The sequence below is a fragment of the Rhipicephalus microplus genome, chromosome 5, assembly GCF_043290135.1.
Source record: "Rhipicephalus microplus isolate Deutch F79 chromosome 5, USDA_Rmic, whole genome shotgun sequence".
Classification (NCBI taxonomy): domain Eukaryota; kingdom Metazoa; phylum Arthropoda; class Arachnida; order Ixodida; family Ixodidae; genus Rhipicephalus; species Rhipicephalus microplus.
In genome coordinates, this window is record NC_134704.1 from 70,731,205 (window position 1) to 70,803,293 (window position 72,089).

Below are 72,089 nucleotides of genomic sequence, written 5' to 3' on the forward strand. Positions count from 1 at the left end.
CGCGCGGAGGAAGGCGAGTCGTTGCGGAAATTTCGGTGGAAATCGCGTCCCACATGTGTCTCACTGCGGATGGTTTGCTGGGAGCCGTCCTCAACGCATGCGTCCGGCATCGTGCGCGTACCACCGCGCCAGCTGTTTTGTCGAGAAGAAGCTGATGGTCCCTCGTAGTAGCGCTGCTGGGGGCGACGCCTCTGACTACATAATCGAGCCACATGTCCACGTAAACCGCAGTTATAGCACACAGGGGCCTCACGCACGTTGCCAAACCTTCCACGAGGCGCCTTGTACACATGATCGTGCCACGAAGGCACCATTGCAGGTGGTTGGCTGGAGGCGTTCTGGAAACCACGGCGAAGATGTAGGTTGTCGGCTGGAGGCTCCGGTGCTCTTGATTGGGGCACATCATATAGCGTGGCATCAGCAGCAGCACACATTACATGGTATGGCGGGAAGGCGCCACTAGCCTGTACCCTCGGCGGGGTGACCGCATCACGTCGTCCAAGTTCTTCGCGTACGCACTGTCTGATCATTGAGACAAGCCCCAGGATGATGTTGGAGCGACGTCGACACTTGCAACGGTCGTTGGCAAGTCTATCAAACTTGGGAGTGATGTGCCTAGCCTTCAGTGTCTCAAACATGCGGCAGTGTTAGATTACGTCCGCTACAGACGCCAATGCGTCCTTGCCTATGAGGATATTGTAGACATCCTCAGGAATCTTGTTCTTGTTGCCCTTCACTTGTGTCTCATACCCACTTTGGGGGATCGGCCAATAATTGAGTGGTCTTGTAAAGTATTGTTCGATTTTAGGGTAAGGGAACTTACAAACTGAATATGTTACAAATTTTAGAAGAAAATTTTGATGATCACTGATCTGTACTTACTACAAAGTTTTTGTATTAGTAATAGCTTAATAACCCAAATCAAAACCTAGCTTAAGAAGAATAAAAAGCGAGAACTTATGCGTATGTCGACACAAAATATTAATTTTAGCTTGTTAGTCTTTTCGTTTCCTTAAGATAATTCCACACTGCCTCGCAAACTTCCGCACTGGTGAACCCAGAAATAGAAGGTCCAAAGGACAGAATTACGGACATGGATAAATTCCTTCCAATAGCACGTAAAGGAATTTATAACTATGATCTACGAGCTCTAAGTAATTGCCTACATGTCAAAAAGTAATGATCCATTGTTTCTGGCTCGCCACAGAAAGCGCACATTGGAGAAAGAGCCTGACCAGACCTGTGTTGGTAGAAATTTAGTTTGGGCACCCTATAGCGCAGCCTCGTAATTGCGACTTCTAGGTTACGTGTGTCACAAGAGGATCGGCGCCAGGGATATAATAAGTGTCGATATTCAAACCAATTCGCGAGTGATGTACCTGTGGAGCTTTCCATAATAGAACACCTGTGAAATCGCGCAGCCGTTACATAAGCGAATGGTGAAAAACATGGTAAAATTGGCCCACTCATTGCTGACTTCGCTAAAGAATCGGCCATTTCGTTTAAGAGCAACTCTTTATGGCCCGGCACCCTAACTAATATACCTTTTCTCAAATAGGGGGGGGGGGGGGTATACTGCACGAAAAGTCTTTACTATGTGCAATTCAGCACCAACAGAAAGTGCAGTGCAAAGAGACAGAAAATCTGTAATTATAACAGCCGATGAAATTTCCGCCTTTAGCTTTTGTAAGTTGAGTTCCACTGCTAGAAACTCAGCCACAAAAACGGGTATGAAATCAGGTAGTCGGAGCGAATAGGACCAATCTAAGTTCGTGTTGAATATACCAACCGCTGACTTTTCGTCACTCTGTGATGCATCTGTAGCAATAATTACACTTGCTTTGATGCTCTAGTGTTCGTGCAATAAACTATCTAGAGTGTGATGGGGGAGCAACTTTGCATTTTTTAGAAAAAAAATGTCGTCAAATTGAATATCCACATGGGGTGAATTATCGCTAGTCAGCCTTACCTCGCCGATACGTACATTCAGCGGGTCCAGTAAACGTAGTACAAATATAATTTGTGGGGTGTGAAACCATGCCCATCTAACTCCAAATATAATTCCGGAGAGGATATGAATACTGTCTGCGACGGCTGGAGTGGTCACTCATAAATTCTTAAAAACGTCGGAACGGTCAAGATACAAAACCTGCACGAAACAGAAGAAACTCTTGATTCTAGGTATAAAACGCAGTTGGAAACTGTTTTAGGGTTACGATTCTTTTTCTGAAAGAATGAGAGGCCGGGTTTTGTAGACTGGAGCACCAGAGAAAAGCACAAAGTCAAATTCCAGAATAGAATGAACATACATTCGATATATCATTACTAGTGTATCTCTTCTCATGCCTCTTTGGTAGTTGCTTATCCTACGTAATATGCCGGCGGCTTGTGTAACCTTTCCACCTATGTATTCAATGTTTTTGCACCAGTTTAGAGATGCATTATAAATTACCACAAGATATTTAATAGGTTCCACCTGTGGTATGTCCTCAGAATGGTAACATAATGCCATGTGTACGGGATATTTCAAGGGGAAGACAAGAATAGCACATTTACTCGGATTTAGTAAAAGGTGATTGTCATCAAGCCAGTTCTCCCGTGTGTTAAGATAAGACTACAGGCCGTCGTATAACATCTGATTGGTGTCTGCCGTGCAAAGAAGGCGATATCGTCTGCGTAAACAAATATAGTTGTTATGTCCTGGTTACGTGAAATTGTGCTCATTAGCACATTAATTAACACCGGGGACAGCACTGAGCCTTGCGTTACTTCTCTCGTTTGAATGCATAGCCGATGAAAAGCCGCCTTTAAATCAATAGTACTCCCTGTCCAAGAGGAATTTGTGAATTCATGTTACTATATATGCCATAAAATTGAGGGATTGCAGTCGATCTACCATAACACCATGCTCTACAGTATCGTATGCTTTAGCGATATCCAAAGTAACTAAAGCTGCATATTTGTTGTCCCATCGGGTTAACTGTATACGACTTTTTAAATCAACATGAGCATTCCATATGGAACACCCATCCCTGAACCCGATTTGACAGGTGCTTATAATTGAACTTTTGTCAATAAATCTATTGATTCGAGTATAGATAATTCTTTCAAACAATTTACCAGATTTTACCTCAAGGCAATGGGCCTTATGTTGTCCAATATGTACCTGCCATCTTGTTTCTTCAGCAACAGTATAATTTTAGCTAGCTTCCGTTCTTGCGGTATCCATGAGTTCTTCAACAAATAGTTCACAATATCTAAATGAAGATGAGGCGATTCTTGATGTAGAACTCTTAACATCGAATTTGTAATTCCATCTGGTCCAGGGGCAGTAATTGGTAAACAAAGTACAGTTTCAGTCAATTCTGATATGGAAATTTTTGTGAATTCATGCATAGATACCTGCCTGTTGCGAATGGTCGAGAGATCTGCTCTAAAGCGACGTTCTAAACCTTGTGCTATCTCTTCCAGAGAGGCGGTCATCACTTGCGGCGTCAAAATACATAATTCTAAAGTTAAAGGTGTTGGCAGTACCTTCCTTCACCGCAGATACGCAAACAGAGCACGCTTATTGTTTGATTTGGAAAGATAATCGAAATGTCGACTGTCATTCTTCTTTCGCACGTTTAACAGCTCGCTTAAATACGCCGGCAAAAAAAAAAAACTGATAGCTTTTCCAATTTGTTGGGAATTGATTATGCAGAAGCTTCTTCCAAGCGGCTTTCCCTCTTCTGTGATCGCGCGTACATTCATCAGTCCACCAGCGAGAGGATGGCAGTTTACACAACGGAATAACGAACTCTGAATTTTTTCCGACATCCCTCTAGGACGGAGCCGATCTTTGGTGTAATTTTCTTACCATTGTCATTCTGAAGTTTTGCGATGGCCGAACGCAGACAGGTTTGAAATTCATTATGGTTGACATATACTCGATGTTGTTGCTCTAAAGTTGTCATCGGATATACAATGTCAAAAACTACCGGAAGATTGTCGCGGTTAGTTGCTTATCAACCACGGACTATAACAAAACATTAATCTCACTGGTACAAAAAGTCAAATCTAACACTTATTGAGTCTGACCTCGAACAAATGTTTCGTGTCCTTTATTTATACACGAAAAAATTTGGTCAATGGTCCACTCCCACAGCCGTCTACCACAGAGGTCTTTCTTCCCCTAAACAAATGATGAGAATTAAAGTCAGCTGTGAGCGCCATTTCCTTTTAAGAGGCTGTCAAAGCGCCGCTAAGGTAACTTGTACTTTGTACACCAGAGGGGAAATGACAATTTATAATTGAAAAAGGGTGATATCCTGAAAGGCACAAATCTAATCTTATTATTTCACAATCAAAGTCCGACATCCTAAAGCAATTTTTGCTTTATGACATAATCTACTTGATACTAGTATCTATAAACCACCACTACGTGTTTGGCGATCTCATCGAAAAGAACGAAATCCTGTAAAATAATAATTTTTAGTAGCTGTAAGCCAAGTTTCTTGTAGAATTATAATATCGAGGTCATGTCGGTTAGAGAGGTAATGCAAGTCGGTTGAGGCTGAGAATATAGAACGGCAGTTCCACTGAAGTACCTTTACTTGACCCATGGTGCTGAGCGCACCGCAGAAGCCTATGTCTTGTCCTTCTTGGTATCTTTTCTCGCAATCAACAACTCATTCTTTTTAGTTTTTGACTTTAAGTCCGCAGAGATAGGCGATCGTATACGTTTGTTAGCTCGGATCTCAATTCCCATACCTGTTCCATTACTTGTGCTTGGCTGTGGCGTACAATGGTCTGGCTGCACCTGTGGAACAGGTTGCTGAGCATTATGAACACATTCAGACAATTTATCCAGCACAATGCTGTGTAGTTGAGTGACATCAATGGTGTCTGATTGTTGAGGAACTGTTGTAGCCCGAGCTTGCACTCCTTCCATCATCTGAGGTGAAAGGATTTGCGTTGAACAGTCACTGAGGTTAGATATTAACTTATCCATTGCCTTAGCCATTGCCTTTTCGACGGCAGATGCAATGGCTTGTGAAAGGTTGGAGTCTAGACTAGACATGTGTCGTACTGCTGCACCAGAATAGCCGAAGGCCCTGTCTTTAACTATATCAATAGCTTCCCTGCGCGAACAGCGGCGGCGGTCTATAATCTCTAGGATTTGTATTTCCTGAGGGCGAGCAGAGCATTTGGAACGACCTGCGGGGTGACTCCATTCACAAAGGCAGCACTTTTCTGATGTTGCTGAGCATTCGCTTATGAGGTGGCTTTCGCCGCAGACGTGGCAACTAAGATTTGACTTTCATCCCCTCGCACTATGGCCGAATTTCCAGCAGTTTTTCCATTGTATACTGGATGGGAAGCGAGGGGCTCCACGCGAAAGATAAGAGGCCATAGCTTTATTTCTGACGGGCAAGTTGTGCCCACAAATGTAGCAATGACGGATTCGGTTGGTGTCCTCTCTTTATTCATCAGGTGACTGCAACGGTAAACGGAACTTACGCCTGCTCCTGAAAGCCTGTCTAGGGGTCTCTTCTGGACTCGGAAATCCTTATCACCTTTCATGCGTGGGTCTACAGACTTGTACAATGTCAGAATCTCTTCGATATAAGTTGTGAATGTTTCACCGGGGACTTGAGCACGCTGCGTCATTTTGCTTGCTGATATGCTTACTGCAGTTAACAATAGATGGAGGGCGCGTCGGTTTCACTAGTAAATTTCTGTTTCCAGTCTACCTGAAAGGTGGGTCGGATGCATTCACTACACATCCCGTTTTCGCCACGTTTCGCTCGTGGCTACGTTATCGCGCTCACCCATAGTGTTCGTTGTCGTATGCTTATCTCGACAATCAACCATTGCGTGTGAAAGCTTGCGCACCTTTCGAGTTTCAATTCGCGGCTGCTCCTGAAAAGAAAACACGCGTATGAAAAGCAGAGCAAACGTACGCTCTAGGGGTTTGTAAATGTTGCACAATAAATAAATATGAAATGTGGTGGCATTTGATTGATTGATATGTGGGGTTTAACGTCCCAAAACCACTATATGACTATGAGAGACGCTGTAGTGGAGGGCTCCGGAAATTCCGACCACCTGGGGTTCTTTAACGTGCACCCGAATCTGAGAACACGGGCCTACAACATTTCCGCCTCCATCGGAAATGGAGCCGCCGCAGCCGGTATTCGAACCAGCGCCCTGCGGGTCAGCAGCCGAGTACCTTAGCCACTAAACCACCGCGGCGGGGCAATGTGGCGGCATTTTCAAACAGCGTGAATTTGTTCTCGCAATTAAGACGGTGCCTTTAAAGCGTGCGTGATGAACTACACGATTATATTTCACACGTCTAATTTTGTGACATGTACAAATGTTCATAACAGATGCCGGGTTGGTGTGACGGCTCCAACACACGCAATGTGCAACTATAGCAATCTCCGTGCCTCTCGCAAGCCGTTGTTCAAAAGCTAGCATGGAGATTATATTCAGTAAGTGTTGCAGCGTACTTAACTGTAGTGGGTGAGACCGGGTACGGCTACCACGTCAGCCCTCGTTTCGCTGTTCACTCAAACATTGAGCGTATGCAAACATAGGGTTTTTTTTTACCCCCATTTGTGGCATTTAACTACAATATATATACCTGAAAGCAAGAAAAATGGCGCAATGTGCCAAAAACTAGTGCCCTATCATCAAAAACATGAGACGAGATATGCCGTAGATGTTGTTGCCTTCTTCGCTGTTGCCTACGCCGTTTTTAGTGGACCCGTGGCGAGTAGTGGTATTTACGCAATTTCTGTGGCACGTACCCGTTTATGATGATGATTGTTTGCTGTTCGATGCAGAAACTATAGCGCCCGCCCCGTTTACGCGTGTCTTTCTTTTGCGTTTGCTCCGCTGCACTTGCTGATTCCCAAGTTATAGTTTTCGGGATCAACTCGGAAGGAAAAAAAAACATTGCCGGAGAGCTTCGCTGTTAAAAATAGGCGTAACTCAGCAAGCATATTGCCGCTTTCAGGTTAAATCGAACCGATCTCGAACGACGAGTCCATAAATTATCGTCGCTTTTTAGCGCAAAACTCACGCTCGAGGCCATAGAGTTTCCTTAATTTAACTAAAGGGGACTCTGGCGCTACGATTGTTCGGCCACCACGGGAAGGATGTAGTACGCAAATTTGCTAAGTCTTCGTGCTTGCGGGCTTCGAGCGCACTTATTATGGCTTTCTTTACCGCTGTGTTTTGGTTTTGTCTCAAATAAAACAGCGGACCATTGCGAAGTTCGTTGTGAAGTTCGACCCAATTTTTATTGGCGAACTGAGAAGTTTAAGGCATGGAGGTGCAACTGCTGAACATTTGCTGATTTTCGTCTCGTGACAAGGCAGCTCTAAGCTACGCGAAGCAAAACGAAGCCGGAAGTACGAAGATTAGACAAATTCGTGTACTACGCATCATTCCCATGCTGGCTGAAGCACCGTGCGTTGCAGCTCCCATAGACACTAGCACCAGAGTTCACTCTAGCTTATTTATAGAAAACTATACGCTCAAGGCAAACTTCAAGCCCCTGTTGTATCAGTATCATTTCCCACTGTCGTTTTTTTTGTTGCTGATATAAGCTCTATTAGAGACCGAACATGCTGCTGCGCAATCCGTATTTCATCAGTTCGGTAGTCACTCATTTAGTCGTGTCTCGAAGTAGGTTAGCCCCGCCGCGGTGGTCTAATGGCTAAGGTACTGTTGACCCGCAAGTCGCGGGATCGAATCCCGGCTGCGGAGGCTGCATTTACGATGGAGGCGAAAATGCTGTGTGCCCGTGTGCTCAGATTCGGGTGCACGTTAAAGAACCCCAGGTGGTCGAAATTTCCGGAGCACTCCACTACGGCGTGCCCCATAATCATGTGGTGGTTTTGAGACGTCGAACCCCACATATCAATCAATCAATCAATCAATCAATCAATCAATCAATCAATCAATCGAGTAGGTTATTCGGAGAGAGTGTCACTTACGAGAGCCCGTGCTTGAAGAGCAAGCTGTCGCGGTGAATTCGATAAGTAGTTCGATAAGTTCGGCGAGCGCGGGGGTGTGTTCGTATGTTTCTGCGCGTGCGTGGGGGCCTTCCAGTTACAGATAGGGACGATCAATTCAATAAGTGAACTCGGATGCCCGTCCTCGACCTCAATAGCACGTTCTCCGAGGGCATTGTAATCGGACACTCGCGACTTTCAGCTTTTCTTTATGGGGGATAATGGGCACTGTCTTTTTTTAGTATTAGTGAGTGGGGTGGTGCCCCGGCATTCCTTGTGATATCTTGCAAGTGTGCGCGTATATTTATCTTTTTTTTTACTTACGGTTCGTGAACCGAGTCAAAGTGAACAACGTGAAAGCACATTGGGCGACCCTATCATTCTCGCAACCAAACACATTTCCGCAGCACTGTACCGATTTGGGTACTGTTGTAACTCGGGGTGGAAGGTGTATCCCACCGCTGATCACCAGTTGTCGGGAATCCAGGGGTTCTGTGGTAGCGTGGTGTAGCTTCGGGTTGAGGAAACGACCGCTTACGAGATGGGGATACGAAAAACAAACAAGGTTTATGGCACTATTTACAAATATTTACAGCATGAGGTTAAGAGTTCACAAACCACGAGCGTGGTGGTTAAACCTTTTCTTGGTTCAGAGCCATCACAAACTCGTACGTGGTGGTTGAACCTTTACTGGGTCCAGAGCCTTCACAAACTACGAACGTGGTGGTTGAACCTTTAGTTGGTTCAGAGCGACGTCCTGCACTCTGCGGCGCCGTTATAAGCCCTGTCGGGCTCCTCCTTCTTCAGGGAAACACCAATCACACACACACAACAGGTGAGGGGTACGAGCAGGCACGGCGCACGTGAACAGCCAATTTCGAGTCAAGATCACTGCACTTAAAGGTGGCGCCAGAGGGGCTCTTGCTCGTCGTGTGTGTCACTGGTCGAGGGGTCCCAAGCTTCGGACAGCAGACATCAAACGGTCCGCCAAACGGTCCGCTCAATTAGCCGGGCACTTTGTGGCGGCGGTCACCGTTTCTTCAAAGGAATACGCTCTTTGTTGTCCCCTCCGGAACGGCTTACAGCTTCGTGGCGACAGGACGTCTCATCCGCCGGCTAGCAGGGACAATAGCTGGCGAGCATAGACATTCGGCGAGTCGGCTACTTGTTTGGGGATTAAAAGAGTGCCGCTCCCCCGTCATCTCTGGACGCTGGTTCCGAGAATACTGGAGTTCCAGGCGTGGGAACGCGGCCCGGCTACGCTTCTCAGCGACAGCATGGCGCCTGCTGACGCCGGTCATAACAGCTTCCCCCTCGCCAGATGAGTCACGGAGGGCAGCGGTCAACACTGCTGCTCGCAGGGACGACGAAAGGGTCTGTAGTCGAATCCCAAGAACTCGCCTTCGCTTGTGGCATGGTCTGAGTAAATGCCGAATCTTCGACACCGTTTCTGCAACTCGACCACATGCACAAGCAAGCACTCGGCCCCCCCTCGAACAAACCAAGCCAAAAGAGGGATAGCAAACCAATTTTAATTACTAGCTTTAACAAAAGCTCACACTCAGAACTCTCAGGATTCACTTGTGCTGAGAAATCAAACGTGCTACCTTAAAAATTTGCACACGATGCACGAAAAAACTAAAATATCAATTTTGTTACATAAAGAGCACCCCAGAATGGCTTAGAAAGAGCGGCTGAGCGGGTCAGCGTTTCCATTCAATTTGCCCTTTTTTTTACCTAATGTCAAAATGATATTCCTTTTTTTCTTTAAGAATCAAGCTCCGCCTCACAAGGCGACTGTTCTTTGATGTCACGGTTTGCAGCCAAGTAAGGGGAAAAATGGTCTGTTCCTACTTTAAATTTAGCCCCTTTGAAATAACACTGCCCTTGATCATGCAATGCCCTACACAAGGCAAGCGCACTCCTTTCCTGAAGCGCAGTACGTTATCTCCTGTAGCCCAATTTCTGGCTCAAGTAAAGTGCAGCTTTGCTTGTTACCACTGTCGTCCTGACATAAAACGGCACCTAGGCCTCGATCTCTCACATAACACCGAACCATTAATTCTCGGTAGTCAACAGAAGCTTTCCAAAACCGGATGACGATCAGTATTGCCTCTTCACTTAAGGCTGCCTCCTTCTTTTAATCACTGACTACTTTCATCGGTTCTGTCCCGCTGAGAGCATCAGTCAGGAACTCGGATTCAGTGAGCGCTAATTTTGTCCGAACGTCCGTCTTTGTTTACGGCCGCCCATAATTGTCTACCACTGAGACATAAAGCTCTCTAGCTTTTCTGAATCTTTGGCCTACACTGTGGCCAAAATACTCTTAGTTTGCTCAGAATTAGAAAAAGCTTACCGTTTCGCTCATATGATCCTTGATCAATTGTCTTCAAAGAAAACCAACAAAACAGAGACAAACACTTCTTTCTAGTATGTTCGTTTGGTTGAAGCAAATTGCCTTTGCTAATGCCTCTGAGTAAATCTCACTGGGCTCTCCTGAGCGTTCAATTACTCTCATTTCTAAGCATTGCAAAATGCACGGCACCACTAACCAAACGCTTTAGCCGTCAAAGTTGATCTAATTACTTATCCTTACGTTACCTTGTAACTCTGTGTACAACTCAAAAATAATCCTAGGTGCGATACTCATTAAAATCACCTCACAATAATGCACAGGTTTTATGCTGAAATTGTGCCCAAATGACTTTCAATTCTTAATGCGCGCAACGACAACTCCACTGTGTCGCGCCAAACTTCATCAATTTATGAAATCATTCGGTTTATGCAAACATTTTCCTCAAATGCTCATTCACGCCACATCCCCATGGCAGTGAAGGCATACGATGTCGCACTAAACCTTTGAAAAAAACTAGAAAAATGACAATTTTCTGTTTTTACCTTCCGCAAATTTTCGCACTAGTGATTAAAGCACTTCTAGTTCGGCGGTTTTCTTTCTGCAAACTTTACACCGCATCACGTAACTTACCAAATTTAAACTAGTTGAAATCTGCATCTCCAATGCAATACTGAGTAGTCATAATTAATCCGCCTGTGCCAAAGTTACTCATATTGAACGTGAACCCTCTTCTCATGGTGCTTTTAATCGCACACGATAGGGTCGCGGTCCCGGCTGTTTTCCAGCACGCCAGAGGCTACAAAACACACGAACGTTAGGCTGTGTCCTGCCGTCACGCCTCATTCTGCACTTCGGCTGGCTTTCTTCGGTAATGTGAAAGGGTTGCCAGAAGCAGGGGGGAAGCCTGTGCCATTTTTCTTTTGTGTTCTCCCCTACGCGGTATTTAGCCACTCTGCCCTTTGGACTCTGACCCTTCGGCAAAGGCCGTTTTCCCGAAGTTGTCGAACTGAACCGCACGCTGCGTTGGGGTGGCGTACCTCGTTTCCTCCCTCTACACCTGGCTCGCCGCTTGTGCTTCTCTGAACGCCACCATTGACGTTCCTTGAGACGGAATAATGGCCTACCCTCTCGTCTTTCTTGCGACTGAGTGGGGCCCGACCTAGGCCTGCGCAGTGACGAACGCCTCCGCTTCTTCCTTTTTCTGCGATGTTTGCAAACCAGCTCGGTATTATCGCTGCACTGCTGAAGCGTGGCGCTCTTGCTCTCATCAGCCACTGCACTAACCATGCCTAATTTTGACAATGTCGAAAGGTCCCCCTGAGGCACGAAGAAGGTTTCCAGCCTCTTACTGGGCCCATTAGGGCTGCTGGCACCCTCTTCATCCGCGCAAGGAGCGTCTTTCGACATCGTCCCCACCTCGAGACCGGCCAAGGCCTTGTTCTCTGCATGCTCTACATCGATGCATTCGAGAATACGCGGGCCTTTCTCTGGCGCGATATCTGTTTCAAGCGCTTTACCAGGCGCCTCAACTTCCAGCGCTTTGCGACGCGCCTCGCTTTCAGACTCCGGTGCGAGTCTTTCTTTCTTTTTGCTAATAGAAGTTCCAAATCTTCTGATTAGCTCTGCTTTCACAACTTCGTAGTTGTTCGCGTGCTGCTCACTGAGTCGCGCAACAACATCCGCTGCCTCGCAGGGCAGAACCGTGCGTAGCCTCTGAGACCAGGTGTCTCGCTCACACTTAAGTTGACTACACTTTCGTTCAAAGAGTCTAAGATACAGGCCCATATCCCATGATACCTCATATGGCTGCATGTACCTAGACATCTCGAACTCTGCCTCATTTTCGAGTACTCCTTGCTGGCGTCCCAACCTCATACTCAACTCATAGTCTTGTTTGAAAAACTTTAGCTTGAGGCTTTCTCTTTCGTCTTCACTCTTTCCTTCCATCTGAGCCGCTCTTAGTTTTCTTTCGATGATGAGGTCCCATTCTTCACTTAGTTCCTCATCATCAGCCCCCAAATCATTAATCGCTTGAATGATTATGGGTTTTCGTGCCAAACCCTTTGTATCGATCCCCAATTCCTCACACAACAGCAACAAGTCTGACATCTGCAGCTCCCGTAAGTCCATGATCGTACTGAGTGCTCGCTACTTCCAAAACAACTTTCCGAAACGGCGAAACTGAGTCTTTCGGCAAAGTTAACTACCAGTTCTAAAATTTACCCTCTTTTAGAACCTGGTTCACTCAAAGGAAAAGCCAAGCACTCACCCATACGTGATCCATGTCTCGAGCCAACTGCTTCTCTTGGGCCGACTGTTGTTGTCACTTGTAGCTTCGAATCCCACCGCTGCCAACCAGTTGTCGTGGCCCCGGGGTGCTGAGTCGTATCCCACCGCTGACGACCAGTTGTTGTGAATCCCGGGGTGCTGTGGTAGCGTGGTGTAGCTTCGGGTTGAGGAAACGACCGCTTACAAGATGGGGATACGAAAAACAAACAAGGTTTATGGCACTATTTACAAATATTTACAGCATGAGGTTAAGAGTTCACAAACCACGAGCGTGGTGGTTAAACCTTTTCTTGGTTCAGAGCCATCACAAACTCGTACGTGGTGGTTGAACCTTTACTGGGTCCAGAGCCTTCACAAACTACGAACGTGGTGGTTGAACCTTTAGTTGGTTCAGAGCGACGTCCTGCACTCTGCGGCGCCGTTATAAGCCCTGTCGGGCTCCTCCTTCTTCAGGGAAACACCAATCACACACACACAACAGGTGAGGGGTACGAGCAGGCACGGCGCACGTGAACAGCCAATTTCGAGTCAAGATCACTGCACTTAAAGGTGGCGCCAGAGGGGCTCTTGCTCGTCGTGTGTGTCACTGGTCGAGGGGTCCCAAGCTTCGGACAGCAGACATCAAACGGTCCGCCAAACGGTCCGCTCAATTAGCCGGGCACTTTGTGGCGGCGGTCGCCGTTTCTTCAAAGGAATACGCTCTTTGTTGTCCCCTCCGGAACGGCTTACAGCTTCGTGGCGACAGGACGTCTCATCCGCCGGCTAGCAGGGACAATAGCTGGCGAGCATAGACATTCGGCGAGTCGGCTACTTGTTTGGGGATTAAAAGAGTGCCGCTCCCCCGTCATCTCTGGACGCTGGTTCCGAGAATACTGGAGTTCCAGGCGTGGGAACGCGGCCCGGCTACGCTTCTCAGCGACAGCATGGCGCCTGCTGACGCCGGTCATAACAGTACGTACTCTTACCGATTGTCAGTTCGCATATCGAGTCTGCCAGCTTTTACTTTATTTATTATTTATGGTTGTAGACACGCACTATTATATAGCGATGGTTACCTTCTCCTTAAGTGGCTATTAGGTATTCATTACGAATTAAATACACAGCGTAGCTAGTTGGAAAGAAGGTCCTGCTGTTATTACTTTATTCACTAACCTTGCAGCCGGTATGTAATACCGAAAAAGGAGTGCATTGATGCTGAGAGAAAGCATTTGTACTTAGTGTTGACATCAGAAATACAAGTTAGTTTGATGTTTCAGCCACAAGTGTTATCAAATTATCTTTAACTTACTGTTCTTTTTCTTTTCCTGAAATCTGGAGAAATATGTATCATTCGAAGAATTAATGCCGAGCCATGCCTTTTATGCACAGTTTTTTAACCTGTTTATGCATTGTGCGTTTGGTTCAGCCCAACTGCTATTTCCTACAAAAAAAAAAGAGAGAGGGGAGGGGGCAACAACCTCATCAAGCCGTTATGTAGATTTTGTTTGTGTTCCTACTATCTGTACTATGTAAATGCGAAAAAAAATCAAGTTCAGATAAAGTTCATGTTCAAAAGAGGTCATCACTGAACTTCTTCGGGGTTTGGAATCGGGCAGCCTGCTCACAGTGGCGATATATGCCAAAGTGACCACAATGATTGCGGTTGTTTCCTCCGAATAACATAATTAAAACGCGTAAATCGAAAAAATAAAAGCTTGCGGGAACATTGATTAGAAAGGCTACACAAGGACCACGCTAGTGGCGGCTTTGCAATGAAATGCCTGAGCACAAGACAAAAGCCGAAGGCAGATAGGTGTCTGCGTAAGACGCACAAAACGTATGCATCATGGAGGCTGAAGTAACAACTACTGTTAATCCATACGTCGTTCTCTTTGCTTCCTGTTTCTTGCTTACTTACATTTTTTGTCGAGTACTCAGCCTTCTGGAAATCGAAGGGGAGTTAACGTATCAATACCAGATGGTACCTTTTCTTCAAAAAATCAGTTTATATTGCTTAAATGGGTGGTGCAACAAAATTTGTGTCTTGTGCGTTTTTTTTTTTGTTTTGCTGCAAGCGTTTCTTATAAATAGCTCCAGGACGCACGATAAACGCACCAACAATCACGTATCTTCACTAAATATATTTTAATGTCGCCCTATTTACGCGGAAAACTTTCGGTTTTGTTTTCCGGGCGCCCAAATGGGCGATGACGTAATATCGTAGGTGACTTGTTCATGTGACCACACTAGGCTGCGACGCACGTCATGCAGACGCACGCCTTACCATCTTCTCTGGCACGCACGTGCCATGCAAACACCGCGAAAACAAATGCGCTGGCAGTTGTGATGGCTAGCTGCAACAGCCGTGAGCCATCTAGCAACTGACACTTTGCCGGTACGTACGTAACGGAGGTGCGGAGCACGTTCACGTCACTACTGATTTGCCGTGACGTCATTACAGCTCTCGTTGCCCTTCCTGTAGAGTACGCCAGTGTTGAACGCGCTAGCGATGGGTCTTGATCTGGAGAATGAGCATTCAGGTATAAACTTTGCAAGTCAATTAAATATGTATCTTAAACGCTTGCTGTGTGCGACACTTCGTCTGGACTCTAGAGTGTCCTTGGATACGGAGGAAACCCATAACAGGCTTGCTATGGCGTCTAAATTTGATGGCACCCCCCAAGATTCACATTTTTATTGTTTCGGTGCAGGCCAATACATCTGACAGTGTTTACAGAATGTGGCTCTATGCAGAACGCAACACTAGAGCCTTGATTCTTATTGTTAGAATAATGCGATGTGTGACCTTCTATGTCAACCAACCAAAAAAATATATTTTTATCAACGTTCCTGCTTATGTAACAACCTATTGCTTTTAAAATATTACACAATTGTGTTATCTTTTACATTTGCTTCTGCTTAATTACCTGCCAACGCCTTGCAAGCCGTAGAGGGTTTTACCATTTCGTTTACCATCAATCAATTAACGAACTAACCAATAATCGTTCCGCCTGGGCAAAGAATTAACGTGAAGACAGAGACAGATAAAGGGATATATTGCTTCGTACATTTACGTTATGAAGATCTTCAGTTTCATTGCTAACCTCACTTTTTCCTTACTGGTGTTTTATGGGTTCTCTCGACACAGTACAATTGCGTTCGGTATTCGCTGACTGCGACAAGGAGATTATTGAACCTATTTTCTTGTTCTCTTACTTAATTTTATACTCATTAGGGCGACTACATTGGTACTTGAATTGGATAAACATTCATGCTCCCCCTTACACCCGTTCCCCCATTAGTATTGAGTATGCACTATTTTCATTGAGGTCACAGTTATAATTATCATCATCGGCGACGCGCTTGCCTTGTCTCGTGTGTTCACCGCTCCGCGTTGTAGAAGACGACGTTAATTTGCGGCTACCTTGGCGTGTACATGGTTTTCTGCAAGGACTCACAACTGTCCCCAGTGCACCGTCCGGGATGAGGCGAAGTGCGACTTCCGTTCTCCTGTTTGCCGCGCTGGCCGGTACGTCACTTCCAACGTGAGCAGTCGCAGTTGACGAGTGTCATCTTTCCAGCCTTGCCATGGTGTTTGCAAGCTTCGCAGCGTTTAACACGAGCAGAGGTTGAGCGCGTTTTGGTTTTCACTAGCACGAAAGCTCAAGAAGATACGAACAGCTGACCTAACGATATTGCATGACCCAGACGTAATGTCGTCAGTAGATAGGCAGATAAAAGCAAACGTGTTTATTTTTAGTATTGCACTTGGTTGATGGGGAACCTAAAAGAAGAAAAAGAACAGAATGTGGAAGAAAGTAATAGATGATATGTGGCGTTTAACGTCCCTAAAACGCCGTATGATTGTGAGTGACGCCGTAGTGGAGGGCTCCGAAAATTTCGACCATCTGGGATTCTTTAACGTGCACCCAAATCTGAGCACACGGGCCTACAGCATTCTCGCCTCCATCTAAAATGCAGTCGCCGCAGCTGATATTCGATCCCGCTACCTGCGAGTCAGTAGCCGAGTGCCTTAGCCACTATACCACCACGGCGGGGCGATTGTATAATTAAAAGCATGTAATAATTAAAAATATGTAATTGTATAAATATGTAAAATAATTAAAAGCATGTAATTAGAGTATGAAAAGATTGTGATGCCTTTTCAGGTGATCAAAACGGGTAATTAAAAGCTAGCCATCCTTTATATAAAAAGCTAGGAACAAGCTGGCTGGAAAGAGAGACGAAATGGTCCTTGCACAAACAATTTAATGACCTTTCGTCTTAAAGCTCTTTGAATGATTTTGTCGTAATATATTGTACGAGAAAAAACACCCAGGTATAAGATACCAGAAGAAAGTATTATCCCATGTTTATAACTTACCAAGCGTGCATTCCAGGGCTCTTGCACCGTCGAGCTTCTAGAAAACGATACTGGTGTCGCAGCAACCGAAAATACCTTTTGCTGTACACTATACGTCCATCTTTGAAGCAGGTTCGTGATCTCCGCATTAATACCAAGATAATTTCGATATACTAAGCTGCAGGCTACGAACGAGGAGCTCAGTTTGTTGTTTAACGCAGCAAGCGCTGTTACAGCGATGCGGCACGTGCCGACCCAAAAAATTACATTCCTGCCAACACCCATCTGTCGCAGCCGAGGCTGTAAAGAGTGACCTTCCACCTACCATACTCGACGATGCCATTCGACACAGGTCTCCGTTCTACATGTTCTCAAAGCCCGAGGAAAGCCGGCCGTCGTGCGTCTTCGGCTCGGTGAGTGAATGCGTCGTGACTAATCACGATTTCGCCGATGTTATGTGTCGAAGCTGCCTGAGGCTGATGTTTTTAAGAAATGCGAGAAAGTTAAACTGCGTGGTTACAAGCTTGCAGTGTGCTATATTCAATAGAGTACATAGTGTTTTCAATTAGTGATGGTGGAAGAGGCAATATCTCATTTTAGTGACCCCCCCCCCCTCATTTTCCGTAAAAGCCAACATGCTTTACAACGGATGAAAAAAAATATATACAACGAGAATTAAGTGATGACGTGTTTTTCTCAATGATTTGCCCTTGGTACCTTGATTTATGGTAGTATAAATTGGAAGTGAACATTTTTTTTGGAATTAAACATCAAGTGCCTTGGACTGCCATTATCTTCAAAAATTTGCATGGGGCCTGCTCTCTAAAGAATGAACAGTAGAGACCGACTGAAAAAAAAATCAAATCAAATTAAATCTTTATTGGCAACTAGGGGTCGCTCATGCGGAAAGCGGCTATAAAACCACTTGAACATGCCCATAGGCCCACGTAACACGGCAACAGTTCTGAAACTCGGGCTTTTAGGAAACAAGCTGCTGTGATATATACCAAGAAAAAAGAACAGAAAAAAGTTAGAAGGATGAATATGGGGTGAACTTGGTAACCCCCTCTCCGCCCCCCCCCCCTTTTTTTGCGCACATGTTTACGGCCACAACAACTCCCCAATCTGTGATCTCCCCGACTGGTCGTTAGGTACATTTTCGAAACATTTGTGTCGCTTGCTAAGCGCCCCATAAGTCACATCTTTCAGAAGCATGGCACCAAAAACTGATCGACAGTTCACTGACTATCTCGGCATATATTGGTGACAGAACCATTGAAGACCATTTCTGAAGACAACAACAATGTACTTTTTGAGCACCTTCAAAACAGGATTTAAGAACGTTGTATTTGGATTATATGCTTCCTTGTACTGCCATGGCATTTTGAATGCCATGGTGGTCTGCTGGGCCCATTGGTGCAGCATTTTGTAAACGTACGAGCCCGGAAAGGAATGAACTAGACAGACGAGATCAGGTTTTGTCCATTTCCTATATCACCCCACTTTATTTCGCTCGAACTCACGCTGAATTCGGAATACTTCTTAACAGATCATTTATTATCACGATGAATTTTATATTGTAACTGTTGGCACGTCGTTCAATTGACTCCACACGCAGCGTATGTGGAGTTTCGTAGCTTGTATGAAGGACTTCGGCGTATAACGGTAGCATCATCATCAATGGGACACCATATAAAGAGTTGATATCCACAGTCCATGGTGCGCGATCTCCCTAGTACACAGGTGTTCGTAGGGTCTTGTGTGGAGATGAGCTTTGTCCGACCACATATGAGGCACATGTTATAGTTAGGTTCAAGTGATGACGCTGCGACTTTAATTTGAATGCCCGGGAAGGGTTAATAGAGATGCCAATGTACAATATTTTATGCTATTCTTTCTCACTCTTTTAAGAACCACTCTGCATCACCGCTGAGAGTGAATACAACTGGTCGACTTGCACAACTCCGCCATCTTCTGAGCAAGGAGAACTTTCAAGGGTACATCGTGCCATCCGAGGATGCCCACAAGGTAACGCCGTTTCAGTAATAATGTAGAATGGTTAATTTGATTAGTGGTTAGCGGAATGTGAAAGCAGTCTCATGTTATTATTTTAACACCCACCTCCACGTGACTTCTCTTTCCTCTACTTGTCAATTGTCACCCTTCTTCATAGTACAGAGGCGAAAAAGGTGTATACATGCCGTCTCGCGCCACCTTGAATATACCTTTAGAGACATGCCGTGCCGAAAGGCGATGGCGTAACAGCGATGCTGTGACTACCGCAGCATGTGCGCATTTTCGCTGCTATAAATAATCACATGTAGCATATTCACGGAGTACATGATCGTGAGTGGGACGAAGCGTCCGTCCATTTGCTCGTTCTTGCTTCCGTCCGTTCATGCGCCAGCCTGTGCATCCATCCGTGCGTCCATCCATCCATGCATCCGCCCGTCCGTCCATCCGTGCGTCTGTCCGTCCAACTATCTATCTGTCCGCCCATATAGTGAACACTCCAAGTACCACCGTTTCGCTTATTTTCATCATATATTCAGGATATGGAAGTGCCACCATTCAGCAGACATATCAAGGACAAAACGTGAGGTGGCACTCACGCACTTTGTTACGGCCTGCACTTCGTGTCTACTTCCCACCTTTCACCGACTTAGTTCATGGCTGTATACTAGTTCCCTATATTCATGGCAACAAGGAGAAGTTTATTGACTTCCAACCAAGGATAAAGTACATGACAAAAACATCGAGCTTCACGACTACAAAGGGTGCATGTGCAATCAGGAAAGCACCACTACCGAGGTACAATGTATGTCGGGGAACGTACCCCTCTATTTACTGTACAGCGCGTGGTGCTCCAGCAGGCTTAATCATGCACGGTGGTAGGTCTTCTCAACACGTGGTTGGAACAAGTAGCGACTTAGCGCTGTACAACTCTAGGTATTATTTCTGCGACCCAATTCTCGCTTAACATTGCTTAAACCATAGATTACGCACAGCGAGTAGAACGTGACAACTATATAGTGCCCAAAGTGCGTCCTTCTGATACTAGTTATTTTTTTAGTATGCATCAAATTCAAGGCAAATTATATTGCAGTCTAAGTCACCAATACTCGTTTTTGTAAGTCATTTCATCAGAAACAATGATCTTTTTATGTACGATTAACGTGTGCGGGTTTCCTCCTCAGTTGAAAAGGGTGCGCGTGTGCCGCTTCTTTCTTCTGGCCATGAGGTGGCTACCTACTACTACTACTACTACCACACTCGGCGACAGCTTTTCTTGACATTGGAGCGAAGGCTACGGAGGCGGGGCCTCCGCACATTTGTGTTACTACGCAAGTAGTCCGACAGCTTGCAGCCGATTTCGGTTCCAGTTTCGGTTTTCGCTTGCTCGCTGCGCTAGTGTGTTTAGCAAAATGTATGCATGCAAAATGGGAACGTCAGAGTTAAACTTTGATGAGAGTGCATACATGCAGCTAGTTACTGTGCTGTTTATATACTGGTACATATAAAATTTTCCGTTGTTCAGAACGTTTTCCCAGCATTATTCAGCCTTTATAACAGTGAAGTTTAGGTTCCGTGTTCAGCCCAGTATATACGGCTACACGCCACACGTGATCGAATGTTAACGTTTACGGTATTGAGCCCTGGTACAGGCGAAATGGAAGGCCGGTTGTGGCATGATCCGGCCACGGGCCTGTCTCGTTTTAGTTTTGCTGTATTCGGTTTACGCCCTCAAAGGCAGTCAGCAATGATCGGCGCAGACTGTGCCTCAGTGTTCGAGAAGCCTCACAATTGTTGTCGATCGTTGTTAAGATTGCGCGCAAGACGCGAACAGTGAAGCTTATTTCAGAGCTTGCGCGGCCACCAGTGATAAGGCTGGAAAGTTCGATGCGTGATGTATAAAAGACGGCGCGTCCCAACGATGAGCAGCTTTTCCACGGCCGATGCTGTGCTCGCCGCAGCAAGCAGCAGACGCAGCCGGCGTGCGGAAAACGTTGTGCCGTCCAAGAAATTAAAAAGAAAAAAATAGGGTGCACGATAACTTCTTTTTCATGAACAGCGTCCCATACTTGTTCTATCCTTATATTGAAAGTTTTATTTATTTGGGCCAAGTAGCTATTAGAATCAGAAAATAAAATAGGTACTATTTCCTGGCGCGCGCGCATGCAGGCGGTTCGGCTCTATAGCTTCCACAGTGCTGCCAAGAAAAGCTGTCGCCGAGTATACTACATACAGCGCGGACGCATGACCCACGGCTTAGGGAGCTTCGCCCCCCAAAACGACAAAAGAACACAGTGGATGCGGTCGCAGCGGGCATGCCCGTCATGAAGTCTGGAGCATCGCTCAAACTGCCTGCCGCAGACGCACAACGAGAGAACGATGACCCGTCGGCATTAGATGCCGTAGAAGCCCATGCGTCTTGAGAAAGACGAAGCTTTACTACGACCATAACGTGAAACGGCGTCGTAACTAACCTCGCCTTGAACGACAACACGCTGTAATCGAAGCTGCTTTGCTGCTACGCTCTTCACCCATCAGCCGTTGACGTAGTTGTGGCCGCCGAGCGACTTGTACACCTTCGTTTATTGCAGCGTGACATGACTTGGTCGAGAGCACCAAATAGTTCGCCGCGCGTCACGGAAGGCAGCAAATCGACGTTCGGCGTAGCATCCTTACGGATGTGCAGTTCGTACGGGTCGATACAATCGCACATTTCGATACTTGCTCCGTAATGTACACGGGTTGGTCTGCCAAGCTTTTCGAAATATGATGGGCAAAGTTCGTGCACGTTTCCTTTCGCCATATCGCTAGAACGACGCCGACAAGCTCCGATGCGGCTGCACTCGTAGCCTGACTGCCTCCATGTTGACGAACATGGCGGTTGCTCCTTTTGCTATCCGGAAATGACGTCACGTGCAGTCCATGTATAGTTGTTCCAAAGCGATCCGCGCTATAACTAACATTGCGTACTCGTGGAGGAACCCGTGTTCAGGTCGTATAAACAACAAATTCACGCATATCACATTAAAATCAAGGAATACATTCTAGTCCAGTGAACAAACTATGCTTCGCTTTAATCTAGGTTCCGATGGAGTTCGTGACATACAGAGAATGTGTCATTAAAAGTCACCTTAAAGGGGTCATGAGACAACTTGGCGAGAAAACACATGCTTCTTGCCACGATGTAGGACGTGGCTTGGCACCTGGCTTGGTGAGAAAACGTGTGCGCTTCTTGCCACGTGTTAGCGCTGTGCTCCGTAGTCTGCTAACGTTACAGAGTGAGCGACACTAGCACGCAGGAATCGCAATGGGGAGGGGGGGGGGTAGGGAAATGCTTTTATTTAAGCTACAGATACTAGAAAGCCCTTATCAACCCTGGGCAGGTTGACATCCCTAGTCCGGTACAACATTAGTCGAAGCAGCCACCCGAGCCAGATGGGCAGGGGTTTGCTATCTATAGTCATTTACAACCTAATAAAAATTGGCAGATCCCACGTAAAGTGGGAATCGATGATATGCGAAGCACGAAACAGAAATGTTCATATGTCCCTGTTCAAATGTTCATATGTCACTATTCAAATGTCCAAATGTTCGTATGTCCCGACGTGGAGGTAAATGATGTCTTACATGACTTCCGTATGGTTATCATGTTTGGATGTGTCGTTTATCTTCGTCATCTATTCACGTCACGTGATACCAAATTTAGTATATGTGGAGCAAGCGAAACCGCCACGAGCACGCTATCACCGTAGTATGTTGTCATGTTCATACCTGTCACGCGTGTCAGCATTGTCTTGTTTGCACCAGTCATATATTTCGTCATCTACAGACGTCACGGAACACCAAATGTGGTATATTTGGAGCTAGCTAAACGGCCGCAAGCGCATCATGAAGTGCCCAATATACTGGAATGTAGCGTTGACGACCGTGCACGCTGGACACAGCGATGCTATACGTTAGCAAAACGCGAGCACTCGTTAGTCTGACGCCAGACGCGACCAGCGTCCGTCGGCGCGGCCTGACGGTAACCGGCGTGAAATGCGACATTCTGCATTTCGCGCCAATGCGTTACCCAGACAACACAGCATCACCCTCTTCTCGCGACGCAGGGGCGCCGGATGCGTTGAAACGCGCATGCGTCAAAGCAACGCAGCGCAGCGTGCGCCTGCGATTGTATGGCAGGACCGGCGCCTTGCGTGGCAACGCCGGCGTGACGCGACGAAATGAACGCTGGCGAGCACGCGCACCGCGTCACGTCTAAATGTATTGGCGCCTTGACTGGGGCATGCAGTAATGTTCTCACATGACATGCATCTCCTGATCATCATGTTTACACCAGTCACATACCTTCGTCATCCATTGGTGTCACGTAATACCAAATTTGGCATACGGGAAGCTAGCGAAACGGCTGTGAGCGGATCATCTGTGTGGAATGTAGTCATGTTTTTACATGACATGCATGCCGTGATTATCATGTTTGTATGTGTCATTTACCTATGCCGTCCGTTCGCGTCACGTAATACCAAGTTTTGGTACTTTTGAAGCTAGCGAAACGGCCACCAGCGCATCATGAGCGTGGCATGTAGTCATGTTGTAACATGACACGCATCCCGATTATAATGTTCGCATCAGTCACATACCTTTGTCATCCATTCACGTACCGTAATACCAAATTTGTTATATGTGACGCTAGCGAAACGGGCATGAGCGCATCATGAGCGTGGCATGTAGTCATGTTGTTACATGGCACGCATGTCATGATTTTCATTTTAGGGTCGTTCGCTTGTGTTTGCCATGTGATCATGCCATACGGTACCAGTTTTACGACATGCCATGGGAACGAAACCACCGCAAACGCTGCAGGACCATGAAATTTCAATTATGACATTCATGACATACATCTCATGATTTTCATTTTATGACTAGTTAAATATGGTCGTCCTACAGTCATCTTATGCCATACCAAGTTTGGTATCGATACCGTTATCGAAAGGGCCAGGAGAGCTAAAAGTCGTAGGCGGCTAGATAGATAGATAGATAGATAGATAGATAGATAGATAGATAGATAGATAGATAGATAGATAGATAGATAGATAGATAGATAGATAGATAGATAGATAGATACGCTCAAAGTCGCCGAAATTCGCTAAGAAATGCTTCGCATTTAAAAAGTTGTTCATGGTTTAGAGTACTTGGTACTCTACTAATATGGCAGAGAATGAACGTCCTGTCGGCCTCGCACTTGATGAGGCCCTGACGACAAAAATTAGTCATAGCTACTTTTCGACAATGGCAATCAGAGTGCGTTTAGAAAAAAAAAAAGGCAGCCCCGCCGCGGTGGTCTAGTGGCTAAGGTACTCGGCTGCTGACCCGCAGGGCGCGGGTTCGAATCCCGGCTGCGGCGGCTGCATTTCCGATGGAGGCGGAGATGTTGTAGGCCCGTGTGCTCAGATTTGGGTGCACGTTAAAGAACCCCAGGTGGTCTAAATTTCCGGAGTCCTCCACTACGGCGTCTCTCATAATCATATAGTGGTTTTGGGACGTTAAACCCCACATATCAATCAATCAAAAAAATGGCAGCATAACCACGGGGTGAATGATGGAGAGTGGGGCGAAGCATCCGTCCGTCCATTAGTTCCTGCTTCCGTCCGTCCATGCGTTCGTCTGTGTGACCATCCGTGCGTGCGTCTGTTCGTGCGTCCGCACGTCCATTTATGCGTCAGTCCCTGTGTTCGTCCATGCATCCGCCCCTGCGTCCGTCCATGCGTCCATCCGTCCATGCAGCCATTCGTGCGTCCGTCCATGCATCTGTCTGTGTTTCCGTTCGTCCATCTAGTCAACACTGCAAGTATCTCCATCTCGCATGTTTTCATCATATATGCGTCCGTCTGGGTGACCGTCCGTGAGTCCATCTGCCCGTCCATGCGTCCATCTGCCCGTCCGCGCGTGCGTCTATTCGTGCGTCCGCACGTCGATTCATGCGTCCGTCCATGCACCTGTCTGTGTGTCCGTTCGTCCATCTAGTCAACACTCCTAAGTGCCACCATCTCGAATTTTTTCATCATATATTCCGCATATAGAACACCGCCATCCAGTGGACATTCTAAGGACTAAACGAGAGGTGGCACACGAACGCTTTTTTACGGCTTGCGCTTCATGTCTACTTCCCACCTTTAACCACCTCGAGTTCATGGTATGTACCAGTTCACTGTATTCATGGCACTGCAGCGCAACGCTCACTAAACCTTTCTAAAACCAAGGAGGTTACGCCCAGCGAGTATAACGTAGCAACCTTTTCCTGTCAGATAGTGTTGAATGTACATGCAAATGGGTGCTAATGGGGAATGAGAGAGAGGAGAATTCGGCTTTTAGTTAACGCGCACGCAGCGAATTATTTTTGATGGTTCAACAACGCACAGGAGAAATCTCCGACCGGCACCACCTTGCAGGTCAAAGCGTAAGACATGTTACGTACTGCGACGAGGGACGAACGGGAGCCTCTTTGGGGAGCTTCGCCTCTAAAAAATGCCCCAACCTCCCCGAAGAGAATCGCGAGGAAATGTGAATACATTTCTTGCTCCGAGAGAGGGTACCGTTGCCATCAGAAGTTCGCCTTCATCGACTTCTGCCATCGCCTTGAGAGGCACCCAGCCAGCGAACAGTCGAGAGTGAGGAGCGAACGGACGGTAGAGTGGGGCGCCAGCGTTCTCGTCTCGGCGTTGGGGTTGCACAGTGGTGTCTCGAGCACACATTGCCGGGATTCCTTGCAGGGCGTCCAGCCAGCGAACGGTCGAGAGTGAGGCACGAGCGGACGGTAGAGTGAGGTGAAGGGAGGAGAGAGGGTGAACGTTGAGAAATGGAGTGGCGAAGAACTGCACCTATCCTTTCTTACACCACACGCTCCGGCTGCTCGGGGCGAGGATAAGCCCTCGCGCCCGCAGCTGTTGCTATGGAGAGGGAATGCTATGGGTGTTGTCCGAGCACTTGACGGTACACTGACAACGCCGGTTGCCCGACATAGCCCGGCTAAAAAATGCACTCGCCTTAAAAAAGTTAACGATTTAGAGTACTTGGCACTCTATTTTGGAAGAGCAAAGAGTGGTCCAGTGGGCCTCACATTTCGCGAGGCTGTGTCAACGAAACTTTTACTTAGCGTACTACCCACCACACCAAGCGACATTGAAAGATAAGTTCAGGACATCTTGTGGTAGATTGTTTTGAAAAAAAGTGGTTGGTGATTAAGAGTACTAGGTACTTGTATAGAGAGGTGACAGCCCTCCCCTGGGCCTCAGACTTAGCCAGGCCATAGAGAAATAAAAAAGAAAAAAGGTTAAGAGTGGACACTCCCATAGACCCCAGCGGCCCAATCGACCCTAGCACACCTGGTGGTTGGTTAGAGCAAGTGGCGTGCGCTTCCTGTTTCGGTTTCACTGTCGCAAATTTTTAATTACTTTGCGTAACCGACGTTTGGCTATGATGAAAGTTCATGATTTCAGACCACTTTTCATCGCCCAAAGGGATAGTTTTTGTAGGTCGTTTTGATTTAGCGATTCCCTGTTTTGTTTTGTTCAGTGGTCCGTGCGAATTGGTCGTGACGTAATTTTTATTTCGATTAAGTTATAATAAAAAGAGATGCAGGTAATGATAATTCACTACGGTTTTATTCATCGCGCTTGTATTTTTCTTTTGGAACAAGTGATCAATGTATATACTAGTCAAAGAGACAGATTATCCGCAATGTTTTATTCAAAGGCAAGGCAGAGTCTGAGAATATAAAAAGCGCAATATGACAAAGGTAGACAACAAATGCATCTCGCCTTACACCCAAGGCAAAACGGCAGCGTCCGCAGCCCCATCAAACGCTACAAGTTTGGGTAACAAATACAGAGAGAACACAGACAACGCACACATCGCTAGAATTGGCAGAAGCCGAGAAGCTGGTGAAGTATGACACACTGGGCCAGTGGGTAAGTAAGGATCTGTGGCAAAAATACAGCGCACAATGCTGATGAAGAAGGAAGAAGTGACATATACACAGCAATGAAGTCGCGAATCACGCCTGGGGTTAACCGAAATAATGCATAGAAAAAAAGAGCGCACAGAAACCACACGACGCAATATAGCAGAAAGGCAAAGGTGCAGTGTGCTGGCTGTGCTTAAGAACAGCTAGCCCAAAATGAAAAAAAGCAGACTTGATGCCTGCTTGTCCTCAGAAAGGTAGGGCTTTGCAGCTTGCTCACTACGTGAAAGACAAACTTTATGCTACAACACTGGCAGGTCTTGTGGCTCTTCTTATGCGTCGCCTTCATCAAAAACTTAAGATCCCAAGTGATTTGCGTCTGGGTGTTGCTGTGACGCTTGCGAGCTAAAATAAATTGTAGTCATCACTTATCCAGAATTGTGGACCTTAATTGGTGCTACGAGAGCGGTATTACAGGGCTAATAAATAGCAGAAGGAAACCACTTTGGCTCATTATTTTTCACAAAGGCTCTACATCGTACGTTATCACTCACAAGCTATATAAAAATAAAATGGCAGCGTCCGCAGCCCCATCAAACGCTACAAGTTTGGGTATTCTTTTGAAAATTTTGATGGGCGAGATGAGGAGGTTGATGAGAAGCGAAAATACGAAAAGCGTGATAACGTGAACCGTGCCCACTTCATACTGTGTTCCTTACCCACTCGAAGACATTTCAACAAGCGGTTTTGTTGTCGATATATTACATGAGCTGGAGAGATAAAGCATACACAGTGACCGAGCGACCCACAGTAAAGTGTACAGTTCGCCCGCATTTGCTACAAAAATACAGACAGGATACCCAACATTCTTTTTAAGGTTATGCAAATCACTTCGAGCGAATACACAGTGTCTCTACTCCTCATAGCGGGTAACCAAAACAATGTATGCAACGAAGGAGTGGCTAGTCCAGTTGAACTGAATATAAGCATATATGACCATAATGAAGTCTGCTGTAACGAAGTAATAACATAACAAAGCTATTGCAGGATTCGGCTCAACTCAAATACTTTAGTGTAAACCCGCCGCTAATTGCTAACCTTTGAACTTGTCAAGCTGTATGCCTGAGATTGAAGACTGGAACCTAACCCTATCTAAGTTTCGGTTCACAAAACGCACATGTCAACATAAACGAACCCGGCAAAACATTTTCAGAAACTTCGCGCGACACCCAGCAGAGCAGAAATGAAAATCGCCAACACTTGACAGATGGTGATACAAAACATCGCACACTTTCAGGTGATGTGCAGTGGCCTCAATCATGGCAAGAAAGTGTGATTCAAGTTGTTGTACGTATGCAAAAGCTGCTTCTGATGGCACAGTGAGATTCCCAAAAAGTTTGCTGGGGATGTGGTATGCTTTGAGCATTGTGAAATATTGGTGGGTACCCTTAAGCGTCTCACTGTCGTCTTTCAGTAACTGTGGGCAACTGCAACCGTCACATGCATTCCGAAGGAAGTGTTTGATTAGAAAACTCCTTTTGTGGACAATGAGGCTGTGCACACTCCTCATTGTCCACAAAAGACGCACTGGTGAGGGAGAATGGCGAGAGCTGCTCCTGGAGGAGGTCACATTCATCATCCTCGACATTTCCGTATTCTGACAGATTGAAGAGTTTTCTTATGCAGATGTGCTTCAGGCCACAAATAAATTGTGCTACATTGGGGTTGGTGTTGCAACCCTGTTTTTGCCTAATGTGGCCAAATATGTTCCCCAGAGGATCCTGTTGAAGCCTGCGTGTTAACAGGTATTCAAAATTGTAATTTTTGGAGAAGTCGTCCCATAGTTGACAAATAGCCTGAATTGTAATTTGCCAACCTACGATGGTTTGTGGTTGACGTCTGCCAACAAACTGCCATGATGCAATCCATGGAAGCTGGCCTCGGAGGAAGTCAATAAGCTCTGAATCATTTTTCATGATTGCATGCCGCAGCTTTTGCGAAGTTCTTTTTTTACTCGAGCTATTCAAGGCATCGAAAATCCTGTCCATACGATCACAAAATTGAGCTGTAGTGATGGCCGAGGCAGGCAGCACCTTCGCATACACCATTGCCGTGATAGCAATCGAAACTGATGCACTGAGGACCTGAGTTGCTCTGCTGACCTTCATATTAGAAAGAGGTTTCTGATAAACGTGCCGTTCAGTCAACTTTGGAGCCAATCGCAACCGCAACTCATGTGAGGATTGGTAAAGGCTTACAATGTGCGACCAGTTAACGATGTCATCCCCAATGTATAACTTGTGTGCTTGGACATTATTGCGCGTTGTTTTTATTAAATGCGGAACATCAAAAATGTAATACACCCGCTCACCATTAACTTCAAAAAAGGCTTTGCTACAGTGACTCTTAGTTGGTTAGCGAGACTTACATTTGAACTGCCCTGGTCACAAATGACTGCTTTCACTGCAATAATAATGCTCCTAAGCTCCAAAATGAGTAACACCAGCAAGTTATGCATAACAGATGATGGCGTTGATGTGTGCCCTATAGTAAAAGCAACCGGTTGAACCCACTTTCTCGAAACACCAACAAGAAGAAAAACCAGTGCTCGATCAGCAATGGATGAAGTGCGATGAGTGCCATCATCTGTAAAACCATGGACAACGTCTCTTGCAGCATCATAGTACAAATTCTTTTTGAGTGCTATTTCGTCAAAAACTAAAGCGCACACTCGGTCCCGTTCATTCCAAGCTTGAGTATTTGTTGCAATGGAAGAAAGGATTCCTGGAATTATGCCTGGAGTCATCTTTACATAAGCTAGCCATTTCCTTATTGAACGCCGGGAGGGCAAAGAAAAATATGGAGCCAGAAATCGGTATGCTCGCGGACCTCGGAAGTTTAAGAGAAGAGCGAATTTCTTGAACCACACGGGAAACCGCTTGCCCTTGCGTTTGGGCCTCAAGCGAACATGTGCAGAAAGATGTTTAAAAACCTCCTCGGTGACGTGCGGTCGGATAACTTCAAGGGCCTTTGAAGTCGATGACGGTGCTTGGCGAGGCCGTCTCCGCAGTCTTTTGACAGTTTTCCGCTGTGCTGCTACTTTGGCTTGCAGATGTTTAATGGTTTGCTTGTACTTCATTGATGGAGACATTGTCGCTGGCACACAGGAACGCACTGCAATAAACAAAAAATGGATGTAAAAGCGAAGAACAACTAATCCCATACGAGCACTTTCCTCGCTCTTTCAGACCCAAGGTGCACAACTTTCTGTGGTGCAAAGTTTTCGATTCCACTACCAAAAAACAAACCACTCACAATGTTGACAATGCACAAAAAAAAGAAAATCACTGAGAGCCCACCCTTACATTTTGTAAGTGCACACGTAATGTCCTTTTGAGGATAGTTTCCTCAGAATGTCCTAAACAAAACAGCACATTAAAAACAGCTGCAATAAAAGCATAGTCACCATTTTCTCTAGGGCACTCAGGCGTGGAGCTGTTGGCGGAGACGTCTTCTGGAGGGTCTTGTGAAGCTTGTTCAGTGCCTCGGACAGTGCTGTCGGAACAATCTTGTGAGCGGCCTGCGAAAGTCTCTATATCAATCCACTCTGGTGTTGAAGTGATCATACAACTTACCGGTCACACAAGTTCTTTTTGTGACAGCTGAACGGCTGGTTAAGGTTTTCTTCGGCAAGGCGAAGTCAGCAGAAATTCTTTCACCAGCTACAAGGGAGCTGCCACCTGCAGAGGTTTGGTCAACAGTCAATTTGGGTGAAAAAAAGAAATTGCGACACTGAACGCACCCTGCTCATCGGGGCACCTCAATGTAAGGAAGCCGCTTTTTGAAGCCTCTACCACAGGTCCTGAAGTAATGAAATTACGACATTGTGTCAGTAAGAGGCTTAAAATAACACAAACTGAAGCTCATCCGCACTTTGCAGTGCAGCTTCTGCAGTCATGTCACAGTCACTATTTGAAGGGACCCTCAGAGAACCTGCATATATGTGCAGTTGGTAGAAGTTACAAAGCTTGTAGCATGGGGAAACTTCAACAGCTCTTTCAAACGCATAAATTGGTCGAACGTGGAAGAAAACAGAAGGCACCAACTAGGAAACAAGTAATTTGTGATTTTTGGAATTATCAACAGTGCCAGCTTTCACTGATGAAAGGTATATGTACATGTGCACTCAGGCTTGAAGATAACGTGAAATAGCCCTTTAAAATCTTTCAAAACAAGTTGCGCAGGTCAAGAGCATCAAAAAACGACAGAAATGTAAAGCTGCTGTTAGGAAGGTAATAGTCCACAATTCACAAAATTTAAGACTTTCCAAGTGTTACTTCTATAGTGAGGTTTCTCCATCGGCTACAAAGATGTTCGCGGTTAACTGTCGCCACTGATTCAATACAAGTGGCTGCTATTGCACATATTTGAGTTTCAGTCAATCACTTACATGGTGCAGCTGGTTGCACACTGGGAACAGCCATTCTTGTAAGCCTTGTGTGCCCAGGGTCCATGAAACTTTGAGCAGTAAAATGGTCGCTACAAACCCTGTACGTTGCGTACAATAGGCTGGCCGGCTTACTCAGGAGATCATCGTGTCCAGCATATTGCATCCATGCTTTCATCCTGCATTGAAAATGAACTATCAGCTGAAAGGGGAAGTGCTTGAATAGTGATTTTTATTGTTACGCTCGCTGAGCAAGTACGAACAGTAAACCTAAAGACATGCAAACCATACAAAAGCTTTAACACACCTGCCGTCCCGTGGTATACGGAAGAAACTCGTTCCAGGCTTCTTGTGGGTTCTGCCATTGTTGAAGCACCACGATACACAGCAGTAGCTGCCGTAGCTTTGACCGCCGGATGGCATGGCATCAGCGCGGTCTGAAAATGCTAGTAAGTGGATGTTTCACTGTCAAATTACGAAAAAGATATGTGCACGTCATAAGTGTACCAGCAAGCCCCTTTGAATGATAAGCTAATCGATGCACAATACAAAACCAGTGATACATCTCTGACCCATAAAACTCTGGCTTACAAAGATAGACATCAAGACCACGTACAAAAATCTCCAGAAGTTTCCAGGCCGCTATCCCTTGTAATGCAATGGTATCGCTGCCTGGGAACTTTAGAACACCTTCGTGCGTACGCAGTATCAGCAGTACATTGGGGAGAAAAATCGTAGTTGAAATTTGTGCGGTAAAATTATATTGGAAACGTCAAAAAAATTTGTGGGCAGCTTGCACTAGTGGCACAAGGCTAGCGAAGAAACGAAGATGATGGCCACTTGGCTAGTCCAGATTTGCCTCCTGCACACCCAGAATTATTCGTGTTCCGAGCCTTCGGGAAACGCGTCGTGAAGCATGCGAGGCCCAGCGAACGCTTCTCAATATTTTGCACCGAGCCACCGAGCCTATGACCTAGCTACCCAGCTATGCTCAGCGCACAGACGCTCGCGTCCGTGGTAGACGCAGCACGCGTCACCTCGGCTTGACGCCATGCCGCCTTTGCTATATTGCATACGTTGCACAATGTTCCTGTCTAGCCGCCGCATAGAGCCGCAAACTTTCTTTTTAGCGAACCTCCCCGTCCTTAAAAGCTTCAGAAAAAAGGTTACAACTGCGTGAATGAGACGCCACGTAAGAAACAAACTCGCACACACGAAGCGCAACGTGTGTGTGTGCATCTTTCTATGTTTGTTGCATGGTGTCTTATTCGCGCAGGTGTAACCGTTTTCTGAAAAAATGACCCAACAAGCCCAACAACATGTCATTCAACAAGCTTCGCTTGAAAACGTGCCTCACCTGTTATCTCACGCACGAAAACGCCGACGCAGCCGACGTTGACGAAAGCGACGAAAGCTTCCCGCTGTCAGTCATGCATGGGCTTGTCGCTGGGTGTATGGTGTTTATGACAGTACGGCTGAAGAAAAATAATCGCGTAAGGTGTGTTCAATAAATTGTTTTTATGTATAAAGAACATACCAGATTTGGGTGTATAATTATTATTTTGTAAAAACAATTCTGTTGCATTGATTATAACTGTTTTTTTTTTTGCGCTTGCGTCCTCTGACGTTTGGTGAGAGCACTAGTTCGTTACGTAGTCGTGACGCACTTCCTGAGGCCAGGTTTCGCAGAGTGTCCACTCTTGTCTTTTTCTTTCTCTATGGCCAGGGTAATTGTTTGTTTAGAAAAAGTAATTAACGATTTAGAGTACTCGTACTCTATCGTGGGAGAGCTGAAAGCCGTCCCAAGAAAGTAAGCCAACCCAGTATATGCATTAGCAGTGAGAACGCACTCGGGGGTGAATATAAACTACGTAGCACAACTCCCTTGCGGATACCATTATGGTACCACTGGTTTTCCGTCATAAAACGTTGACTTCCTGCACAATTTGCGCGAATATTCTGACATAACTCTCCGTGTAACCCAATGTTTTCAGTAGGAACTTTCGAACTTTTAATTGTCATCGTGCAGTATCTGTGTTAGCAGTTCAATATTACTCATGGTTGCAACGTGAACCACGTTGCACGACTCTCTCTATATATGTGATTGGCTCGTGAGCCACAGTTTTGGGAGGCGGCGCTTGTATGTTTATTTGTATTTTGACTTTTTATGCTTAGGTTCTAACCGACAACAGTTCGCGTGTTTCAGCATGCATGCTCAAGATCATGACACCCACTGACGTAACTTCACCTCCTCATGCCACCCCTCCCAGCGTACCTTCTAGCAAGTTCGTAGGGAAGGTACAAGAGGAAAGGCTCTTGAAGCGTGCAACAAACCTCTGCAACTCAGTTCTTCACTGACAGTTCGACAATTTTTTGCGGCACTCGGTTCTTGAGGCAATAAACTCCGATGCTGAGGTCATTCTAGAGTTAGTTGGCGGAGTGGTTCATGATTGCATTCATATTTGAGTGTGTGCAACATGCTTAGTTGTTTTATCGGCTTGTTTCCTCAAAAGCGATTCACTATCGAGTCTGGACAGCCGCACTTGAGAGAGTGAACAAGTACAAATGATGTCGAGGAAGGCGCTATTTTTTTAAAACTTCTGGTGCATCCATATTATAACCTCAAAGAGTCTTCCCGCTGGTTTTTAATTCTTGGTTTTCGTTGCTGTACATGGGACAGCTAATCAGATGATTTCCGACTCCCACGTGGTTCTTGCTGTTCGAAGTTTCTTAAAATATGCCTTTCACGACAAAAATGTGCAAGTAACCTCACCAAACACCAGTAGCCATTATGAAGGATTTCGACGGCTTGCTGTCGTCGCTGTCATTTATGTTGTACTTTCGAGTTGCACCGAGCTAACTGGCGTGCGCAGGGTTCCCATTCGGGAGGGGGGGGGGGGGGGGACCCAGGTTTATCCCAATCTTCTCTTTTTTTCTCGTCGATCGAGATGGAAAGACAACATGCTTCTCACAATGGCCTGCCTTTGGTCCCTTTGTTTTCGGGAGTAAAGATAAGAAGTGAAGAGTTCTTAGAATGCAACAGTGCCATCGGCCACTATTACCTCCAAGAGCCCACACCTTGCCTTACCGTCAAGGGCCCGCACCGGCCATAACCTTGCTGTTTCAACAGTGACAGGGCAGATCCGAAGTACAGTTAAAGTATGTGGAATAGTTCCGTCTCCCCTATAGTCGGTTACAACCAAGGAGGTTTAAAAAATTTAAACCTCCTTGGTTACAGCCATAGAGTTTCTCAAAATTAACTAGAGGGGACCCTGGCGCGGAGATCGTTCAGCGACTATAGGAATGATGGGTATAGTACACGGATTTGCCTAGTTTTTGTACGTGCGGGTGGTAAATCACAGTTGTGGCTTCGTTTATTGCTGTGTTTCGGTTTTGTTTCGAAGGAAAGGACGAACTCTTTTAAACTTCGTGACCCGATTTGAAACAGTAAACCTGAAAAAATACGGTGGTGAAGCGCAACCGCTGAGCATTTGCTAATTTTTGTTTTTTGAGAAAACGGTCCTAAGCCACACGCACACATACGGTGCCAGAAGGACGAAGACAAATCCGTGTACTATCCATCATTCCCATGCTCGCTGAAGCGCAGTGCGTTGCAGCTCCCACAGATACTAGCGCCAGAGTTCCCACAACTGTATATTTATGGTTATAACCAAGAAGATTTAAAACCCTTGGTTTATAACCCATAATAAAAATCTAAATACAAATAAACGAACGAGCGCCACCCCCGAAACTGTGGCTCACCAGCCATTCCTCTGTGCGAGTCATTCTACGTGTTTTTTTTTTTGCAATCATAAATACTTTTTTGCTGATAACACAAATAGTACGCGCAATGATAGTTAAGAGTTCGACGTACTTACGTTTGAGATGGAGTGATGTTGAAATATGTGCGACAATTGAGCAAGAAGTCAACTTTTGTTTTATCGGGAACCAGCGGCCCAACATGTATCTTTATAAACAAAACACCGATCTAAGATGCGCGAACGATATTCGACCACCGTCACACAAGGGAACCAATGAAATGTGATACTCTCGGATGGTGAAAACGTACGTCCAAGTGTGAGGCCCGCGGGACGGCTTTACGGCCTCACATAGCAGACTACCTAGTATACTAAATCGTTACCCACTTTTTCTAAATACGCGCCCAAGTAGTACGGCTGGTTCTGGGACGTCTTTCTGCCTTCCCGTATATAGTGAAGTACCGGATATTCTCATTTCTGAACATTTTTCTACACACACGTAAATTATCTTGGGGTAGGCGAGGACCGGTTGTAATGAAGTTCGCATTTATTCTTAGGCTGTAACTTCAAGATTGCAAGCTCTGTACCCCGAAAAACTTCCGGTCACCTCATTTACCAGCTCCTAAAGTCAAAACTGAAAGCACGTTTACATTTTTTATTCAAGAGTAAGAAAAGCCTCTCTTTATTTCTTGATAGAAGGAACGTGCGTGAACTTTAAGGGAATCCCTTAAAATTTTTTGTAGCTCAAAAGAACATTTATTTTAATATATTTTGCCTAATAAAGGAGTGAAAGTGTAGAAAATGGGTGGCTATTTTCTAAAGCTCTTCTTGCTCACCGATATTATTAAGCCACATTGGTGGACAAAACCAGATGTCATCAAGGGCCTGTGTTTGTAAAGCATGAAAAGGTTCTATGATAGGCACGCTACCCACCCGAGTCCCCCATCGCCACCCCTGTCTGACCATGCGCACGCTTATGATCGAGCTGCCTACATAGCTTTATGTGACTTTAAGTACAACTCGCCTAAAGTGATAATAACCCTATGATGTCGACAAGTGAGTCACTCTATATTTTACGTTTCTGTTTAGAGTGAATTCGTGCCACCGCATTACAAGAGGAGAGAGTACCTCACCGGCTTCTCTGGGGAAACGGGTAAGTTTCATACTTCTGCTTTAACGCTACTTATAAGTAGCTCAGTCAAAAACAGCACAATTAGAGTTGTACAAATCGTCAGCTTCCAAATAAGCGACACCTATGGTCATCAGTGGGATCATTTTGAGGTGGTCTTTACCATTTCACACTGCGTGAAAGGGTCAGATCTTGTTGAGACGTTGACTCCAGCGACATTCCCTGTTCAAATGTTTCTCGTATGCACAACCAAACGCCTTTATAGCGAAATACCCGCGCCATGCAGCCTCGTTACTCAAAAAAAAAAATAATAAAGCTGGGCCTGGTCGCGAACCGTAACGCTCTCTAGATATCCTGAGTGTGAGGAATTTGTCGTTGTGAAAGCCATCTTATTTGTATAGTTGTTCGGCTGTATTCGCACAGATCAGTCAATATATGCGTACATTCACGTGAAGATTGTTACGAGCTTCGAAAAGAAAGAAATAAAGGCTCTCCGTCAGTGTAGAGCAAGGTACTTGTTGGGCGATTTGTATCAGGCTAAATGGAGGCATGTAAAATGTCATAAATCAGACAGGAACTAATAAATAAGAGCATAGGTGCTTAATAAACGGGCTATTATTTAAAATATAAACACAGTGCATCTTATTACAGAGAGCTGCTTCATTTCTTATAACTCGCTCTTAACCAGGTACTGCGGTGGTGCTGATGGACTTTGCCGCCCTGTGGGTGGAGAGTCGGTACATTCTTCAGGCCGAGGAAGAGCTGGACTGCAACTGGGTCCTCATGAACGGCGGCCAGCCAGACGTGCCGGTCATCGACGAGTGGCTCAAGAGCAACCTGCGCGGAAGCTCGCGGGTTGGCGTGGACTCGCGCGTCGTGCCTTTCCAGGAGGCAAGTGCCTGCCCGTGCTAAATAAACTATAGTTCACTTTTCTTTTGTTTGCGGGGCTAATGCATATGCCAAAGTGGGGAACCCTTATTAAAAGAGACGGTGCTAAGCATATTACCGCAGTCGTGTAGCCACCATGGCGCTCGGCTGTTGACCCCAAGGTAGCGGGTTTGATTCCTGCTGTGGCAATCACATTTCGAAGGAGACGCAATGCAAGGGTGTAGTGTGCGATGTCAGCGCATCTTGAAGAACACCAGATGGTGTACATTTTCTGGAGCCCCCCAGGACGGCGTCCCTCCTAATCATATCGTGGTACTTTGGGAAGTAAGACTTCACTTAGACAGAGAGACAACAAGATCACACTTTCAGAAATATATCTAACATGGTACGCGCGCGATTTATTAGGTACAGGCCATGTAGAAGCCACGCGGTGTCTTGTAGCGGTAAAAGCCTCAATTGTTACGATTTAGAATATGTATAATCACAGCAGAGAAAGCTGAAGGTTTGTTCCGTGAAGTGTTGTTAATTTTAACTTTCTTGATGCTCTATGCAGTACCGCAAGATGGAAGAGAATCTCCATCCCTTCGGCATTGAGCTGGTGGGCGAGCCACGCCATCTCGTGGACGAGATATGGACACCCATGGAAGGCAGGCCTTACGAGTCTAACAGCAGCATTGTTGTTCACAGCGTGGAGTTTGCCGGTGCGTGGTCGCTGCAACATGTTCTCTATCCGACTGCTACCCTAATTGCGAACATTTACTCTTTGTTTCTCATTGAGTTTTCATCCAGGGATCGGTTGAGTTCGCGAGAACATTCGCAGTATTCAGCGCAGCAAACATGTTTAGCACTATGCTGCGACTGCCCTTAATGTCGATTACAGTTTACGGGCACCATGAGTGTGTTAACATTTAACGCTTGATTGTAAAGTTGAGAATGTCTTATGTGTCTGCTTATTTCATCTTTCAGGTGAGAGCTGGCAGGACAAGGTTCGCAAAGTGCGCGAATTCCTGAAGAAATCTGGTATCGACGCCATTCTAATAACGGACCTCGGGGAAATTGCGTGTAAGGAGGAATGATCGTAGCAATGATCGTTTTGTTGTTTATTTTGTCTGGATTGGAACGATAAAAACTGAAAGTAAGGCTAATTGATTTTGACTTTAGTACCAATTAGCAGTAAAAAAATTGTGAACAAAAAAAAAAAAAAGGTGGTCGCGAGACGGTCGATAGTTCACACAGGTTACAGGAACGAATTGAAAAGAGATTAGCGGGGCCCATTCAGTAAGAAACTGTTACTGTGGAAGCTGCAAGTAGAGCTAGTTGGTTGTGACTTAAGTAGACATTAGCAGCGATCATACCGTGTGCATCGTTCTCCGTATTTGTTTTATTTTCGCTGACAGTATAAGTGTTCGGACGCTCATGTATTGCATTGTCGACCTGCAGGGCTGTACAATATGCGTGGCAACGACGTTCCTTACACTCCCGTCTTCGAAGCTTTCGTTTTCCTGTCTCAAGATGAACAAAGGTAAGCCCTGTATTACATGACTCATTGTGCAGGTTTAATTGGTATTTTCGCTATGTGCTCCTCCCCTTCAGGTTGTACGTCAGCGCACGAAAGTTGACGTCTGAGGTCCGCAACTACCTCATCATGGAAGACTGCAACAACTGGGCCTGTGTGCAGGTAGGCAACTAACTAACTAACTAACTAACTAACTAACTAACTAACTAACTAACTAACTAACTAACTAACTAACTAACTAACTAACTAACTAACTAACTAACTAACTAACTAACTAACTAACTAACTAACTAACTAACTAACTAACTAACTAACTAACTAACTAACTAATTATCTAACTATCTATCTAACTAACTAACTAACTAACTATATACCTAACTAACTAACTAAAATTAGTCAGTCAATCAATCAATCAACTTATTGGTTGCTTCAGTAGGCCGATCAATACTCATTGTGATGGATAACGTTCTTGAGAGGGCAGCCGGCAGCCTGATCAAAATATAGGGCAGTCCGTAAAACCTGCAGTAGATCAATTTTTAGCAATCAATCGCTGAGTGAGGCCATAACATCCGTGTTTTGTTTTTTCTAGTGGAGAGACTACAAGCTTGTTTACAACGAGATGAACATCAATGGGAACGCAGTGAACAGACTGCTGGTTTCGCCCTTCTGCAGCTACGCAATATGCGGTCACATTGACGTTGTAAGTTGCCCTGCGCGTGCTTCTTGCTATTGAAGTGCACCTTTAGCGCTCTACAGATGCGCTTTGAATGTGGTACTTGTAAAAAAAAATAAGTTGACAGAAATGTGCGCTGCGGTCGTACATTTTTTCCTGCAGGACAAGCTGGTCGTCAGTGAGGCCCCAATAAAGATGATGATGACTGTGAAGAACAACATCGAACTGCGGGGACTGCGGAATGCCCACGTAAGTTCGACATTGTTGAATTTATTTAAAACTGATTAACATTAAGTGACGCGCCTTCGCTTCCGAAAAGGCTTTAGAACAGCAGCTGGTACGAATGATGTCAACAATTTTATATAAAAGTTGCACTGTATACGACCAATACACCGTCAAAATGTAATATAGATATTTAACATGTCGATTGCACTTTCCTAATAATTTCATTCTTTCTTGCAGTTGAAAGACTCTATTGTGTTTGTGACCCTGCTGGCTCATATGGAGAGGGACTACTTGACCAAAAAGCCATGGACAGAAGCACGGGTCGTCTACGAGCTGGAGCGGTTAAGAAGGTATACAACCTCCAATCGAAGACGAGCTGAGCTTGAAGCCCTTCCGTTTTATTTTTAATGTACAGTTAACTTTAGAAAAATACTCAGCTTGATTACCAGGAACAGTAACATTGATTCATCCAGAAAGCATATAGAATCGACGCGAGGTATATAGACAAAAAGGAGATTTCGTCATCTCGCATCTTTTTGTCTCGCTTGTCTATGTAGGGCTTTGTTATTTCAATTGTCTTTATAAATTAGGAGGGTAGAGCAATCACGACTTGCTAGTTCTTGGAGGCGTTAGCACGTTACTCGAAAGCTGTATGCTCAAGTTAAGCAGGATCGGAAGCTTTATTTTTTGTGGGAATTGATTATGACGCTTACAATGACGGTTCGATGAGGGTATACAATGAAGAGATCGATAGTACGCGGTGTTCGATGTAAAGTTCCCATGTTATGTGTGTATGTACGTGAAGGACGTGCCTCGATCGCTATTGCACAATACAATTATATTGCTTCTGTTGCATTGTAGCACATTGTTATAGTCGCCGTTTGAGAATCGTCAGCACACTTAGAACATTGTGTTATTAGGAAGTGTTAGAGCGCAGCGTTGGGTCGCGCCTCAATATATATGAGTTTCGCGAAAAGAGCTGGAACGTGCGATTTCGCTTGCCGACACCAATCGAAAGACCCTGACACGTCGCGATCGAGGCGTGCCGCACGGTCGCCATCTATGGGGGAAAGCATGAGCAACGAGCGTTCGGTCGCCACCACCCGTTTTTTCAGGATTACAAAACACCGACAAGGCCGTCGTTTACGCCCGCTACATGCACTTACGCGAGCCACGCAGTGCATCGTTTGTTCAGAGCATGCGCAGTGAGGCTCACCAGCATGGGCGAGGCATGCGCAGTGGGGGGGAGGGGCAAAGTCAGCTCCACGCATTGACACAACAGAAAAGGGGGGGGGCAAAGTCCTCCCCCCCCTCAAAGGGAAACCTTGCGTATGCATATGCTCACGTGAACCGTGACCCTTATGCCATAGAGTTTTCTACAATACTTACTATACGTAACTCTGGCGCTGCGGTCATTCGGTCACCTTTGTTTATTGTTGGGTTTGGGCATGTTTGTTTAGGAAAAAAAGAAACAGACGGTTGTAAACTTCAGGACCCTATTTGAATTGGCAAGCTTGAAATGATGTAGCCCTGTCACACGGGCCCCAGCAAACTTCGTTGAACTCCGTGTATGTAAAACTCTGTTGGGAAGTTTGATGGTGACGGAGTTGTGGCAGTGTCGCACGGCAGTGACAAAGTTGTAACAGCTGCCGCGAAGGGCTCAGTCGGCGCTGTTCTGATTTTCGCAGAAGTATTCTAATTTTACCTCTAGTTGCTCTTTTGTGAATATTTTGAGTGGTTCTTACAACCAAAAGTTATTAAGTAGGTCGGAAGGAAAAAAAAACGTTAAGGTTTGTTCCATATGAAAACGCATTCGCTAAATGTGGCGATGCCGACAGTTACGCTGGCCACCTTGTAGCTAACAATATGGTTGTTTACAAGATGCGAAAACGCAGCCTATGAATGCGTCCCGCAAAGAAAAAACGTGTAATTTGGCGAAATTGTATTATTGTTTTGACTGCTGAAATCTGGCGTTCAAAGAATTTTTTTTCGGGCGTTTTTTTTTGTCTGCCCATGGTGACTGAAACACCATGCGTTGCAGTTCCCATAGACATTAGCACCATATTTCTCCCTATTGCGTATCATAAGAGAACTCCATGCCTCTTGCATAGAGGTGACACCTTTCGTACAACTTCAAAACTTTATAGTGGCGTATACCGGGTGTTTTATGTAAAACGAACCAAGGAGTTAAAAAAACAAAATCTGGTTAATTGCAGTAACTGAAAGCAGCGACATAAGGTTCGCCGTCATCTGGCACTAGCTTGAAGGATGTCTTATACTGAACCTAATTAGTTAGTTATAAGGATCAACTGGACAAAAACTTAAGATCCACTTTCATGCCAAGTGTGTTTTTTTTTACTTTGGAGAGGGCATGCATTACAAGAAGACCGATCTAATTTCCTGTGGTAATATTAGTGCTGCGTGATTTTTTTTCCTGGTGTTTTAAAAAAATCGCGTAAAATATGAATAGAAAGCATTCATGCTGACATACGCTATCGTATTACAGTGCTCTCAACTGTGCTTCGAACGGAACAACCACGGCTCACACTCTGCTTTAATGAGAATATTACAAATATTGCATAAGTAACTAATAAGGCGCAATATAAAAACAGCATAACATTTGTCAGGTAAAGGCAAACAATATGTCTGTGTCATTTAGTTGTTGCTAATCACTTAAAAAAGAAATCCTTCGTTATTGTTGCGTGAAACGCCCTGTATACTCTAGAAATGCTGAATGGTTCGCCAAATGGCAACCCTATTGAGATTTTGCCACGATGCCGAGCTGGTGGTATTCATACGGGGTGGTGATGTTGAAGGCAACAGTCAACTGGTTCAAGAAATAAACTTTTATTTTTTGGCGAACTTGTGCCTGGGAAAAAGTAATATTATACTAGCGATACGTGCTATGTTTGTTTAGAAAAAGTATTTAACGATTCAGAATACTTGCTACTGTAGTATTGGAGGGCATAAAGCCGCCCCGGTAAACTTACTGCAACAATGAAGGCAGCCAACAGAGCATCGGCCATCGACGATTTGATCAACGGTGCAACGCGCCGTGTTAAATACAGTAGCCACCGAACCCTCCAGCGCTATCGCTATAGTTCTCGCGTAATTTCTCGAATAAACTTGACTGTTCACGTCTCGCGTGTAATCATAACAGAAAGGACTCAGATGGTCGCGTGGCTTCTAAATCATTGCGGCGCGTTCAGCGCCGAGCGTTGCTGACAACCCCCTTGTGGGGGAAACACGAATATATAAAACAATGCAAGAAGCACCCGTGACAACACGTTTCCGGGATACGAACCACTGCTGCGCGGCTCGTAGTTCATTCGTATTGTTGGCACGTCAAACCTTGCAGAATTTACTGATGTGTTTGGATTCAATGTGGTGCGGCGCAGCCACCAACAGCACTACCGCGGTGAGAGCTTCGGCAGTGTTGCGGCAGTGGGACCCAACGCCGCAGTTCCGAACCACCACTACCGCAACGGGTCCGGCGTGTACATCAGCAACACCAGCCTGGTACTCATTGACTCCGGGGCGCAGTACCTGTAAGCATGTTTCTCATATCTTATTTAGACCGTCTGCCATAAAAACAATATAGCCCATTTCATTCACGCGGCGTCTCAGGTTTGAAGAAGAATCATCTACTGCTCAAACACAGTTTTGAGAGAAGTAAGACTAATCACTAATGGTTACGGTACTTCCTAACGCGAATGATTGGCGCAGCTGTTTATGTGTTTAGATTTTGCGATAAGTAGAGGTGCGACTGCATCGCTAACCAGGACACCACGGAAGCCGCCGCATACAGGCTTCCGCTCTTGAAGCGTTTTATTTCCATAACCGGTGGACGCCCTACCCTCACTTTTCGTGATTCAGGTGACTATAGTATATAGGGAGACACTCGTGACCGATGTCATAGATTTTTAGATGCGGAGCAGCTCTTTGGGTGTAAGGGCCGTTCCGCGCGCTACCCACACAGCCGCAGCGCACGTGCTGCGGCCTCTGCCGCACGCAAGTGCGGCACAAATCAGCCAATCAGCGACGCTCTTTCACTCCCTGGTTGGGTTCGGAAGGCGTGCCGGCACGTGAGTTGCGGCTGTGCTGCTAGCGCACGGAACGGCCAACGCTGCCCCTCTGCACGAACGCGCCGTGCGCCGCAGGTGTTGGCCTGGTGCCAAGTAGGCCATGCCGCTGCTGCACGTTGACGTCGCGCTCTCTTCGCAGTGCGCGCTGATGTCACTATCTCCTTCGCCTGCCGCGCTCTCGCCACGGCACCAGCAGCTGCCGCCTCGTCCATTCTCCCGCGACACCTGCCGCAACCACCGCTCGCTATATACTTCATGCGCAATAAACCTGACGTGCGCCTAACGTACGCACCGAAACATGTCTGTACGTGTCACCTACGTCAGCCATCGCTTCAATCAAATCTTCCAGGGCTCACCGCAACCCCGCATTAGCGCCGCTTAACCCGTGACGCCACCCTTGCGCAACCTTTAGGAATTGGTTCAAACACTTCCCATTGTAAAAGGAGAAATGCGTCCTGCGTGGATAGACCAATGTGGAATCCCAACAATGTAGGTGCCAAGGGTCCTTCTTTTTTCATGTAGGTATGCAACCTTGCGTGCTCTACCCTTTCAAAGAGTTTCCCCACGCACGGTGTGAGCGATTTAGGCCTCTGTGCCCCTTGGGACAGTCTTTTTGTTTCGTATTTCAGTATTGTTATTATTCTCCATGTCTTCCAATCATCGGAAACTATTTATTTTGACTGGTAGTGTTTGTTGAAGTAGTTAGAAAGAGAGAGAGAGAGTTTTCCGATCCATGCCAAGGCTGAGTTCGGTTTAGATGCTGGAGCAGTTGCGAAGACGTTGCTGCTTGTTAGGGGCGTCTAATTTTGTGTTTTCGATTTCCGTGTATTTTATTGTACTTCCCACAGTCTGGTTGCTGCCGATGTGTCTGTCTTTGAGAGCTTGTATCGGCTCGTCGTTAGTATCCAGAAAGTCATACTTTGTATTGTTCTATTCACTGTTGATCTGTATTTGCCAGGTTCCAGAATGTTTGTAAAAAATGCCGACATTTTTGCAGTACTTGGGGTATCCTGCAAAGAACTGCGAAATTCGATCCATTCCTCAGCTGCCAGCTTATGTGCATATTTTCTTGAGGAGGCTTCTGTTTACGTGCTCTTCCATGCACCGCTTTAGCCGAGTACGCACGATCTCCCGTAGCTGTAGCAGGTGACGATGTGCTGCTGGTGTTTCCGCCGTTCATGATATTCATTCAGAGCTTTTCTCGGGCACTTCACGTATATATTCAGCCCAATTCTTTATGCAATCGGGTACTTGATCTGGGAGGTCATGCTGCTGAAAGCTTTCCCAGTTCGTCAGCACGGTCGCTCCTACTACCTTGCGTCTGGGTGTAGCTAAGTAGCAAGGAAAATAGTACAATTAAAGATACTAGATAATGAAGAACAAGTAAGGATTGAGCTGCTTATGTTTAGTTTGATGCGTAACTTTTGTCCCTTCTCAGTGACGGCACCACGGATATTGCGAGGACCATACATTTGGGAACGCCGACTGACTTTGAAAAAGTAAGACCAGTGTTTAAATGTGTATTTGCCAATTTTAAACTTTGCAGCTGGTTAGCACCAATTTCTCACCATTTTGACAGTTTTGTATGGTCTGTTCGCGTACGGATACACAGTTACGAAAAAAGTCGTAGTCTGAATTCAGTCAACGAAAGATACAAGAGCATGACGTCACACCTCGCATTGAAACAGAATAGCGGTACTTCTCCAGTCGCAGAATTCTCCTTGCAATGCATTTATTTCAGTTTTACAAGCGATCGTGGTATCGAATAGAGATAAGATCAATCGATCAGTCAATCAATGTATTTATTCCACGATGAAATTTGAAAATAGATGCAAGGACATAAATGCAGATTGTGCGGACTTACCAGGCCATTGCAAACGTAATGAGGCAGTAGTCGCAAAAAATAACCACTAGCATAAAACTTAAAAAAATGTACTGCAAAACCATGCTGTCAACAGTGACGAATAATTTGTCCATTCTTTAGGTTATGCAGTGCTTTACACAATTACGAACATGTATAACAATTGTAAGTACGATGATCACAAAGCTATAGCAAATGACCAAATATGCAGACAATACTGACAAAGAACAGATTTCCTACAAAACAACATGAATACACAATATATATTATGCTGTACAGTGTTTACAAAGATTTGCAGTGCGATGTTTTTATGATGTTTTTTTCTTCTTCGCTCCTTGCTCGCATATCACTAAATACAGGAGGTCTACACGAGAGTGCTCATCGGCATGATCGACTTGTTCCTGACGATTTTTCCCGAAGGAACCAAAGGTTGGTCGTGTCTTTCTTCTACATGCGATCTTTCTCGCTGCAACTCGGGCGTTAAATTAGCTGTGTAATTTTTGCAGATGGTGCCTTGGACGTGGTGGCCAGGCGGTCCCTGTGGAGCGTAGGCCTAAACTTTCTGCATGGCGTCAGCCATGGGCTAGGATCTTACATGCTGGCTCACGAACGTATGTTCCGTTCTTATAGTGCCTCAAAAGGTTTATTTCCTTGAGGTTTTTATGGCTGCACAGGACGTACTTGAAGTGGTAACCACAGAGGCCAGACGCGCCTTTGGCTTCAGCTGATGAGTTCTCTGCTACTGTACGTTAATGTATATTTAACGTTTCACACAAAAGCAATCCCTTCGGCAGTAGCTGCATCACACGCAAGCAGAAGAAAATCGACTTCCATACGAGCTTTGGTGAACAAAAAATGTAGCTACCATGGCAAGAGTTAGGCATAGAAGTATGTGGAATATGTGAAGATTCCACTGGAACTGATGAGAATAAAAAAAAAAGCTGATCCCACGTACCCAGGACTTGACGTTATGCAAAGCATGCGGAGGGAAGGTGTCCGTGTTGCAAATTTTTTATTGAGTGACACGTAATGCAATGACGCTAAATATATGTACAAATGTTGCACGCACAGACATATGTTGGAGAGCTGCTGATATTTATGTAACCAGTTTGCGTTTGCGCAACAATGCCAACCGCAACATGCGTATTAGCAACACCAGAAGCTGATATGAAGTGCTGATGCTCAAGAGGATGCTGGCCATTGACACGGCTATATAAATCAACTTCAGAGCATGGCAACTGAACACATTTTAGGTTAACCCGACGTGATGGCTGTATCAAATGAGCCCAAATGTAATATTTATAATATTGGGTAGGCAGCATTGTATCCTCTATTGACGTTTCACGAAGATTGGCGTCTATTTGAAAAGTAGTTCCGAGATCTGGCGTAGGTTTGTGGTAAAATTCTTCATTGCCACGCGTAATGCTTGGGTTCATTTTCAGCTGGGACCCTGTCATTTATTCTTTGTACTCGTCGCATGGGCGCTACCGATGTCGGGTGTTTCTTAAAGCTCGTGCGTTAAAAATGCCCATGTGTGTTTTCGTCGTTCCTGGGTAGATACCATGTGTCAATCACACGTGGCACATACCCGCATACCAGCGGCACATACCCCTCGTGGGTATGTGCCGTTGTCTGGCGGGAAGGGTTTGACGACGTACGCGACGGTATTGTGACATTATTCATGTGTTTACCAGTGCGTCATATTCGTCGAACCATATTTTATCTTCCCATGCTAATTTTACTTTCCAGCAAGTTAAGGGGGTGACTACGAGAGCACCCAAACGTAAGCGGCTAGAAAGAAAGAAAGATAGATAGATAGATAGATAGATAGATAGATAGATAGATAGATAGATAGATAGATAGATAGATAGATAGATAGATAGATAGATAGATATATAGATAGATAAAGCTCAGAGTCGCCGAAGTTCGCCAAGAAATGCTTCGCATTTAATATTTGCAATATCATCATAGACCTAACATGACCACTACTCTTGAGGTCACCGCGTAGTGACAGAAGTAGCATTGTTACAGTGAAGGAATCAGTATGCTCATGCTTTTTCTTTTGTTAAAGCCAAATGCTTAGTTAGACACCTCGGCAAACGTGAAAATCGGCCGTTGGCGTTGGCGGCGTCAACATACAGTGACGTAAAAAAAATTACGTGCTCATCTCCATAAAACGTCACAGATAGCTGAAGTGTGTGGCATCATCATGACGTCATGTGATGCCGTCATCCCGTGGCATCGTCGCTTGGCCAATGGCATGACCTCGAATGCAGTGCAAAGACAGGTGAGGCGTAGAAACATTTCGAATAAGAGAGGGGGGTATCAATAGATCAGTAGAGATCCATTAGCAGCAGGGTTGACAGGCGGGCTAGTTTGTCTGCGCTTGTTAGTCTCTTCTCCTGTATCCTGTTGGTTTGCGCTTCCAATTATTCCATTATGAGATCCAATAGATTCAATCGAAAAGAATAAATGAAAGATGGCTTCGGCCTTCGAGTCGCCTCAGGTGAATGGGTGAGGGACTTTGAGAGTTTTTTTTTGTGTGTTCATGAAAGTGAGATATTTCTTGCATCTGAATTAAAATGTAGGCAACAAAAATAAGTGCACGTGCACAAATGTATATTTGGGTGAATCTGACTGTATCCTGTAACCAACTTTCAACAAGTCGATTCCTTAACGAGTACTGGAGCAGCATTTACCAGAAACACATGCCACTTTTTTATGCGGCGCTTCTGTGTTCAGAGGCTACTTGGCTTTTCCAAGTAAAGTCAGGGCCTAGTTGTTCATTGTATTGTTTGAGCATTGACACAATAACAATCTTCAAGCACAACATTGCTTTTTTTTAATTTTTCAGATCCACCATTGATATCGCCATTCAGTAAAGGATATCCCCTCTTGGCAGGAATGGTTCTGTCGAATGGTACGTCACACTAAACATTCTTCAAATTATTATTTTCCTATTCACTCGCAGGACAGTGGAGTTGTCAGTTGTCTTATTTGCACGAATTGATGAATTTTTTTTCAGGCCTCCCGTTGCTCGAAAGAAGGTTGTTTCTGTATACTTGCGACATAATTTCTATGATTTTCTGAAAAAAAATATTGAAATTGCGAAGGCTGCTTAGGCGCTCAACCCTACTTTTCGCTGGCTATCAATTATCACCATAGCGCGCGTAAAAAATCATTACAGAAGCTTACTTTGAACTACTAAATGTTTGGAAATAGGAATGCGGTAGAAGCTCGAACAAATTTAACCGGATTATGTGCCGTACCTTGAATATATCATGCATTAACCTTTCAATGCACATACCATAATTATTATTATAGTGCAAGAGAGCCAATCAGCAATTGCATATAAAAAGAAATGTACACATATGAACTGATGCTTTAGAAGAATTTTTTTTCGAGATGGCATATCCAGAATTGTTGTTGAAATCGAAGTGTATGAATATCGGTCACTTTTCATTCAGTTAATAGTATTTGCATGGCTTGGTATTCAGTAAGCCTTGATATTCGCACATTTTTCTTGATTTGTGTCTTTCAATAAAAATGTTATGATATATTATTGTGATAAAGTAAGTCTTGCAGACAGCTCTCGAAGCCTATAGGTTGTTCTTTCAACGATGTTTTATGTATTGAAAATAGTATTTCTGTGGCTGCTTCTTCGATAATAATTTTCACGTGTGTACATCACTGCTCCTTGTTCGATTTAATGACTGGGATGGATCACAGCAGTTAGGCATTAAACTGCTCTTTTTCCAACCCTGCCCTTTAGCCCTAGATGTGTGATAAATGTACACTACACTACACTCTGTAACTTATTGATATTGCTACCGGGTGCCACCTCCCCGTAACAGTATATATAACAGTGGGAGCACTATGTACTCTCTCTTATATCACCAGTGTTCTAGAAGCTATTTTCATGCAGAACTGAAGAATTACCGCATTTAAACATTGTCGTTATTAGCCAGCAGAAGACAGAATGAGTTTCCAACCGAAGGTTGGTGGAAAATTAAAACCTAAAAGCAAGCACCACACATAGCTCTGTTAATTCAAGTATAGTTTGTTTTGTATGTGCCAGTCGCTTACATAGAGGGTGTGATTGTGGAGGAAAAGTTTTGTGTTTTTTTTTTGTGTTAATGAGATGCGGTTACACAAATGACAAATATGGTAAGCTTTCTGCCAGGTGCTTCCACAGAATTCTTTGGCTATCAATAAATAAGAATGTGTTTACAATACACAACTTCTTTTTATGTTATCGCGTCTCTTGCGTGATAAGGTTATGGCAGTTTCATCTTTATTGATTGAATGTAAGTTTTATTAGATGGAATTAGATGTAACGGCTAGAAATCTGGAGGTGAGGCAGTACACATTCGAGAAAAATAAAAACGTACGCACAGCTGCCACCACCAACAAATCAATGCCTAGGTTGTCCTAAAAGCCGAATACAAATTTCTCTCCGAAGGCACAGAGAAACCGTAAACTACACTATAGCAGTTCCAAAGGTTAATTGTTCCAACAAAAATGAGCACCTCACATCCCTTGGGGAAAAAAATAAAGCCGCTAGCCATTCCTGGCTGCTTCTGCGGTCTTTTTGCATCGCTTGCTTCACTTACAATTGTTTTTCAGAGCCCGGTTACTACGAGGAAGAGCGGCTTGGAGTTCGCCTTGAAACGACGATGCAGATCACACCGTTTAACACTACTGTAAGTCACACGAAATGTGAATCGCACACGCTTGTTGGACTAGACGTTCTCGCACTGAGCATAGGTGAATGAGGTTTACTAATTTGCGTGACGATCCCCGGAAACGAAGCGTGGTTAAAAGCGTCGAGACGTGGCCCAAGACGGAGAACTTGATTAAAAGCTGTTCGCCGCGTTGGAGAAGTGGTTAGGGTGCTCAGATGACGACGTGAAGGTCGAGGGTTCGACACCGGCTGCGGCGGTCGCAGTTCGATATAGTCGAAATGGTCAAGGACCGCGTGCTGTGTGATGGCAGTACACGTTAAAGAACATCAGACCGTCGAAATTTCCAGAGCCCATCACTACAGCGTCTCTCATAATCGTATCTTGGTTTTGGAACGGAAAACACCGCATAGTGTATTATTATTATTATTATTATTATTATTATTATTATTATTATTATTATTATTATTATTATTATTATTATTATTATTATTATTATTATTATTATTATTATTATTATTATATTGAATTAAAAGCATCGGGGACCACAATCTGAGGAATACAGAGTGTAAAAAAAGTTTACAGAGTGTAAAAAAAGTTTATTTCTTAATGTAAGCTAACTGCAGAACAGTATGAGAGATAAATTTTAGTCATAGCTTTGTTGGCACAAATTCGTTCCGTAGAAGTGAACTCCCTTTTTTATTATTTACGTGTGTCAGCACGCTTCGTAATCTCAATACGAACGTTAGTTAAATGTTAGCACACGATACTTTGTTCTTGTAGTTGTCGCGATTGTCAAGATACGGCTTGCACAAAAGTAGTCTTTGTGTTCCAACAAGCTGTGCCGCTGAGCTGACGCAACGTGCTCTGCGACATGCTCTCCTGACATGCTTCAGAATAAAAGACGTTCCAAAATATAAATAAATCACGTTTTCATGTAGCTGATGTTTAGCCGTATTGCAAATGGCTGCCCTAGTAATTAGATGCCACGATTTGCGTGGCATGCCTCTTTAACACGACATATACCCCAGACGCTCCCACATAGCGTATCAAAATTTCGAATTGACATCGTGGTGTACATTAAAACACACCACGTTGTAGGACTTTCGGAGCCATCCACTAGGGTGTACCTCGTCGTGCTTTTGGCATACAAAGCCCCAGAAATGATTAGCCTAATTTTCATATTCTGGTGAGGGTTCTGTCGAGTACAACTGGTAGACATCAAAATATCCTTTTTTTTCTTTGACACGCAGTTTTCAGCTTCTACATGCTTCTTAGTATGCTAAATTGCAAACGAAGTGCGGTGATGTTGATAGTAAGAGCTTGACGTGGATCTAGGTTGCAGTGTAATTAACACCCTCGTGATGAACACCGAGCGGCATACTGGACGGCTAAATTCGGACCACCTCTTGTAACACAATTTAAAGTGACTTTTTTGTTATTGTACAATATTTTGTCGTCGTTTTCTCCGGTCAGCAGGTTTTAGTTTTCATGGCGGGGATTGATTGATTTTTCGATGAGAATGATGTCAAGAAGTTAACTCGGCGAAAGTATATGCATTGAGAAATGTATGCTATTTCTCGAATCTTTTTTTTTCATTTTTCGATAAGAATTATCAGTCAAGAAAGAATTTAACTCGGCGTAACGTATATGCATTGAAAAATTGACGCTATCTCTCTAATCTTTTTTTAATTTTTCTATGAGATTAATTAGTCTAGAAAGCTCGGCGGAAACGGTGGTCTAGTGGCTAAGGTACTCGGCTGCTGACCCGCAGGTCGCGGGTTCGATTCCCGGCTGCGGCGGCTGCATTTCCGATGGAGGCGGAAATGTTGTAGGCCCGTGTACTCAGATTTGGGTGCACGTTAAAGAACCCCAGGCGGTCAAAATTTCCGGAGCCCTCCACTACGGCGTCTCTCATAATCATATGGTGGTTTTGGGACGTTAAACCCCAAAAATCAAATCAAGCTCGGCGGAAAGTATAAGCATTGAAAAATGCACGCTATCTCTCGAATATTTGTTTTTTCGGTGAGAATGATCAGTTAAGAAAGAAATCAACTCAGCGGAAAGTATATGCATTGAAAAACGTACGCTATCTCTCGAATTCCTTCACACTTGCACAGGAATCATCGTAGAATGCCACTTAGCAGCCTTGCTGTATGATCGCCTAAAATGAGAATGGCCCCTCATTTCCGATGGCTTAGTGGCAGATACAAACAACTGACCTATAGCTACGTGTCGTGGGAATTCGGCAAAACACGTGACATATCGTTACTTACAAGGGCGATGTTAAACGCCAGCGTTGGTAGATTGTCCACCTTAAGTGGATTGATTTATCGAGTCTTTTAGCACGCCCACAGAACGATGGTGTTTGTCTGCACTCTTTCACACGTCGGGGCAATGTGAAATCGCACAATAGCTTGAAGGCAACAGCACCCTGGACAAATATGGAATGCTAATAAGACATTACCGGCTGTACATTAAAACAATCGGTCGTTAGCGAACACAGGGAGTCATATTTCGAGCATCGTGGTGTACACGAACCACCGCAGAGTGCATGGCGTGATGTAATACGTTATTACGCGTTCTTTTCTCTTCGTGAAACGGCAGCGGCCGTATAGAGGCCGTATTACAACAGCAGCAAGCAGTTGTGCTGCTGCTACTGCTGCTCAGGTTTCGCGGCACGGCTTGGTATAAGATCGTGCACCCTTTTCGTCTTAGCGATGCGTCATCAGGGGCCGTTTACCATCCATCTCGATCATGCGCTAACGAGGCTAACGATCTCATCAAACGCGCCACACGCACGTGGACAACGCCGTGGCATTGTTCGCAGCGATAAGTGGACGGGTTCCGGACTGGAGACGAACGTTACTGTGTGCATGCGCCTGCGTATATACATTTCAGTTTGTGTGTCCCCCTTCCCCCTTCCAGTACAGGTTCATGTCCCAGAAGTTTTGCAAGTTTGAACCCATCACGTTCGTGCCTTTCCAAGCGGGCCTCATCAAGTGGGAGCTGCTGAGCAAGGCACAGGTCAGTGGCATTCCTCCCTCCTGGAGAGATCAATCTATAGTGCGTCGTAACGCTGCTCCCTCTCTCATTTCCCTTCTTTGTCCCTTTTCATGTAATACGCCTTCTTTGCTATTTGTTTTGTGCCTGGTGTTTGCAATGTTTGTTTTAGTGTTTACGCCATCCGCCATAACTTCATTCGCGTCACGAGCGCGCAAGTTACGTGTACGGTATGTTCACGTTCGGCCCTATCACGCCGCCCATGCAGAAGGCTGGCCCAAGCACGACGAAGGCGTCCCCATTACATAGGGGGCTGTGCTTGAGCCGCCGCACATGAATCGTGCCGACCGCATGGGTGTACAGACGCGCGGATCGTGCCCATGTGTACACGGCTTGGGACGAGGTGGAACCGTTGCCTTATACCGATGAGGAATGTGAGACGACCAGCGATATGGCGGCTCTCGCAGTTGTTCCGAGAGTCCTTCTATGTGGCCTAGTAATTGAGTTGCGCGTTGCGATGATTATCGAAGTACGAAGTGCAGCTTTCTTTATTTTTTTCTTCTGTTGGTTAATGGCGTGCACAACGTGTACACCACACGCACGCTCTGCCGCGCTGATTAACTAACCACGAGAACCGTGGTTAGTTACACGGAGCCCGTTTATACGTGGTTAGTGGCACGGGACCCGTTTAACTATCAACCGGGGCCCGTTTATCCGGTGCTGGTTCTTTACGACCGAACGAGAAAGACCTCTCCAGAGGAGGTTAGTACTACTGACATTGGACCGGTAACATTCGTTAAAGCATTCGATAGCATGAGTTATCAGCGTCCATTTTTAACAGTCGACATATTAGTCGAGTAATATTACTATACGACATATAAGTCGAGTAATATTACTAACAGACAATAATGCCAAAGAAAGTGTAGGGGAAGTTATTTGTTGTAAATGTATTGTAAATTTGGCGACGCCATGAACCTGCAGGCACCGAGCCTGTGGGCTTCGAATAATGCGTTCGATGCCTAGAATAACGCGTAACGCGTCGCGTTATTAGAAGGTCGCAGGTACAAACCCTGTCTAAGACAAGATCTCTTTTGGTCCACTTTTTTTTCTACATATTTACGTCACATTGACTAAGCATAACATCCCCTATAGTTTCCTTGACATCATTGCATGATATTTCTCATTAATATTGAACCGAACAAAAAAAACGAGCCTTTAAAGCTTCCATTGATTTGCTTAGACGATTAATAGTTAATTATGAGAGTTGTTTGGGGCACTCCCGCCATCTTGTTCATGCTATGGTTAGAGAGCGTGAAGCTTGTCAGTATAATAAACTGTAATTTAGTAAATCGAGTTTGGGTGAAGACAAATTCAACTGATATATACAGATGAAGTTGACAGTTTTCAAAACTACGTCTGCGTCTACTCCACGGCATACATCGTGATGCTCCAAGTTCATGTCTCGTAGGGGGCCGAGTCGCCCTTCGTTACTGTACATCATTTAAAAGGCGTGAAGACAGACATCACTCGTAGGGAACAAGCAAACAGAAGTATCTTAGGGGGGTTAGTGCACTTGGACTGCTAGGTGGCAAATATGGCACTTCGCACTTCTTTATGTAGCGGCAATCGTACGCGAACGAGAATTGCCACACATTGAACTCTATTTGGAAACACATGTCAACTTCCTGTTGCAGAGACGTGCTTCCCACGGCATTATAAAGAGACTGTAAAGCTCTCTCAAGAGAGGTCACGCATATCTTGAAGGTGGCTAGATATACGTAGCCAGACAGGACTCTCAAAAAGGAGTTAAAGGGGTCTTAGAGTGCATATAGGATATATCGAGGCGTTGCACAATGTCGGGATCGCACTTTTGCATAAACGTACTTTGCGTGATGTCTCTTTTCACGCCATTGAGGGGGGGGGTGCTATTTTTCATGCTATATGAATTGATATGGTCCTTTTGAATCCCACTGACGTCACTTGGGTCGTTTACGCAGCTGGACTGGCTGAACGACTACAACGCCCGCATCCTGGACGTGGTGGGAAGCGAGCTGAAGAGGATGAAGAAGCACGAAGTGTTGTCTTGGCTGCAGGCACGAACCTTCCGCGTCGAGATGAAGAACGGCTCGATGCCCGTTCTTCGCGTTGCCGGACACCACGGCCTGCTGACGCACGAGAGCCCGACCGGACACCACCACGTCGGACACTCCCCCGGCCAAAGGCCAGTAAACGTTTTCTGCGTAGCTGATAAATATTAGACCACTTGAGTGTAGGGCTGGGGTACCTATGGTGTATACTAAAAGGAGTTAGCGGGGAGAAAATTGACGATGCTCACACTAAGCCACGCAAGTATAAACTCGTATGTAAAGGGCCGCCTGTGGTCCGACCTAGCATTAGAGCGTCCGTGTTAGAGCGTCCGTTAGAGCGTCCGTGTCAGTTTCAACGTCACACATTGCACGCTACGGGGTGATGATGTGCCTATAGATATCATACGCACCGTCCGTATAGGCGTATTTGTGCTGTTACACGCTTCATCATCTTGAGGAGTCGACAGACATGTAACGCTTGTTACACTGATATAAAAGCGGATAGCCAACGCTGCCACTATTGGTCTTGCCACGACATGACGCTTGTTATATGGTCTCTTTAATAAGGAGTTTAAAGCACTGGATGGGTTGTGTGCTGTAATACTTGACTGACTTGCAGAATCTCTGGGTTATATTGCAGTTTGTTCCATGATCTTTATTATTCGCTTTCATTGGGTAAGTCAACCCAATGAGGACTCCGCCATGCCGGGCACCCCACTTACTGTGGCACGGCCACTTTCACACTTGCGGGTTCATGTCTTTAAAGTCTGGGCTCATATAATGGTGCCCCTTTGGCGCATACTAGCACGCCATGGGTAGTGGTATGCGGGTATGTGCCACAAGTGAATGGAGGAAAAGATTTCATAATGCATGCGACGCACTGGCATGTGGCGTCATTAATATCATAGAGTGTGAATCTTATTCGTCATATATTCGCGACCTTATATGTCAGTTTCGGTATCTACGTAGCTAAGGATATGACCACGAGAGCTCCAAGACGTGGATAGATAGATAGATAGATAGATAGATAGATAGATAGATAGATAGATAGATAGATAGATAGATAGATAGATAGATAGATGGATAGATGGATAGATATATAGATAGATAGATAGATAGATAGATAGATAGATATATATATAGATAGATAGATAGATAGATAGAAAGAAAGGGAAGCGGTCGTAGTACCTTTGGTTCGCTAAGAAATGCTTCGTGTAATAAGATCAACACAGACACGGTAAAAATAAGGGGGGGGGGCTGCAGATGGTATTACGATAGTTTATTTACGTAATCACACTCCATATTTTATGGGCTAATTCGACCGTGTGAGTACAGTCATCATTTCACATGAAAACGTGAGGTGCCGTATCACGATGTTGGTGGAACGCTCGCGTTTCGAAGACAGTTTTCAAATTGAGACGGCGACAAACATGTTACGGACGTTTTCAAGAGACCATATTTGTTTAAGTATGCTGGTCATGGCTGAGTCGGCCTCCTTCATTTATAAACGCCTCACAAGCGTGGACAAAACATACAGTTTACATTTAACTGTCTCAACCTGCTTGCATCGTGTAAATTATTGGTAAGGCATCCTAAATTTTGAATAAATACATTTGTTTTTTTTTTCATTTTCATGTTATTGTATCATTGGTGTCTTCAAATTCTTGTGAGATATCCTTGCGAAATTGTACTTGCGACGCGCTTTTATATTCTACGTATGCCTAAGAAATGCCTTTCACGCTGGACTCCAGGATTGCAACGCTAATGTGTAATATAATAGTAGGAGCTTTGCACGAAAACGATAATGCCAGCATAGTGTTTCCTTCAGACCAGTAAGCCGAAAAGAAGCAAATGAAAAATTACTCCTTGACATCCTTCTTATCGTGCCAGATAGATGAGATAAAGTTGCTTACATTATGATACTTGACTTGCGTGGATCTTTAATCTTTATACCCTAACAAAAGCGACAGAGAGTGGGAAAAATTATATAAATGCGGTTTGGCCGCAAGAGTGATGTAATCAATGCGATAGCAAGAAATTGTATAATATACGAAGTGAGGCTGGGAGCTCACTGCTTTGGATCCAGTCTCACGTAACGCTGGTGTGAGAAAATACGGCCACTTCACGGGCAGAAGGGGATTTCACACATTTTGTTCGCGTTGATAGTACAGAAAGTAGAAGCGGAAGCGTATATACTTGCCGTTCGCTGACGCCTGCCGAGATAGCGCGCACGCCAACGATCACAACCTCGCCCTTAAAAACAGACTTCACAGTTGCTGCTCAAGTGATACATCTACCCCCCTTCCCCCCTTAATTGGTGTTTTTATGCTCATCCAAAAGGGTGGTGGTGGTGGGGGTGTCGTTTTTTCTTTGCATGAGCAGCATTCGACAGCAGGCATCGCAAAAGGGTTGATGTTATCGCATGCGCCATCTGAGTGATGGAGATGGGCCGGCTCGTTTCATCTCAGCTTCAGCGCTGTTCATCGTCTCCGCACGTGCGCTTTTGCCCGCAGGTAGAACATAGGTTGCGCGGGGGGGATGTTGTCAATTAGGAGTTCATATGGAGCATGGCGGTGATGGTTACGGTAAATGCCTTCCAACAGTGTCTATATAATACGTGTCGCAATGTAACCACCGGTGCGGTACTTAATTCAAGAAAATATTATAAAATGAAAAGAATGCAAGGAGGTTCCTCTGGAAGTTCAGCATTGAAAGATAAGTCATAAAAGAGTTGTTTACACTTCGTAATGCTTTATCAACATTGCGTTCATGCTTCATGCCATCGCTGTATAATTAGTGGGTATTCGTATCGACTGGGAAACGCAGGCCGCCAAGATCGAAGGGCTGGGAGTCTGCATCCAACATGCCTCAGCCCGGACGAGTTCTTCTCGCGGTAGCATTCGCGATGCTCAACCTCGCGACGTTGCTGCCGGTTTTAGCGTGAGCGAGCAACAGACGTGCAACAAGAAATGCGTCGACAACGATGGTTCAACGAGATGCTGAACGTCCTGGTGCTGTGATAACATTGGATCATCGATGACGAACCAAGACCCCTTTTTTACCAAAAGCAAAGCAGAGACATCTGTGCAGGTGACTGTTGAAGGGAACTGACCGTTATCACACTCGGTCTAGTCTTCATCGTCTCTTGGTGTGTCTTTTTTCTTCTGTTTTTGTGGAAAAGTCTCCGTTCATTAGACAGTTGTTTCTTTTACCACTGTTTCTGTTTTCTTTTTGTGTGTGTGAAGTAAAGTTACTGCAGATGGCTTCACTATCGTCACGCTGTCTTTCCAGAATTGGAAAGGCTACAAAGAGCTGACGCGCGTGGATTTTTTCGAGAGAATTCTTGAACGCAAATGGGAGGACGATGCTTAGTGGCCAATTGCATACATGGAAGAGCATAACGCCAGCCGAAGTATAATATCTGTAAAGAACATGAACAGAAACTCTCATTGTCTCTTATGCATCCGCCTTGAAGACGACTCAAAGCAATAGTCATCTTCTATTTCTTCTGAGTATATGAACTGATGTGCACCCGCCCCCTGCACCTAAACTGGTTTTGCATTGCCTTCAAGATCGGAGCCATTCGCTGCAAGCTTTCTGCGCCTTTAAATAACCCCAGGTGTTCGAAATTTCCGTAGCCCTCCACTACGGCGTCTCTCATAATCATATGGTGCTTTCGCGACGTTAAACCCCACATATCAATCAATCAGCTCTCTGCGCCTACCTGGTTTTGCACTGCCTGCGTCATCGGCCCACCTTTGCCCAAGCGAAGATGTGATGTAGTGACGTCGTGATGACGTCACAAATTTTGGTAACTTGTGACGTCATGGTATGCCATAAGGTGGCTTTATGAAGTGATGATTATTTCTTGCATCACTGCTTTTGATGCCGCCGAAGGTCAGTTTTCACGTTTAATAAGGCATCTGAGAGGTTTTTCTTAAAAACTGAATGCTGTACCTCCTCCTGGCCGCATCATTTTACGCCTCTGGCCCTCGTGGTGCGATGACATGGCATCACGACGAAACCACTCGCTTATATGTGACGGAACTTCTCAATCTGTTTGAATGTCACCGAGTGAGGGTCAAAGTGAAGGAGGCAGTACGCCTAGCCCGGGTGGCGGATAAAATATGTCTCACGTCTGCCTCCTGCACTGCTTCATGGTAAGCTCTGCCACTTCGGTTTCTCGGTCATTGAAGAGAGCTGCATAATTAAGTAAGCTGCTCTTGGCTCCTAGAGCAGTCGTCTCTGGATTCTAGCCGAAGAAGGAGAATGAACTTTATTTGTAGAAACCAGCAAGTTCAAATGGGCGGGCCCAGCGTAAAATGTGGTCTTCTAGCCGACATTACACACTTTGTCCACTCTGACATTGCTTGAAGTAATGCATTAACTATAGCGGCACCAGTTTGCTGGAGTTACCGCTGCGGACAGAGATTATGACGACAGCTTTACGCCAACTGCCATGATAAGTGACTCAGCCACCGGCGCACTCACGTCGTAAAGAAACTAGAAGGTAGGATGCAGCCTCGAGTGGTGGTTTACAGTATCCTAGTAAGGTAAGGTCACACATCTTTTGACCAGTTGTGCCTTGCACGCAGGTTTACGTGCCACACGTGTATTTGCGCGTTGTTGGAAAGTAGACAACTAGCGTACGGTCAGGTGCGTTCGTAACTGTTGTCGCGAGTCCACCCTTGTCCGCGCAGTACTTCGCAGCAAGAAATTGTGCGCTTTAACGTTTGTGGCGCACAAAAGCACTCAAAATATAGCAGCTACGTCAGTGTTACTTCATATTTTGCTATTACGTAGTTTACTTGTGCGTTCCTATTTCTAGGTGTTTCGGTCACCGTTACAGTTAACTTCGGTGGCAGTCTGCGTTGTTCAGTAAGAGAGAGTAAAACTTTATTGAAGGGGAAAGGGAGAGGGGCGTTTTAGAGCCTTTATGGTTGGGGCCCTACGTCCAGGGCTCCACTGGCCTTAGCCGCCCGCCGGACTTGATCCAGTAGTGCGAGCTGCACTCCTGGGTCCGAGCTAGCGAGGTGTGCCTCCCACTGCTCCATACTAGGTGTTAAAGGTTCGCCGAGAAAATTGGTTATGTCACTTGGTTTACGATCGCACCCCCACGATATGTGGTAGAGAGTCGGTCTTCCGCCGCACCACGGACATACAGCCGGGTAAAGAGTTGGATGTATCGTAAAGTTTCTTCGGTCTACGATCCAGGCAGTGTCGGGTACGGATAAAATTACAAGAAGCAAGTTCAGGAGGAAGTACATCATATATACTGTCGCTAGGAGTCTCGTTGTCTTGTACCTAGACATTGCCATAGTTATGTTGACTGTGTAGTCGTCATAGACTGTCATTCCGTATCATTCATTTCTCAGCCCTTTTCGCCTTACCCCTGACAGAGTAGCATATTTATTTATTTATTTCTCAACCCTTTTCGCTTCGTGCTGCAGGTTTGTAATTATTCATGCATTCAGTGTTGTCGTAGTGATGACCCATTTCTGGTGCTGCTGCCCTGCCCACTACGTTTAAGGGGTTTAATTTCTGCTGTTTGTTCTGTGCCGCTAGATCTGTTGAGATGCGGGGATGTAGAGGCAAACCCAGGTCCTACAGAGCAGATGTTGTCAGAACTGTTAAATGATCAGGCACAAATTACTGCCTCGCTTGGCGCCATAAAGTGCTCTCAACTTGGAATCGAGAAAAAAAAATTCTGATTTAACCCAGCGCATAGAAGGGGTTGAAGCACAGTTATCTGCTTTAGCTACCCTGACAAGTAAAGTACAAGGTATCGAGATTGCTATGTCAAAACGAGATGAACAGATTTGTATGCTTGTATCGAAAGTTGATGATCTCGAAAACAGATCCCACAGAAATAACTTAATTATATATGGAATAGAAGAACCTGCTAGAGAATCTAACGAGGAACTACTGAATGAAGTAACAGAATGTTTTCAGAAAAACCTTGAGGTAACGACATCCGCCATTGAAAGATGCCATAGGCTTGGCCGTAAGGTTGGAAATAAGCCACGTCCAGTAATCATAAAATTTCTAGATTATCGGGAAAAGACTTCTGTATTAACGAACGAATTTAAGCTAAAGGGAACTACGATGTCTATTTCTGAGGACGACTTCTCTAGCAGGGTACGGGAAGTACGAAGAAATTTGTGGAAAAGCGCGGCTGAAGAAAAGAGAAATGGCGCAAAGGTTAAGCTAATATACGACAAATTGAGCATTGATTACACCCTGTATGGTTGGAATGAAACCGAAAAATCGCGCTTTAAACTTCAAAAGAAGAAGGGAAACTGACGTCGGGATCCTGTACCTGAGCCATTAAGAATCCTAAATGTAAATTGCCGAAGTGTGGTAAACAAAGCAACTGAATTAGAATTATTGCTTCTTACTCATGATCCAGACTTACACTTACAGAAACATGGTTGCATGGTACAATATTTGATAGTGAAATAATTCCACCTGGTTATAGTGTGCTAAGAAAAGAACGCGAAAGTAAGGGAGGAGGCGTTGCAGTTGTATTTAAGAAATGTATCAAAGTAATTAAGATGCCAGATATTCCTCAAGTGGAAGTATTCTGCAAAATGTACCACAGTAATATTCAATATATTGTAGCTTCCATATACACACCCCCGACCTCGTCCATTGAAGTCATCAATGAATTAAAAAAATATCTATGCACTCATGCAAAGTCAGGAGCTCGGATAATTTTATCAGGAGATTTCAACCTACCAGATATGGATTGGACCTCTCTTTCAACTACTAAGCATAACGATATCATAGGAGAAGCAATTCTCGACGTTGCTTTTACTTTTGATTTGTTACAAGTTGTTCACGATTTCACTAGGGCGCAGGGAAGTTCGAAGTCAGTACTAGATCTCTTTTTTTGTTAGTGGATGTATTAAGTCTTCAGCCACCTGTGAAGTGGTTCCTGGTATTTCTGACCACAGTGCTGTACTATTGACCCTGGCAAATGGCTTTATGGCACGGAAACAAAAAACGTCATGTTTTCGGAATTTTTTGCGAGCTGACGATACATCAATTATAGATCTCCTCTCCCTCAACTTCGACTCGTTCTTAAACAGTACTGCTGATGTGCAAGGCCTTGTTTCAAGATTTGGTGAATGAATGTATTGATCGCTTCGTTCCATGTGTTGTTAAAAAGAAGAAAGAAAGGAACCCCTGGATTTCTCGGGACACGTTGCATCTCAAAAGGAAGCTAAAACAATTAAACAAGCGTCGTAGTCTTGGGAATATCGCTGGTATAAACGAAGAGATTTCAGAAATTGCAACTAAACTAAAACACCAAATCCATATTGACAAACAGCTGTATTATGGTGAATCATTACCAAACTTCATTAAAACGTGTCCTGAGAGATTTTGGCGGAGTATTAAGCCTACATCTACTGAATGTAATGTTTTTGTAGTTGATGAAGTTGATGTGCAATAATAGCAAGGTTATTTAGAATGCCTTTAATCAACAATTCAAATCGGTTTTCACCATTGACAATAATGTTCTTCCCTCATTCGATGCAGATTATCCATTTATACCTGACGTTGTTATCAGTGAACACGGCATTCTAAATATGCTACTTAAACTCAATGCTAAAAAGACACCCGGACTGGAGAGCACTCCAAACGCATTTTTAAAGCGTTATGCTGAGTGGATCGCCAAATATCTGTATGTTTTATTTTCAAAATCGCTACACGAAGGTCGAGTACCAGATCATTGGAGGGCCGCCAGAGTCAAGCCTCTTTATAAGTCGGGTAAAAAGCAACTTATCTCAAATTATCGTCCTATTTCATTAACGTCAACTACCTCTAAGCTTATAGAACACATAATACATACGCATATCTCTGAGTTTCTTAGTAAGCATAATATCTTAACAAAACACCAGCACGGATTCAGAAAAGGCTATTCAACCTGTACGCAACTTGTCGAGGCAATTTACGATTTCGCAACTTCAATTAACAATGGGACACAAACTGACGCCATTTTTATGGACCTTTCAAAAGCGTTTGACAAAGTCTCACACAAGAAATTACTTTTTAAATTAGAGAAAACACTTAAAAATCCGCGCCTAATAAAATGGATAGCAGGCTACCTTATAAACCGTAAACAATTTGTTGTTTTTAACGAATTCTGTTCAGAAGAGGCAACCGTTGACTCTGGCGTCCCACAGGGTACGGTTCTTGGACCCCTCTTGTTTTTAATTTTTATCAATGATATTGTGAATGAAGTTCCTGTAAAAATCAAGTTGTATGCAGATGACTGTGTCATATATTCTGAAATATCCAATGTAACCGATCAAATCATTCTGAATAGTGCCTTTTATAACATTGTGAAGTGGTGTGATTTATGGCAGATGTCAATTAACTTCGATAAAACAGTATTTATGCGAATAACTCACAAGAAAAAACCCTGACTATTTAATTATTCCACCGCAAGTTTCACCCTTTCTGAGGTAACTAACATTAAGTATCTTGGCCTTTGGATTACCAATGACCTTAGCTGGACTAAACATATTGACTCCGTAATTACAAACGCTAACCGAAAACTATTCTTCCTTCGAAGAGCTCTAAAACATTCTAATTCCACGGTGCTTACTCTAGCGTACAGGACTATCATTCGCCCAGTGTTAGAATATGGAGTGATTGTTTGGGACCCCTTCACTAAAGCTAACATAACTAAATTGAAAAACGTGCAGAAGAAGGCAGTCCGCTTTATCTTTAATAGCTTTGGACGCACCTCTATAACTGAACTCCTACATCGTGCCAATGAGCCTTCAGTTACCGAAAGAAATCGTTTAATACGACTACAATTTCTTTACCAAATAATTAAAGGGTATTATAAGCTTGATGTTTCCAATATCATTTCCTTTTCTTCTGGGTACGCCACCCGCCAAAGGCATCAACTTACAGTAACCCCTTTCCGGTCCCGAAATAACTGCTTCAAATATTCCTTTTTCCCTCGTACAGTAACGCAGTGGAATGGACTAACTAATAACCAAGTGATGGAGCCGTCCTTAAAGCTGTTTGCAGCAAATATGACCTGATTGTTCACATCATGCTGTTCTATTTTTTGTTTGTTTGTTTGGTTTATGCATTCTTGAGTGCCAACATTGTGAAAATTATATCTGTAACCACCCTGCTAAAATCTCTGTAATAGGGATTGCAGTATGAATAAATAAATAAATAAAATAAATAAATATTCTCATACCTAAAAAAAAACGCATGCTTTGCGAACCGCATTGGTGTATTTTATGGGGGTTATCTTTTTATATGCAGAGAAGCCAGCCGCAAGCGGTAGTTTTAAGAGATGAACATACGCAACCTGTTTCATGTATAGGTGAAGTGTGATTACTGGCGGTGTTGTAAGTCTTGGCGCTATCCCAAAACTCCGGAGTTTGGGTAACTCCAGTGTATTTGACGTCACTCTTGCAACTGAAGAAAGTGAGTCATAGTGCCATTTTTCGGGCTGAATTGTTCAGGCCTTCGAAAAGAACGTCGTGAAAGAAGCGATGAAATGTGTTAAGAGAAGCCGTCAACCGAGGCACCAGAAAAAGAAAGATAAATGGAAGTTTATTGAGAACAGCAACGAAAGCGCGTCGAACTTCCAATTAAAGTCTTTGTCGCACCCTCCCCGCCCCAAACTTTATATGGGAGGGAATTGAAAGCATGCAAGTAGTGGGGACTCACAGCGGGAACGGGGTCACGGGGGTGTTTCACAATGGAGCTTCGGCGTGGCTGACGCGTTGGCATCCATCTCCGTCACGACACTCTTTCGTCAAGATGACGTTGCCGATATGGCCGGGATGGCCGCCAAGTCCGGCGGGTCGTTTTCGCGGTGGAGCGACGGGGAGCCCTCGTGAAGAAAAGAGAACACTCGCCACGTACTCCCTATTCGCAGCCACGCATGCGTTGAAAAGCTTTCGTCACATTGTAACTACTCGCAACACAAGCAAGTTCAACGATGAAAGAAAAGAAAGAGAGGAGGTGTTTCACTCAAAAGATGACGCGCCTGCAAACTCTGAGAGGGGTGTAGAATCAAAATTGTGTTGCGAATGGTGGCGACAGCACTTGACGAAATGTCGACAATAATTTCCAGCCTTTTCAATGCATTGCTGATAGGGAGGTGGTATCCTTTTAGACGTAAAGATTAACCACATTGCAACTATACCATGGCGAGACGAAAAGAAGGAAGATTAGCGCATTGTTCGTCTTTCTTATGGAATGGAACGAAAAACTTTATTTCAGTCCTGCAGGACGCGCTTAGCGCGTAGCGGGCGTCTCCCACGCGTAGGAACCGACAGGGAGGACCTGGCGGCCGCTTCGTGGGCCTGCTGGACGGCCCATTGCTGGTCGGAGAGAAGTGAGCTCCTGAGGGACCTCTCCCACTTGCTTGAGGTAGAGTCGGGAGGAGTTTTTCTACACTCCCAGAGCATGTGTGCGAGTGTCACTGTGTGTCCACATGATGGGCATGTGTCGCTGGGGTATGCATCGGGATAATAAACGTGAAGCGTGGCAAGGTTGGGGTACGTGTGTGTCTGTAATAGGCGTATGGTTAATGCCTGCGGTCTGTTAAGTTTCGGATGTGGGGGTGGAAAAATGTGGCGTTCCAGGTAAAAGTGCTTTGTTATGTCATTGTACGTAATGGGTGAATTCCGATTGGTATCTAACTCAGTAAGATGGGATTGCCCTGTGGCGGTGCGGTTGGTAAGTGCGCGCGCTGCATCATGGGCGATCTCGTTGAGGTTGGATAGGGCACCCAGCACCTGGCCGAGATGGTCGGGGAGCCAGATGACAGTCTGGTGCTTCAGGGCAATCGGGTCCGCTTTGCGCAGGATACGTAACACCTGGTCAGAGATGACTCCGCGTTCGAAGGTTTTGATGGCCGGCCTGGAGTCGCTGTAGATGAATTCCCGTTTGCTGTCGAGCATAGATATAGCTATAGGTACTTGCTCCGCTACTTCGGAGTTTCTGGTGAGGATTGTGGCTGAGTTAAGTGTCTGCTGCGCTGATGATACCGCGACGGCGGCGAAGGCTCGGTTGTTGCGAAAGGCAGCGGCGTCCGCGAACGAGACGTTGTCCGCTTCCATGTCTATGCGCTTGAGAATGGCGGTCGCCCGCGCAAGGCGCCTGCCTCTGTTGTATTCGGGGTGTACATTTCGTGGTATAGGAGCGATCGTGATAAGGTCGCGGATTTCACGGGAAATTAGAGTCAACTCGGGTGGGGGGGGGGGGGGGGGGTCCCTGGCTCTCGAGGAGAAGAAGCCGAGCTCGCGCGAATATGGCGGGCCGCCTTGGTGGTAGTCAGTCGGATCAACTGCACGCGTTCCTGAGCTTCGGCGATCTCTTCTAGCGTGTTACGTACGCCAAGCTCGAGGAGTTTTTACGTTGGAGTGGTGATAGGGAGGCCAAAGGCTCGTTTGACCACCTTGCGAATAAGCGCATTGAGTTGATCGCGCTCAGCACGTAGCCATTTGTGTATAGCGGCGACGTAGGTCAAATGGCACAAAACAAACGCGTGTACGAGACGCAGCAGGTTGTCTTCTTTGGGGTTTAACGTCCCAAAACCACCATATCATTATGAGAGACACCGTAGTGGAGGGCTCCGAAAATTTCGACCACCTGGGGTTCTTTAACGTGCACCCTAATCAAAGCACATGGGCCTACAACATTTCCGCCTCCTTCGGAAATGCAGCCGCCGCAGCCGGGATTCGATCCCGCGACCTGCGAGTCAGCAGCCGAGTACCTTAGCCACTAGACCACTGCGGCGGGGCAGTCCCGCTCAATGCAACATTCACGGCGAGTGCAACAACTGATGCGATTCTAATGCGATTTTTTTTTGTTCTCGCCTGATCATGTCTACGGGCCTTTACGAGCCTTTATGCGAAGATCGGAGTCATCAATAACTCGCTAAGATATTTAACTGGGCTAATTGGCATTTTTTCTGAATGTTTTCGTACTACTAGCTAACACGCTCAAGGACACCAGAAAAGCGGTTGTCCTGATCTGGCGGTTGTCCTGTCTCCTTCTCCCGTGTCTAGGAATATGAAAGCGTCCATAAATATCTCCCAGAAAACCTAACTGAATAATCCTCATGTTGTCGCTTTGTATGCAGTTAGGTTTTAAAAGTCGTCTAAAGTAACTTATTTCAGTCTTCATATACGTTGCACATATTGAAATGGGCGGTGCAATAAACGACAACAAAAGGAAAGAAACACACGCCTTCTAACTCGTGTCTTCTTTGCCTTGCTCAGTAAATTCAGTAACCCAGTAGATCGGCGCATTACGCAATTTCTCAGTGAACTCATTTTGCTTAGTGATCGGCATAATACTAATTTGCGTTCTGACACCGTAGTAGTTTTCGCCTCTAGATTCGTGACAATATGCGATAAATTTGTTCGAATTCCCCGGTGTTTGAATAAAAGCGATTCTTTACTCATAGCAATGTTTTAAATTCTATTAATGTAGAATATACGAAATAATTTAAGATCCTGCTTTTCAAACGCCACTTCTCATACATATGATGTCTCAGTGAGTGTTTGTCAAGGTGCCTGTTTGATTGATCATTCATATGCCTATTGAGAAGAGAGAGACGCCCAGAAGTGCGCGTGTCTATCCTTTGTGTCCTTGTCTATCTTCTGTGTATATCTTCTGCACGCTGTAGGCATACGAATGATAAACCCCAAGCAACAAGCCCGGCAACGTGCCTTAGCAAAGTTTATTCCTCAGTCGATCGTTCTTCCTTAACCACCAAAGTGACGGATGCGCGTAGTATTGTTGGCCACAACGCACAGAAGAGCAAGCACTGTATGTGTCTAATCTATATTGTACTAGTTATCATTAAGATCAGATAGGTCCTATATAGTCATGTTATTGCGCCCGCTGATTTCACTGTCGTCGCGAACCATGCTCAAGCTTGTCTTCTGACATTCTAATGAAGTCATCCACAAATAGAGGTTCACAGACACCAGGGGCTCTGCGAAGCCGCTTTTAGTTGTCCATGAAATCTTTCTTAAAAGAAAAATGTTTTTGAGGCACTCCATATTCTGTAACAACAACTCCTTCTGAATGTTGGCGTGTTTCACCGCATAAATATTGTGCATGATGGTGGAGCTCACCTATGCTCTCTCTTTTTTATGAGATAGTTGCAAAGCTTTTATTTTTTTTTGCAGTTTCTTTTACAAATTACGTCCACTAACATACTATCCTAGACTTGATATTTGAAGAGCAAGAAGAGGTAGAAACTCGTTCAATATAATTGCACACTGCACAAGCGCAACTTATTGGTATACTTCTGAGATCAAATTGGCGTGTCACTTTAGCTCTACCATTCTTTGATTGATATGTGGTTGTTTAATGTTACAAAACCACCATATGATTATAGGAGACGCCGTAGTCGAGGGCTCCGAAAATTTCGGCCATCTGAGTTTTTTTAACGTGCACCCAAATCTGACCACACGGACCTACAGCATTTTCGCGTTTACCATTCTTAGCGAGCGAAAAGTAAAAGACACGTATTTCAACTTGCATTTTGCGTTATTCTATGACCTCCTCCACCCATTTTTTATTTATTACAAGCGGTGGCCCATCACTTCCACCGGTCTACAAGGCTTCCTCGAAACATCCACGCCATCTCTTGTACAAGGCATTTAGCTAACACACTGCGTGCCCTGCGTCACGAGTGCATCTATCATCGCGTCGATTTTTGCCAACGCTGTTGGCACTGGTACAGTATGATTACGCGACCAAAGTGCACCCATCGGGAAAATAACTGCTAGAGTTAGATAAATCATGTTTTATATCGTAAAATGACTAATGGTATACTGCGCCTTACATAATATCATCATCATAATCATCATCATCATTATGATTGCGTTCACTGCAGGACAAAGGCCTCTCCCATGTTCCACCAGTCAACTCAGTCCTGTGCTTGCTGCTGCCACCTTATGCTCGCTAACTTCCTAATCTCATCTGCCCACCTAACTTTCTGTTTTCCCCTAACGCGCTTGCTTTCTCTGGGAATCCAGTCACTTACCCTTAATAACCAGCAGCTATCCTGCCTACGCGCTACATGCCCGGCCCTTGTCCATTTCCTCTTCTTGGTTTCAACTATGATACGCAATGTATTAGTACTGTAATTGTAAATGATATTCAAGCCAGTTTCCTTTACAGAGCTCAGAACAGAGCACTAAGGTAAGTAAATTATCTCCTGGTATTCAACTGGAGTACAGAGGTGTGTGTCTTTGCGTTGCAGTATGGGGATATGTAACTGAGATATGTATAATTGTTCACAACTGCTGGCCTTTCCCATATGTTGGCAGGTCTTTTTTTCAAAAAAAAAAAAAAAGTTGTATGTGAGTTCGTGGATACTCGTCACATTTTTATCGCCAATGGCTTCCAAAGAAAAAAAATCTGCCACCGTATTTTTTGCTTCATTTGCGTTCTTGCGGAGTCACCCTAAGTTAATGAAAGATTTAGAATGTTTCTGTGGCCCGTACATTCACATATCAATATTTACGCACTTTTATAAACGTAAGATGAGTTTACGTGTCAAGAGAAGTCCAAGGTGTACTTCTAAAGGTTTCTTACTCTCACTCTCTTTCTCTCTATTACTTTTTCACTTCGAATCACACCCGGATTCCGTTTACTTATGCGGCGTTACGGGCCTTTCCATCAGCGCGGATCGCGCGCATGTTCTCCGAGGCTCCCGACATTCGGGGTGTGGTTCTGAGCCGTCCCACAGAGCAGACATTCGGTGAAACCAGTCCACAAGGAGCGCGGTGAGGAGTCTTCCAGCGTGGCACGCGCACGTTCGTCACGTTGCTGCAGCGAGCGTCGCTACAGGGAGGCATGATCACGCGTCACTGGCACCGCACAAAAAATGAAGCGCAAAAGGAAAGCCCAGCGCCTAGCGAAGACTCTACGCCTCAACCCGGACGACCCTTTGCTTCATTTTCGCTGTGTGTGTGTGTGTGTGTGTGTGTGTGTGTGTGTGTGTGTGTGTGTGTGTGTGTGTGTGTGTGTGTGTGTGTGTGTGTGTGTGTGTGTGTGTGTGTGTGTATTTCGTGGTGGCGCGCGTTCCGGGCGGAAACGCCAGTGTCTTTGCTATTGGAGCGTTTCGACACGAAGCGCGCCGCGGCCCACCAGGCGCCGCGGGCGGCGTGGCCTCTGGAAGGGAGCGCCCCCACGGCTCGAGACTTTGATGAATGCGTGCCCATCGGTCACCAAGCCTGTCAGGCGTCACAGTACGGGAGCCAAAGATTTCGGGCTCTCAATGGTCGCCCACCCCCGAAGGTCCGGAAGACGGAGAAAAAAAAATACTCTTGCCCTTGTTGAGACTCCGCGTGCGCGGTAACATGGCCGCGCACGCTCCGTCTCTCGTTGTCCAGATAAGCAAACTCTTTGCTGAGATACCAGCCTTGTCTTCTTCTTCATATAAGTTCTTCCTTTTGGTGTTCCCTGCCCATCTTCTTCCTTTTCATTCCTTCGTTCCCCCCTGACAAGCCCCGTTCATCGAGCGTGAAACTAGAAGCAAACAGGCTGAATCGGGAATCAAGGATTAAAGGATACGCCATTGAACCTCTCCACCCCCACCCCCAACGACGTGCCCTCCCCCCTCTGCGCCCACACCCTTCGTACCGGCCCGACTGTCCCATCACCCTGCCAGACACCCACGGCTTCTCCCTGACCGAGACGTGGACCCACATACTAACATACACACCCAAAACACCCTCTTAGCCACTGTGCTCTTCTGGTCTCTTTGTTTGCGGGGCTCTTTTTTTATGTGGAATTCCATTTGGGGCACAATAAAACTCTGTGCGGAACGGAAGGAGTTCAAGGCGCGTTCGCGATCGTGAAGAGAGATCAGTCGTGTTTGGTCGCGGACAATGGCTCTTCGGTGTCATCCCCTTGTGCGCGCCGGAAGAAAGAAAGAAGGAAAAAAAAGGTGATGTCTTGGTGGTGATATCTGTTGCCTCTCTTCCATCCATCTCCGAGGTTTTAACACTGAATTTTATTATTATTACAGCGCTTTTTTGTGCTATTTCCAGCAGGGAAAAGAACAATATAAGAGAAGGGACACGATACTGAAGCCGATGTGCTACAAGGAGAGAGAAAACGCCGTGGTGAAGGCGATTACCAAAACAGTTGAAGAAGCGCCTTGCTTCTGATAGTCCAGATAAAGAAACTCGTCAGTATGTTTTTTTCTAGATTCGTTTTCTATAGCGATGGTGATTGTTCCTTGCCGGTCTGATCTATGTCGACGCCTGTCATCCTGATCCTCTCGCACTCGTCTTTAGCGCGGGTCGGTCGATTGATACCGGTGTTTGGTCGTCGAATGACTGAGATTGATTGCAACGAGTACAGCGTAGAAAAAGCAAGCGCCGGGTCGAATCATCACTTGGCCTGGTACAGTTCGAGAACGTAGCTCGCAGAACGAGCGAATGGCTGTGCTCCTGAATGTCATTGGTGTTGCCTTTGTATTCTTGGCTATGTACAGATGAAAGACACAATTTTTGAGTTCGCAGTGGTGCTTCAACGTTTTTCTATTTTAATATACAGAGAGTGCCCGCCAGTTGTTTTATATTAACTCACCATTCGGTGGAGTCGAACGCTGTCATTGATTTGCGAGAGCATTTGCAATAGGACGTAGCAAACGGGGATCACGGTAAAATTGGCTTACGCTCATTGTGCGGCAAGGTATCCAGACTGCGTTTCAGTACTTTCGAAACCACCACAGTGCTGCGCGGTAG

At 45.2% G+C, this 72,089-nt stretch overlaps 1 protein-coding gene across 1 annotated transcript; it reads left to right on the forward strand.

Moving 5' to 3' along the window:
* The first annotated feature begins 16,022 nt into the window (after nucleotides 1–16,022).
* Nucleotides 16,023–55,975, forward strand: LOC119173822 (uncharacterized). Its single transcript, XM_075894519.1, has 21 exons — nucleotides 16,023–16,162; nucleotides 17,291–17,409; nucleotides 18,908–19,024; nucleotides 36,264–36,327; nucleotides 36,992–37,194; nucleotides 37,745–37,892; nucleotides 38,158–38,253; nucleotides 38,632–38,713; nucleotides 38,785–38,869; nucleotides 39,297–39,407; nucleotides 39,543–39,629; nucleotides 39,843–39,955; nucleotides 43,004–43,153; nucleotides 45,129–45,189; nucleotides 45,911–45,980; nucleotides 46,058–46,162; nucleotides 48,406–48,471; nucleotides 50,178–50,254; nucleotides 53,162–53,260; nucleotides 55,234–55,461; nucleotides 55,964–55,975. The coding sequence occupies exons 1-21, from the start codon at nucleotides 16,117–16,119 to the stop codon at nucleotides 55,973–55,975; spliced, it is 2,139 nt and encodes a 712-aa protein (XP_075750634.1). The 5' UTR covers nucleotides 16,023–16,116.
* Nucleotides 55,976–72,089: the final 16,114 nt, after the last annotated feature.

Bases quoted from the DNA above. Each gene is read 5' to 3' on its own strand.
- LOC119173822 (XM_075894519.1), top strand. From the start codon at position 16,117: ATGAGGCGAAGTGCGACTTCCGTTCTCCTGTTTGCCGCGCTGGCCG. The intron at 38,714-38,784 runs GTAAGCCCTGTA...CCTCCCCTTCAG, and splicing joins CTGTCTCAAGATGAACAAAG to GTTGTACGTCAGCGCACGAA. The intron at 39,630-39,842 runs GTAAGTTCGACA...TCTTTCTTGCAG, and splicing joins GGGGACTGCGGAATGCCCAC to TTGAAAGACTCTATTGTGTT.